The sequence below is a fragment of the Phocoena sinus genome, chromosome 2 (genome assembly GCF_008692025.1).
Source record: "Phocoena sinus isolate mPhoSin1 chromosome 2, mPhoSin1.pri, whole genome shotgun sequence".
NCBI classification, from domain to species: Eukaryota; Metazoa; Chordata; class Mammalia; order Artiodactyla; family Phocoenidae; genus Phocoena; species Phocoena sinus.
The window spans coordinates 56,804,133-56,876,221 of NC_045764.1; positions in this window are offsets into that span (position 1 = coordinate 56,804,133).

The following is a 72,089-nucleotide window of genomic DNA, read 5'->3' on the forward strand; positions in this document are numbered from 1 at the left end:
GCACGACTGGCTAGGATGTGGAGGGGAAGAAGGGCGCCAGGAAAGGTTAAGGCGTGATGGGACCAGGCACCCCTCCCTGTGAGGCAGCAGTGGGGAGGAGAGGGGTTCCCACACACGGAGCGGCCAAACCACGATGTGGGGATCGGTGGGGATGGAGAGAGATATTTGGGGGATCGGGAGATCAGAGGGGAACACAGCTAGCATCTCCCCAACCAGCTTGGGCCTCAGCAAACCTGCTGGGGTCCTGGGCCTGAACCTCAGCCCTCTGGGGCCCCCTTAGCCACGAGAGTCCTGAGACTGAGCCCTGCCCACCACCCCCGCAACACCACCAAGGCCTTTTATGACCTTTTTATCTAATTTTATTTAATTTTTATTCTTTTTATATTTTATTTTATTCTCTTATTCTTTGTTATTGTCCTGTTCCTTTTTCTTAGTTGTTTTGAAAAGTAAGCCACTGGTCTCTGATCTGGTCCCAACTTTTGGGTCAGATACCTAGTGCTGTCCCTGATGTCTCACAAACATATAGGGTAAAGGGCTTGTCCAAATTTGGAAGCCCCAGTGCTGGAAGTCTATTCAACTCAGTCTTTAGACTCAAAGGCCTGACGGTGGTTCTCATTCCATTGAAGGATTTCCCTTTCTCTTCCCTTTAGAGCCTCATATAGGGATTTTTCTATAAGGCCATAAGTTGGAATCCAGATACAACAGAACCCAGCCATCCCAAGGAAGCCTCTGAGTTGTCTCTTTGTGGTTAGAGATGGTAATGCACAAATTGCTGTTTTCGGATCTATGGCCAGGGCTTGTGCCCCTGGGCTCAAAACAAATCCTAAATATTGAACCTGTTGCTGTAAGATCTGAGCCTTGGTTGGAGAGATTTTATATCCCCTTTTTGCCAGAAAATTTAGGACCTTAACAGTATTGTCATCTGAATCTTCTTTGGTCTCAGTACTTACCAATAAGTCATCAACTTATTGTAACAAGGTTCCCTTCTCAAGGCTCAGTTCCCTCAGTTCTCTTGCTAACATATTTCCAAAAAGATGCGGGCTGTCCTGAAAACCCTGTGGAAGCACTGTCCAGGTATACTGGGTAGCCTCCAGTGTGTCAGCGTCCATCCAATTCAAAGAAAAAAAGGTATTGAAAGTCTGGATGTAGGGGAATACAGAAAAAATGTATCTGTGTGGTCCAAAACAGAGAAATGCTGAGCAATCCCTGGCACTTGGGTGAGGCAGCCTTATTCACTGCTCGTAAGTCTTGCACAAACCAACACTCTCTGTTAGGCTTCTGAGTGGGGAGGATTGAGTGTTGCATGGGGATTGGCAGGGCCTAATGAGTCCGTGTTTTAGGAATTTGCTGAGCAGTGGTTGGATTCCCCTCAGGTCCTCAGGTTTTAAAGGATATTTTCTCTTCCAGGTGTATTTTTCCCCAGGCCTTAACCTTATTTTTATCAGGGGAACACAGTTTGCTTATCCTGGCACCAAGGTATTCCAAACGGCAGGATTTACTTGTTCTCTAATTTCTTGGGGGAGATCTTGGGGAATATTTTGATGCCCAACAGGTGGGTCATCTGGGGCTCATAATAGATGGCATTCTCTGTTTGGATTCTTTACCTTCTTGGACTTCATCCTGTCCTAAGAATAGACTAGGTCCTAATTCATTTAGCAAATCTCTCCCAAGGAGAGGGACAGGATATTCTGACATATATAGAAAGGAGTAATAACAATGGATTCCACTCTGCAGTCAAGGGGAGACATAAATCGCCTAACTTTTGGCTATCCATCAACTCCCATCACAGTAGAGTCATGGAGAGAGGGCCAGCCGGCCAAGCCAGAACAGAGCAGACAGCTCCACTGTCTTTAAGAAATTCAGTTCTCCTACCTGCCACATAGAGGGTGACCCAAGGCTCTGTTTGAGTAATGAGAATGGATTGAGTGGGATCCAGAGCAGGGCAGGTGCTCGGGTCCAGTCATTCTGTGTGTGGGAATCTTGCATCTGAGAGATTCACAAGGAACTGGGGCCTGTCAGTGTTGCCCCTCGGGCATCCCACTAGAGGGCGCTCAGGACGTTCTCCCTCCCAGTGCCCCCCTTTCCAACAAAAAGCACACTGGTTCAGGCCCAGGCAGCTTCTTGGTGGTCTGTCCAGCCTTCTCAGCCCTCCAGGGGCCCCTCGAGGTGGTGCGTTGATCAGAACAGCCTAAAGATGCATTTTCTTTATTAGCCTCTTACCGTTATTGGCCTCCTCCATTAAATCTCGATTGTTATAGACCTTGAAGGCTTCTTCTACCAAAGTTTACAATGGGGTTTGGGGACCAGCCTCCAGCTTTTGTAATTTTCTCAGGCATCAGGAGTAACCTGGGTGACAAAATGTATGGCCAGGAATCGCCTTCCTTCTGAGGACTCAGGGTCTGTATTGGTGTACTTCCTGAATGCGTCTTTCACCAGGCTCAGGAAGACTGATGGGTTTTCTTCTTATTCCAGTGTAACCTCTCAGACCTTATCATAATTTACAGCCTTTACCTTACACCTTTTCATTCCTTCTGATAGACAAGTAATACAATGTTTCATCCTAACCTGGCCTACACGATCTTCATAGTCCCAGTGTGGATCATGTTCTGGGATTGCATCCCCACCCATCTGATAAATTTGCTGGTGTTGATTGGTGGCCAGTAGGCCATCTGTGTGTTCTCTGTCCTTTCTTAGTATATGTTGCTTTTCATCCAGGGTGCAACAGTGGACCAGAGTAACCATGAAGGCCTAACAGGTTAGAATGTCAACTCCAGCCTGATAAATTCATCCCTAAACTTGTCAGCGTTTAGAGACAACTTGACAAAACTCTCCTTACAGATTAACCCAGTTAGTTTAGGATCTCTCTTTGGGATGTTCCAGGGGACCTTTGAAGCACCCCAAAGTTAACTGGAAGTCAAGAGAATTTCAATTGGAATTTGATATTTGGAAAGTCTGTCAAAAAGTTTAAACATTTTAAAACACCCAGTCAGATAGGATCATAGTTTGCTGTGAAACAATATTTATTCTTTGAGATAAGGTGGGGGGAAAAATCAAAAGCAAATATAGATCTATTAAAGGCAAAAGAACTCACAGGATCGGTTATCAAAAGTAGGATTCCAGGACAACTTTGTTCTCTTATGAGAGAGAGAAACCAAATCCAGTCTTGCATCAGCCTACTCTTAATAAAATCCATTAACCTAATTAAATTTAATCCAACCTTAGAAAATCCTGACCACATACAAAATTCTTTTCTCAATGTTCCTCTTCCACAAGCATTCTGCAACCTTCTGTAGCCATACTTTGTCCATTATTCCTTCCCTATTCAGAAATAGCCAGCTCTAGGACAAAATCACACTTTTCCCTTTAACAAAATATATTTCCATTCCTCATACCTTCTTTTCTGAAAACACACATCCTACTTTCCTTAAGCAACCATGAACTGTCTTTTACAGTAGCATTCTGTAGATTGGTAGAGAACATCTCAAGGCGGCACCAAACAGCTTTAGTTTCTCTCTCACAAGAAAACAAGAGTAGGTAAATTTAGACCTGTTTAGCAATTAAGGTTCCAATATTTTATCTTATTTGAAATGGCCTGGATATTTAATTAATTCCTACCATTTAACTTAACTTAGTTTCAGATTTACCAAAACTTGGAGAGACTGTTTTAGATGGAAATTTCCAAAACATAATTATTCCTATAGAGTTTACCAGAAGGTTCTTATCCCAGTTATATTTACTTAAAAATTTAATCATATCAAGTTATTTTCCCTGTTGACAGATTTTATAACAGAAACAGCATGCTCTTATTGACTTCTAGTAACCCTGGATACAGTGAAAGTATTGCACTTAGCGTTGGTGACTCTAAAGACAGGTCTGTATTAATTAAACACACAAGTTGAAACCAGACAAATCAATTTCTACAGAACCAGACATCTCATAGTTTTCCTGCTTGAATTTAAAATGGCCCTTTTTTTCCCTCAGTCTGGGGGACTACAGATGAGTCAGGTAGTTCCTGAGAGCCCTGGCAGAATAGTGCATTGCAAGAGCAGAGCAAGGAAAAATGCAAGCTCTTGTCTTTTCTTTTTGTTCTTTAAAATCCCACTAAGTAACCCTAGGCTGGAGTCTCAGGCAATGTGGGCTGGGTTTGTATTTCAAGGCTCAAGTGCTCTACCATGCCCACAATGTCAGTAGAGACTTGGAGGAGCAGTTGGACGGACAAAGCTACATCACGAACAAAGATACAAATCACAAAACTTAAAGACACAAACAAGAAGTTTTCAACATAAAGGGGACGGGAATGCAGGTGTAAGGATCAAGGGAGAGGCAAAGGGAGGGGAGAGAGGAAAGACTGAAAAAGAGAAAGAGACAGAAAGAGGGAGATTTCAGTTTCAACCCACCCCCTGCAGGTGTCTATTCAGGCACCAACCGGTGCGATTCCACACAGGGCCAGTGAAGGAGGGAGCACCCTATCCACTGCCCACCCGGGCAGTCAAGCCTGGAAAGCAGCCAGTTGAATGTCATCTGTGGGTCCCCAAGCCACAGGTGTGACTCTCACCCATACATACACTAGTATATAGAAATCTGCTGCTTCAGTCCATTCCCAACGGGAGTTCTCTTGGTGGCAGGAAAATAAAGGTGAGAATATTGGGACTATCAGACTTCCAGCCACTACACGATATGAGGTTTGAACCTCTATCACTCTCAAAAATCTCCAGTCAGGGACAAACCACTGGACCAAGGTGTCAGCTGTGAGGCGAGACTCTCACACCTTTGCTTGTCACCCTTCAAGGTGAGCCATTGTCAGCCAGAGGGAGGAGGTCTCACAAGGTGAGAGGAGTGATGCTGTAGCTGCCTGATGTCCACTCTCTTGGAAGGATAGGACAGAAATAATAGAGGACAGAGAGAAGAGAGGACAGAGAGGGAAGTAGAGAGATTTCAGGAGAGGGAAAGGAACAAAGGGGAAGGGGAAAGTGGTGACGGAAAAGGGACAAGAGGAGGGGGAAAGCATTGCCTGAATGAGGGTACTGAGGCCCCCAGGGGCCAGGAAGGCAGACTTTCCAAACTTACTGACTCTGAAACAAGAGTTTCAGGCGGCCGCTTGTCACGCACTGGGAAGCAGCATTCAGTGGTCCTGGAGGTGCCCAGATCGTCTCCTGGGAAGGGGACGATAGTCCCTTCGTGGTGTCGCCACAAAGTATGTCACCAATCATGTCACCAATGTTGACCTCCTTAACCAATAGAAATTGATCAGAGGCCAGGCGAGAAATTCAGGCAAGTCTTTATTGGGACTCCTGCTGCAGCAGGGGGAAGCGAGAACAACATGTTCCCTTGCTTGCTCACTCCGAGGGGCGTGAGCTGGCTCCTTATAAGGAGTGAGGGTGGGGGTGTGTCCAGGGGTCGGGCCGGAGGGGTGGCTTAGGAGGTGTGCCCACCCCTTACGTGGTGTTGTGTGCAGGGGGCATGTGCAGTACCCTGCTTTTGCACCCAACCCTATGCTTTTGCTCCAGGCTCTTCAAAAGTGGCAGCTGGGTGTTTTGGTCTCTTTGTATCTTTTGTGTAGAATATGCCCTAACTGCACATGCATGCAGCTGTTGCTTGAGAAGAAGTGTGTCCAGGTGCAAGCATTGCAGGACTGTTACCAAGTCCAAGCTTGCTCTGCTCGCCACATGACAGGCCAATAAATCAGAGATGAGGTATTGAGTCAAGGAATACGACTTTATTTGGAAAGTGGGCCGACTGAGATGATGGCGGACTAGTGTCTCCAAAAACCATCTTATCAGGATCTGGATGCCAGTTTCTTTTATAGAATCAGAGAGGTAAGTAAAGTAAAAAAGGCAAAATAGAAAGAGAGTGGCAGTGAGGAAGTAAAGTTAAAAGGGCCATCAGTCTTGCAAAACATCTCCTTGGAATGACCAGCCTTGATGAGAGGATGTGTGAATTTCAGCCATTTACATGTGGGCAGGGTGAGACTGTCTCTCTGAGAGATAAACAGAGGCACTTTAGTTCAGCATTCAGGCAGAGGGGCTGGGTTCCCTGAGTCAGGGCATTATGCATAATTACAATAATAAAAACAACACAAAGCAAAGGTTAAAGTCAAAGAAACAGATCCAACATAGAGTCCGATTTACTTCTTCCTGTTACGATTCCCCACTGTCAATGTCCATTCCACAATCTTGTGGAAAAAGGAGTGACAACTGTTCTAACTGCTCCATCAGATAGATCTTTCTGGGAGCATCCGCCATCAGTGCCAGTGTTGCAAATGTTGAGATTTTTCTTTTGTTCCTCTTTGGAAGTGTCTACTTTACACCTGTTGACTTAAAAAAAATTCACACCCTGAAAGTTGAGAGTTATTGGGAATGTTGAGGGTTTCAAGCCCATGAGGCCACATCTGCAGTTAAGGAAATTAGCATTTTTCTATGTATGGGAAGATGCAAGGCTCTGGGCTCACTGAAATCATTCCTTTGATATGCACCACAGCTATCTGGGGCCTGTATCCTGTATTTTCATATCCTGAGTGTCCTCAGGGATCATCATAAGGAGTGGCTCCAGTCTGATGGCTGCTGGATGGCAGGTATTCCCCTTCCTGAGTTTCATCAGGGTTCACTGGCTCACATTGGAGGGATGCAATCGCTGGTGACTGGTCCTCTCCTCTTGGTCAGGAATTTGACTAATATTTGGGAGATATTTTGTGATCAAATTTTCTCCACAGTGCTTCGATGCTCATCCCAGTTCAGGTGAAAATTCTTTTTTTCTTTGTTTGCTTTTGTTGTTGTTTAAGTATTTTACAACTTTATTGGAGGATAATTGCTTTACAATGGTGTGTTGGTTTCTGCTTTATAACAAAGTGAATCAGTTATACATATACATATGTTCCCATATCTCTTTCTTCTTGCATCTCCCTCCTTCCCACCCTCCCTATCGCAACCCTCTAGGCGGTCACAAAGAACCGAGCTGATCTCCCTGTGCTATGCGGCTGCTTCCCACTAGCTATCTACCTTACATTTGGTAGTGTATATATGTCCATGCCTCTTTCTCACTTTGTCACAGCTTACCCCACCCCTCCCCATATCCTCAAGTCCATTCTCTAGTAGGTCTGTGTCTTTATTCCTGTCTTATCCCAAGGTTCTTCATGACATTTATTTTTCTTAAATTCCATATATATGTGTTAGCATACAGTATATGTCTTTCTCTTTCTGACTTACTTCACTCTGTATGACAAACTCCAGGTCTATCCACCTCATTACAAATAGTTCAATTTCGTTTCTTTTTATGGCTGAGAAATATTCCATTGTATATTTGTGCCACATCTTCTTTATCCATTCATCCGATGATGGACACTTAGGTTGCTTCCATCTCCTGGCTATTGTAAATAAAGCTGCAATGAATATTTTGGTACATGACTCTTTTTGAATTATGGTTTTATCAGGGTATATGCCCAGTAGTGGGATTGCTGGGTCATATGGTAGTTCTATTTGTAGTTTTTTAAGGAACCTCCATACTGTTCTCCATAGCGGCTGAACCAATTCACATTCCCACCAGCAGTGCAAGAGTGTTCTCTTTTCTCCACACCCTCTTCAGAATTTATTGTTTCTAAATTTTTTGACTATGGCCATTCTTACTGGTGTGAGATGATGCCTTATTGTAGGTTTGATTTGCGTTTCTCTAATGATTAATGATGCTGAGCATTCTTTCATGTGTTTGTTGGCAGTCTGTATATCTTCTTTGGAGAAATGTCTATTTAGGTCTTCTGCCCATTTTTGGATTGGGTTGTTTGTTTTTTCATTATTGAGCTGCATGAACTGCTTCTAAATTTTGAAGATTAATCCTTTGTCAGTTGCTTCATTCGCAAATATTTTCCCCAAATCTGAGGGTTGTCTTTTGGTCTTATTTCTGGTTTCCTTTGCTGCGCAAAATCTTTGAAGTTTCATTAGTTACCATTTGTCTATTTTTGTTTTTAATTCCATTTCTCTAGGAGGTGGGTCCAAAAGTATCTTGCTGTGATTTATGTCATAGAGTGTTCTGCCTATGTTTTCTGTAGGAAACGGCACAAAAGACGTAGGAGAGCTTAAGCAAGCTTTATTTGCGGACACTCCCAGGCGAGGTTCACTGGTCCAAGAGAAAGGGGCCAGAGAAGTTGCGCCCGTGTGTGGGCGCGAACAAAATTTATAGAGGTGAAGGCAGGGGAGGTGCTTGTTGTGTGAAGCAGCCCTTTTTTGGTAATCTCTCGGATGTTGTGGCAATGTCAGGTGTCGGTTACATCAGCCTCAGAGCCGTTAGTTCCGCCCCTCGGGGAGTGGGAAGACTGTTGTGGCAATGTCGGGTGTTGGTTGCATCAGCCTCCTTGGTGGGGGTTCCGACTAGTTCCCTGGGCCCTTCCATGGAAATGCTGGCCTCACATCCCGACTAATTTGGTGTAATGGGGCGACGTTTGGTCTCTGGCTGCTTCCTACTGTACGGGGGCGCCGGAAGGGAGGCGGGCGGCCAACGGTCCGGAGGTTAAGGAAGGGCGGCAGTGGGGGGTTCTGTGGGTAATAAGGTACATGGGTGGAGGAGCATCTGCTTCACCGCCACCTGAGAAACTTCTTGTATGCAACTGAGGATAAACCTGAGGGAACAGGTGGCAAGCATGAATAGAATGCAGATAAGGATTAAGGGGCCTAGGATTGGTGTCAGCCAGGTATAGAGGGTGGTCCGCCACCAGTCGGGGATGGGGGAGGTGGATTGTCGCTGCCTGCGTTGGAGTTCTTCTTTTAAGCGTCAGAGAGCATTCACATTGTCCTCAATGACCCCTGTCTCGTTGATGTAGTAGCAGCATTCTTCCTGTAGGAAGAGGAAGGTACCTTATTTGTTGGCTGTCAGAAGGTCCAGGGCACGTCGACTTTGGAGGGCAACACGGGCTACAGAGGTAATCTGGTGCTGGAGCGAGGTGATAGAGGCAGCAGAGGCCTCGATGTCTAGCTGGAGTTTCTGTTCTAGGTCGCGGGATGGTGAGACATTTTGTGTTAGGGCTCCTCCACCGATGCCTGCAGCGATGAGAGAGAGGAGGCGAGGGAAATGGCTGCAACCATAGGGAGAAAGGTGGCCCTTTTCTGTCAGCTAGAGAGTTGTGTGGTAAGTGAGAGAAATTCGGCTTGGCCATATAATGTGAGTTGTGAAACAAGGGTGATGGGGATACATGGGAATGGGGAGGAAGAGTTGACCTCTTTTGTAAGGGAGCCATTACACCAAAAGAACAGGCCTGGTGGGGCCCCCATTGGCATAGTTACAGGGAGGGATGAGTTGCAAGGGAGTGCATCATTAGTTAAATTTGGGTGGCTGCCGTCGCAAATTGTTCGGTCCTTTTATTCTAAATCAAGTAATATGGAGACTATTAAAGGGGGAAAAGGTAAGTTCTGGGATGGAGAGGTCAGGGGTCATTGCGGGGTTTCTTTAGCAGCCAAATATAGGGGTTTAGCAAGAAGAGCAAAGTTAGGGATCCAGTTTCGGAAAAATCCTATCAGGCCCAGAAAGGAGAGAACCTGGTCAGCTGTCTCTGGAGGTTCGAGGTCGTGGATGGCCTGGGTGCGGTCAGCTGTCAGGCTCTTTGTTGTTGGGGTAAGGTGGATTCCCAGGTAGGTTACTGGGGGTGTAGACAGTTGGGCCTTGGCTGGAGAGACCTGATAGCCACGAAAGATGAGATAATTGAGGAGGTCAGCAGTATGCTGTTTTGAGAGGCTGAGAGATGAGCTACAGCGGAGGAGGTCATCCACGTATTGGACGACTATACTGGGGGTGAGAGGGCAGGAAGAGAGGTCCCGCGCCAGAGCCTGTCCAAAGAGGTGGGGTCTGTCACGGAAGCCCTGGGGAAGAAGCGTCCAGGTGAGCTGGCTGGAAGCCTGGGTATCTGGATGTCTCCAGGTGAAAGCAAAAAGAAATAGAAATCAGGGTGTAGGGGGATAGAAAAGAAGGCCTTTTTGAGATCGAGGACTGTAAAATGGGTGGTGCACGGGGGAATATGGGAGAGCAAAGTGTACGAGTTTGGCACAACTTGGTGTAGGGAATTTATCGCCTCATTGATCAGTCGGAGGTCCTGGACCAGGTGGTAATCTCCTGAGGCCTTGCGGACAGGCAGGATGGGGGTGTTGCAGAGAGAGTCCGAGGGGACGAGGAGCCCGTGGTCTAAGATTCTGGTGATAATAGGTCATAAGCACCTTAGATGACTTTCAGAAATGGGGAATTGGGGCCTGGATGTAAACTTGGAGGGGTCTTTATGATGGATTAGGACAGGGGGTTGGTGTGTCACTATTTTGGGTTTTGATGTATCACAGACCTGGGGGCCTATCCGGTTGGGGGAGATGGGAGGAGGAATGAGGAGGGAGAGGGCTCTGCTGTCAGACCGAGGAGGGGAAGCAGGAGTTGAGAGGAGGAGGCCTTAGGATCAAGCCTGGCCAGTTGGAGAGAGGCCCCTAATTGGAAGAGAACATAACGACCTAGCAGAGGAACAGGGTAGGACGCTATGACTAAGAAAGAATGAGTGAAAGGGAGCCTCTCGATGTAACATGAGAGGGGGCCGGTTTGGAGCGGGAAGGACGGCTTACCGTCGATGCCCATAACCGAGATCTGGGAAGGAAAAACTGGCCCGGAATATGTAGGCAAGACCAAAGAGGTAGCCCCCGGGTCTACCCAGAATGAGATGGACTTACCAGCTCCCTGTAGTGTTACCCTGGGCTCGGCGAGTGTGATGGGGGTCTTCGAGTCCGGGTGATGTCAGTCGTCAGCCAATCCCAGGAGTTCGAGTGGTAGAGCCGTCGGGTTGGTTCGCCCTCCGCGTGGAGGCGCTGAGGGAGGGCTGGTCGTAGGGCAGTCACTCTTCCAATGGCCTTTTATTCTGTAGCCAGGGCAGGGCTTGGAAGGAGGCCGGAAATTGGGACATTGGCGAGCCCAGTGCCCCTCTTTTCCGCACTTGAAGCAGGCCCCTGGTTGGGTTGCCTTCGGCGTGTCCCGTGGATGTTGTCCATGGGAGATGGCCGGCCGCAGATTGGCTACGAGGGCTTGGGTTTGGAGGGCCACCTTTCGGTGCTTCCGAGCCTGTCGGCTGGATTCTACCAAATCCTCACGGGCATTATAGGCTTTAAAGGGCATTTTTACCAGGTCTCAGATGGGAGTCTGGGGGCCGTCCTCTGCCCGCTTAAGTTTTTTTTCTGATATCAGGGGCTGATTGGGTGATAAAGTGGTTGACCAAGGCCACTGCGCCTGCGGGGCTGTCAGGGTCCAAGGGGGTGTACAGAGTTAAGGCCTCTGTAAGGCGGTTGAGATAAACGGCTGGAGTTTCATTGGGCTCTTGTGTTATCTCTTTTAGCTTTTCGAAGTTGACAATCTTGTGGGAGGCAGCCTGCATACCAGCCAAGAGGCATTGGATCATTAGATCCTATTTGCGGCGACCGTCTTGGCCGTCCTGATAACTCCAGCCCGGATCGGTGTCAGGAACGGCAGTGGCTCCGATGGGCATAGAGTTATCAGTGAGGTGGACCTGATCTGCCTGGTTTCAGGCAGCAGTTTGAATTCGTTCCCTCTCATCAGGGGTCAGAGTAGAAGCTAGGATCACAAAGATGTCGTGGCAGGTTAGATCGTAAGCTTGAGAGAGGTAGCAAAGTTCTTTGATGTAGTGGGAGGAGTCGGCAGAAAAGGAGCCTAATGGCTTTTCTATTTGAGAGAGATCTTGGAGGGAAAAGGGAACATGAACCCTAACTAATCCTTCCGCTCCAGCCGCCTCTCTTAAGGGACAGAGAAGGTTTGGGTCTTGGGAGTCGTGGTGGTGAGAGCGGGTGTGTGAGCTGATTGGCGAGCAGAGGGGCGAGGAGAGAGGGGTGGACGGGGAGGAAGCGGGGGAAGGGGAAGCCAAGGGGCAGGTTGCTGGGGGAAGCGGGGTAGCGGTGGCGGGTGCTGGGGTGGGCTCAGGAGGGAGAGGGGTCAGTCCAGGGTAGGGTGGGGGTTGGAGAGGAGCTCTGGAGCGGGGATAGGCGAGACATTCGGGTGGGTTGGTTAGTGGAGAGGGGTCATCGTCAAAGGAAATTAGGGCCTTGGATGTAGGAGATGTCTGTTTGGAAAGAAGGATCTGGGAAGTGGAACAATCGATGCAGAGGGAAGGGCGGGAGCGTAAATAGCAGAAGGCCTGGATGTAGGGGCCTCGGACCATTTACCCGTCCTGAGGCAGTACTTATCTAAATTGTGGAGGATGTTGAATTCGAAAGTCCCTTCAGCAGGCCATTTAGATTGATTGTCTAGAGGGTACTGTGGCCAGGCCTCGGTGGAATAAAATATGAGGCGCCTGAGGCGGAGATCTTGAGAAAAGCCGAGTTTTGTAAAGTTGGCCAGGAGACACCCCAGGGGTGTCTTAGGATCTGGTTTGGATTCTGAAGTCCCCATTGCATCCGGCCTGTCCCCAGGTGAACAGAGAAAGAGAGATACGTCTCTGGTCACGGCGGATCGGAGAGCAGTCAGCCGGTTGGGACGTCTCCACAATCGCCCGAGGCTCAGAGGGAGGATGGAGGAGTCCCTGACGAGGCCGCGGTTAAGGACAGGGAGTCTGGTGGGTAGGGACCCTGGGGGTCAAGGGGAACAAAGGAGGAACTTACCCCGCTTCTGTCGGATAGGGTGGGTGAGCAGAGGTCCCCAGTCGGGAGGGGTGGCCCCGCGGTAATTTATGGGGCTGGGTACCCCTCCCGGGTTTCGGCACCAAATGTAAGGAACGGCACCAAAGACGGAGGAGAGCTTAAGCAGGCTTTATTTGGTAATGCTCCTGGGCGAGGTTCACTGGTCCAAGAGAAAGGGGCCAGAGAAGTCGCTCCGTGGTGTGGGCAAGAACAAAATTTATAGGGGTGGACGCAGGGGAGGTGCTTGCTGTGTGAAGCAGCCCTTTATTGGTAATCTCTCGGGTGTTGTGGCAATGTCAGGTGTTGGTTGCATCAGCCTCAGAGTTGTTAGTTCCACCCCTCAAGGAGTGGGAAGACTGATGTGGCAATGTCGGGTGTCGGTTGCATCAGCCCTCTTGGTGGGAGTTCCGACTAGCTCCCTGGGCCCTTCCCCGGACTTGCTGGCCTTACACTTTCTTCTAAGAGTTTGATAGTTTCTGGCCTTACATTTAGGTCTTTAATCCATTTTGAGCTTATTTTTGTGTGTGGTGTTAGAGAGTGATCTAATCTCATACTTTTACATGTACATGTCCAGTTTTCCCAGCACCATTTATTGAAGAGGCTGTCCTTTCTCCACTGTACATTCCTGCCTCCTTTATCAAAGATAAGTTGACCATACGTGTGTGGGTTTACTCTGGGCTTTCTATCCTCTTCCATTGATCTATCTTTCTGTTTTTGTGCCAGTACCATTTTGTCTTGATTACTGTAGTTTTGTAATATAGTTTGAAGCCGGGGAGCCTGATTCCTCCAGCTCCGTTTTTCGTTCTCAAGATTGCTTTGGATATTCGGGGTCTTTTGTTTTTCCATACAATTTGTGAAATTTTGTTGTTGCAGTTCTGTGAAAAATGCCAGTGGTCATTTGATAGGGATTGCATTGAATCTGTAGATTGCTTTGGGTAGTAGAGTCATTTTCACAATGTTGATTCTTCCAATCCAAGAACATGGTATATCTCTCCATCTGTTTGTATCATCTTTAATTTCTTTCATGGGTGTCTTATAATTCTCTGCATACAGGTCTTTTATCTCCTTAGGTAGGTTTATTTCTAGATATTTTTTTCTTTTTGTTGCAATGGTAAATGGGAGTGTTTTCTTGATTTCACTTTCAGATTTTTCATCATTAATGTATAGGAATGCCAGGATTTCTGTGTATTAATTTTGTATCCTGCTACTTTACCAGATTCATTGATTAGCTCTAGTAGTTTTCTGGTAGCATGTTTAGGATTCTCTATGTATAGTATCATGTCATCTGCAAACAGTGACAGCTTTACTTCTTTTCTGATTTGGATTCCTTTTATTTCCTTTTCTTCTCTGATTACTGTGGTTAAAACTTCCAAAACTATGTTGAATAAGAGTGGTGAGAGTGGGCAACCTTGTCTTGTTCCTGATCTTAGTGGAAATGCTTTCAGTTTTTCACCATTGAGGATGATGTTGGCTGTGGGTTTGTCATATATGGCCTTTATTATCTTGAGGGAAGTTCCCGCTTTGCCTACTTTCTGCAGGGTGTTTATCATAAATGGGTGTTGAATTTTGTTGAAAACTTTCTCTGCATCTATTGAGATGATCATATGTTTTTTTCCTTCAATTTGTTAATATGGTTTATCAGATTGATCGATTTGTGTATATTGAAGAATCCTTGCATTCCTGGAATAAACCCCACTTGATCATGATGTATGATCCTTTTAATGTGCTGTTGGATTCTGTTTGCTAGTAGTCTGTTGAGAATTTTTGCATCTATGTTCATCAGTGATATTGGCCTGTAGTTTTCTTTCTTTGTGACATCCTTGTCTGGTTTTGGTATGAAGGTGATGGTGGTCTCGTAGAATGAGTTATGGAGTGTTCCTCTGTATGCTATGTTTTGGAAGAGTTTGAGAAGGATAGGTGTTAGCTCTTCTTTGAATGTTTGATAGAATTTGCCTGTGAAGCCATCTGGTCCTGGGTTTTTATTTTGTTGGAAGATTTTTAATCACAGTTTCAATCTCAGTGCTTGTGATTGGTCTGTTAATATTTTCTATTTCTTCCTGATTCAGTCTTGGCACGTTGTGCATTTCTAAGAATTTGTCCATTTCTTCCAGGTTGTCCATTTTATTGGCATAGAGTTGCTTGTAGTAATCTCTCATGATGTTTTTTATTTCTGCAGTGTCAGTTGTTACTTCTCCTTTTTCATTTCTAATTTTAGTGATTTGACTCTTCTTTTTTTCTTGATGAGTCTGGCTAATAGTTTATCAATTTTGTTTATCTTCTCAAAGAACCAGCTTTTAGTGTTACTGACCTTTGCTATCATTTCCTTCATTTCTTTTTCATTTATTTCTGATCTGATCTTTATGATTTCTTTCCTTCTGCTAACTTTGGGGGTTTTTTTGTTCTTCTTTCTCTAATTGCTTTAGGTGCAAGGTTAGATTGTTTATTCGAGATGTTTCCAGTTTCTTAAGGTAGGACAGTATTGCTATAAGCATCCCTCTTAGAACTGCTTTTGCTGCATCCCATAGGTTTTGGGTCATTGTGTCTCCATTGTCATTTGTTTCTAGGTATTTTTTGATTTCCTCTTTGATTTCTTCAGTGATCACTTCGTTATTAAGTAGTGTATTGTTTAGCCTCCATGTGTTCATATTTTTTACAGATCTTTTCCTGTAATTGATATCTAGTCTCAGAGCATTGTGGTCAGAAAAGATACTTGAGAGAATTTCAATTTTCTTAAATTTACCAAGGCTTGATTTGTGACCCAAGATATGATCTATCCTGGAGAATGTTCCATGAGCACTTGTGAAAAATGTGTATTCTGTTGTTTTTGGATGGAATGTCCTATAAATATCAATTAAGTCCATCTTGTTTAATGTATCATTTAAAGCCTGTGTTTCCTTATTTATTTTCATTTTGGAGGATCTGTCCATTGGTGAAAGTGGGGTGTTAAAGTCCCCTACTATGAATGTGTTACTGTCGATTTCCCCTTTTATGGCTGTTAGTATTTGCCTTATGTATTGAGGTGCTCCTATGCTGGGTGCATAAATATTTACAATTGTTATATCTTCTTTCTCGATCTATCCCTTGATCATTATGTAGTGTCCTTCTTTGTCTCTTCTAATTGTCTTTATTTTAAAGTCTATTTTGTCTGATATGAGAATTGCTACTCCAGCTTTCTTTTGGTTTCCTTTTGCATGGAATATGTTTTTCCATCCCCTTGTTTTCAGTCTGTATGTGACTTTAGGTCTGAAGTGGGTCTCTTGTAGACAGCATATATATGGGTCTTGTTTTTGTATCCATTCAGCCAATCTGTTTCTTTTGTTGGGAGCATTTAGTCCATTTACATTTAAGGGAATTATTGATATGTATGTTCCTATTCCCATTTTCTTTTTTTTTTTTTCTTTGGCGGTATGCAGGCCTCTCACTGCTGTGCCCTCTCCCCTGCAGACCACAGGCTTCGGACGTGCAGGCTTAGTGGCCATGGCTCATGGGACCAGCCGCTCCGCGGCATGTGGGATCTTCCCAGACCGAGGCATGAACCCGTGACCCCTGCATTGGGTTGAGAACCCTGCAGACTCTCAACCACTGTGCCACCAGGGAATACCCCATTTTCTTAATTGTTTTGTGTTTGTTATTATAGGTCTTTTCCTTCTCTTGTGTTTCTTGCCTAGAGAAGTTCCTTTAGCATTTATTGTAAAGCTGCTTTGGTAGTGCTGAACTCTCAGCTTATGCTTGTCTGTAAAGGTTTTAATTTCTCCATCAAATCTGAATGAGATCATTGCTGGGTAGAGTAATCTTGGTTGCAGGTTTTTCTCCTTCATCACTTTAAATATGTCCTGCCAGTCCTTTCTGGCTTGCAGAGTTTCTGCTGAATGATCAGCAGTTAGCCTTATGGGGATTTCCTTGTGTGTTATTTGTTGTTTTTCCCTTGCTGCTTTTAATATGTTTTCTTTGTATTTAATTTTTGACAGTTTGATTAATATGTGTTTTGGCATATTTCTCCTTGGATTTATCCTGTATGGGACTCTCTGTGCTTCCTGGACTTGATTAACTATTTCCTTTCACATATTATGGAAGTTTTCAACTATAATCTCTTCAAGTCTTTTCTCAGTCCCTTTCTTTTTCTCTTCTTCTTCTGGAACCACTATAATTCGAATGTTGGTGAGTTTAATGTTGTCCCAGTGGTCTCTAAGACTGTCCTCAGTTCTTTTCATTCGTTTTTCTTTATTCTGTTCTGCAGTAATTATTTCCACTATTTTATCTTCCAGGTCACTTATCCGTTCTTCTGCCTCAGTTATTCTGCTATTGATCCCTTCTTGAGTATTTTTAATTTCATTTATTGTGTTGTTCATCATTGTTTGTTTCATCTTTAGTTCTTCTAGGTCCTTGTTAAATGTTTCTTGCATTTTGTCTATTCTATTCCCAAGATTTTGGATCGTCTTTACTATCATTATTCTGAATTCTTTTTCAGTTAGACAGCCTATTTCCTCCTCATTTGTTAGGTCTGGTGGGTTTTTATCTTGCTCCTTCATCTGCTGTGTATTTTTCTATCTTCTCATTTTGCTTATCTTACTGTGTTTGGGGTCTCCTCTTTGCAGGCTGCAGGTTCGTAGTTCCCACTGTTCTTGGTATCTGTCCCCAGTGGTTTAGTGGGCTGTGTAGGCTTCCTGGTGGAGGGGACTAGTGCCTGGGTTCTGGTGGATGAGGCTGGATCTTGTTTTTCTGGTGGGCAGGTCCACATCTGGTGGTGTGTTTTGGGGTGTCTGTGGACTTATTATGATTTAAGACAGGCTCTCTGCTAATGGGTGGGGTTGTGTTTCTGTCTTGCTAGTTGTTTGGCATAGGGTGTACAGCACTGTAGCTTGCTGGTCGTTGAGTGAAGCTGGGTGCTGGGGTTGAGATGGAGATCTCTGGGAGATTTTCGCCATTTGGTATTATGTGGAGCTGGGAGGCCTCTTGTGGACCAGTGTCCTGAATTTGGCTCTCCCACCTCAGAGGCACAGCACTGACTCCTGGCTGCGGCACCAGGAGCCTTTCATCCACATGGCTCAGAATAAAAGGGAGAAAAAGTATAAAGAAGGAATTAGTAGAAGTAGAAAGAAAGAAAGGAGGGAGGGAGGAAGGAAGGAGGGAAGGAAGGAAAGAAAGAAAGAAAGAATATAAAGTAAAATAAAATAAGATAAAATATAATAAAGTTATTAAAATAAAAAATATTAAGAAAAAAATTTAAAAAAACAAAAAATGGACGGATACAACCCTAGGACAAATGGTGGAAGCAAAGCTATACAGACAAAATCTTATACAGATGTATACACATACACATTCACAGAAAGAGGAAAAGGGGGAAAAAATCATAAATCTTGCTCTCAAAGTCCACCTCCTCAATTTGGGATGAATCGTTGTCTATTTATGTATTCCACAGATGCAGGGTACATCAAGTTGATTGTGGATGTTTAATCCACTGCCCCTGAGGCTGCTGGGAGAGATTTCCCTTTCTATTCTTTGTTTGCACAGCTCCTGGGGTTCATCTTTGGATTTGGCCCCGCCTCTGCGTGTAGGTTGCAGAGAGGACGCTCAGAGAGGACAGGGTTAAAGCAGCCGCTTATTCAGGGCCTCTGGCTCACTCAGGCCGGGGAGAGGGAGGGTTATGGAGTGCGGGGTGAGCCTGCAGTGGCAGAGGCCGGCGGGACGTTGCACCAGCCTGAGGCGTGCTATGCGTTCTCCCGGGAAGTTGTCCCTGGATCCCGGGACCCTGGCAGTGGTGGGCTGCACAGGCTCCCCGGAAGGGAGGTGTGGAGAGTGACCTGTGCTCGCACACAGGCTTCTTGGTGGTGGCAGCAGCAGCCTTAGCGTCTCATACCCGTTTCTGGGGTCTGTGCTTTTAGCCACGGCTCGCGCCTGTCTCTGGAGCTCCTTTAAGCAGCGTTCTTTTTTATTTATTTATTTAAACATCTTTATTGGGGTATAATTGCTTTACAATGGTGTGTTAGTTTCTGCCCCATAACAAATTGAATCAGTTATACATATACATATGTTCCCATATCTCTTCCCTCTTGCGTCTCCCTCCCTCCCACCCTCCCTATCCCACCCCTCCAGGCGGTCACAAAGCACCAAGCCGATATCCTTGTGCCATGCAGCTGCTTCCCACTAGCTATCTGCCTTACGTTTGTTAGTGTGTATATGTCCATGACTCTCTCTTGCCCTGTCACAACTCACCCTTTCCCCTCCCCATATCCTCAAGTTTGTTCTCCAGTAGGTCTGTGTCTTTATTCCTGTCTTACCCCTAGGTTCTTCATGACATTTTTTTTTCTTCTTAAATTCCATATATATGTGTTAGCATACGGTATTTGTCTTTTTCTTTCTGACTTACTTCACTCTGTATGACAGACTCTAGGTCTATCCACCTCATTACAAATAGCTCAATTTCGTTTCTTTTTATGGCTTAGTAATATTCCATTGTATATGTGTCCCACATCTTCTTTATCCATTCATCCAATGATGGGCACTTAGGTTGTTTCCATCTCCGGGCTATTGTAAATAGAGCTAAGCAGCGTTCTTAATCCCCTCTCCTCGCTCAACAGGAAACAAAGAGGGAAGAAAAAGTCTCTTGCCTCTTTGGCAGGTCCAGACTTTTCCCTGTATTCCATCCCTGCTAGCCGTGGTACACTAACCACTTGCAGGCTGTGTTCACGCTGCCAACCCCAGTCCTCTTTCTGTGCTCCAACTGAAGCCCAAGCCTCAGCTCCCAGCCCCCGCCTGCCCCAGTGGGTGAGCAGACAAGCCTCGGGCTGGTGAGTGCCAGTTGGCACCGATCCTCTGTGCGGGAATCTCTCCGCTTTGCCCTCTGCACCCCTGTTGCTGGGCTCTCCTCTGCGGTTCCGAAGCTTCCCCCCTCCACCACCCGCAGTCTCTGCCCACGAGGGGACTTCCTAGTATGTGGAAACATTTCCTCCTTCAAAGCTCCCTCCCACTGGTGCAGGTCCCGTCCCTATCCTTTTGTCTCTGTTTATTCTTTTTTCTTTTTCCCTATACAGGTACGTGGGGAGTTTCTTGCCTTTTGGGGGTCTGAGGTCTTCTGCCAGCATTCAGTAGATGTTCTGTAGGAGTTGTTCCACGTGTAGATGTATTTCTGGTGTATCTGTGGTGAGGAAGGTGATCTCCGAGACTTACTTTTCTGCCATCTTCCCTCAGTCCCCAGGTGAAAATTCTTGATATACCACTCCAGGTGCTAATTTTAGGATCAGGCCCTACTGATATTAAACATTCTTTAGATCCTCTGTCTAATTATGATCCAGGAGACATTTTCCCTTATTGCTTCTTCCCATACCTAGAATCACACTATTACAATTATTTTATGTTAGAAATGTGATCTATTTCCTTAACATGTTTAGCCATAGAAGTTTTGTTGGAGGCCTAGTTACACACTGGGTACTGTAAGAGACAACAACCTTATAAAATAGATGGGATGTAAATAATGCATCTAGTAACATTGACAAAGACATAATGCAGCAGGGATACACAAAGCGCAAACAATTTGGAAACAAAGAACAAATTAAAACAATGACTAGCATAATATCAAGTCCACAGGACAGCCAGCTAAATTCTGTCAGAATCAGGTAGAGAGAAAAAGACAAATGTTTCATCTTTGTTCACAAAGACATACTTTATCAACTTCTTGTAGGTCATAGCATAATAGAAAAGCTTTTTTCTGAAAAACAAAGGTTAGAGCTAGTATATTTCACAAATTTGTAAAGGTATAAACCACATTCATCAGTTCTTTCAGTCCCATGATAATTAATTCCTGTAGATCTGGATGAAGTAATCAGGTTTTCCATTAATTTTGTCATTTGTCACCTAGTCCAGTGACATTATCTAAAGGCTATCAGAAACTTATATTTGTTAAAAAGTTCCTTTTATGAGTCTTCCTGAATATCTTCATTTTGTAAATGCACCAGGACAAAACTTAAAATAGCATGGTTAAAGATTTGAGTACAATGCAATTAGCAGGAAACTTGGATATTTCTATGACATATAACATTTTAGAATAACTAGAATTATGATTGATAAAATGTCAGGATGTTAGTGATTCCATATAAATTTTGGAATATCTATATTAGTGACATTTATCCATACACTATAACCTAAGGTTCATCTCCAATCACCTGACAATGTTTTTGAAGTAATTTAACATACCAAATAAACTTAGTTTGACATTCCTCTCTGAGATGTCTCAGAGATGTTCTTTTGAAGTATCCCAGAGTCAGCTGCAGGCTAAAAAGCTTTAGTCAGATTTTGATATTTGGGAAGTTTGTTAAAAATATCAAAAATGTTTTAAAACACAACAGGAACATAGGTCACTGTGAAACAATACTTATTCATTTAACCAAAGTCGATTGAAAGAAACGTTTTACAAAACGATTGAAAGAAAACAAATATGGATCACCTAAGGGCACAGAAACTCATACAATCTGTTATCAAAAACGAACACTTCTGGGACTTTCCTGGTGGCGCAGTGGTTGAGAGTCCACCTGCCGATGCAGGGGACACAGGTTCGTGTCCCAGTCCGGGAAGATCCCGCATGCCGCGGAGCAGCTGGGCCTGTGAGCCATGGCCACTGAGCCTGCGCGTCTGGAGCCTGTGCTCCGCAATGGGAGAGGCCACAACAGTGAGAGGCCCGCATACCGCCAAAAAAAAAAAGGGGGACACTTCTGTAACAGCCGTGTGGTGGTTTGAGTCCCCATCAGGGTTTTGATAGGGTTTGAGTCCCAGCCATGTGGGTTTAGGTCCCGTTCTGGGTTTAGGCTGAGTTTGAGTCCCAGCACATGGATTCAAGTCAAAATCTGAGGTGCACGGTTTCAGCAGGTGACCACGAAGGCATGGTGAAAAAGGAAGAAAATTTTGAGAGTTAGGTCTTGGTCCTTAAGAGACTCATGGGACGCCATGAGCCAGGTAACTAGGGAGGATGCTCTGCTGATGTCTGCTCATTTTTGACCAGTGGGTCAACCCCATATGCTTATGCACATCCAGCAGCAGTTCCAGGACAGAACTGTTAATCTCTATATACTCTTCTCCTTGACTCTGAGGTTTTTCTCCTACATTCTTACATTCTTGTTCATTCCTACTCTATTTCTTTCTCTCTTTCTTCTGTTAACCCTAGAAGACATGTGTGACTACCAAGGTGTACTTTTCATTGCTTTTACTCTCCTCTCTCTGACCGTTACAGATGCTGACCCTTTATTCCCAACTTACAGCTAAACGAACTCCCACTCATTGTCAACATTACTGGGGATGTCTCCTGTGCCGTTTCTTTGTGACAACTTTTGGGGCACTAACACCTCATTGGGAGACTACCATGGAAGGGATACCATCTAAAATCGTTAAGTGCAAATCTTGACCAAACTGTGTGGTGGATTTTGACTTAACAATGGAATTTTGGATAGCTCGGGAGTTAGAGGGACCTCACCTCCATCACCTCAGGCTTGTCCGAAATGGGTCAGGCTGTATCAATCCCAACCAATACCCCTCTGGGCCATATACTCTGGCATTGGGAATGATTTAGACAACAGGAATTAATAGGAAAAAACTTAGTAGGTTATGTAATCAGGTTTGGCCACAATATGAGTTAAGAAATTTAAAATGGAGAGAAGTACCCTATGTTCAAAATTTCATGGCCTGTATCTAGGCAATGGAACACAAAAGGAATTTAAGACGTGTGTAGCTTGGAGGGCTAACTCTAGGAAGGACACAGAGGACATTTTAACTGACCCACCCTGCAGGGCCATGGATCCCTAGTGAAAGTGGATCCCTCCTCCCCCCAGGTACAGGCCCTTTTGGCTATGCATTTCATAGCCCAGTCTGCTCCAGAAATCAGGTGCAAAATTCAGAAAACAACTGCTGGTCCTCAGACTCCAATGAATGATTTGTTCCAATTGGCTCATTTGGTTTTCGGTAATAGGGATATGGCCAAAAAGGCTGAATGCACCCAGAGAAATATGCAAAAGGCCCAAATGATTTCAGTGACTTTGTCCACTCAGAGACCACCAAAGGGGAAGCTGGCTTTTCTGGGTCAATCTGGCCATGGCTGGCAACAAGGCCCACGTGTACACATACAAGGCCAATGTACCCAGTGTGGACAAAAGGGACACTGGAGGGAGGACTGTGATCGATGTGCCCTTTTCAAACAGCCATCACATTGGAAGAGGGAATGCCCCAGGTGCCAGAGAGTGATGGGGGCCCCTCAGCCGCTGATAGTTTTGCAATCAGAAAAATGAGTTGGTCCAAGGCCAAAAGTAGCTCTGCCTAGAGATACTATCTATATAAATAATGTCAAGCATCGGGTGGTCATTAATGTGGTGTGCCACTTGGTAGAATTTCTTATAGACACTGGTGCAACCTTCTTGGTCTTAACCCAAAGGATTGGAAACCTTAGCAATCATAAGAAATACGTAATGGGGTTGTTAGGGAAGAGACAGGGGCACACTTTCCTAGAACCCCTTTTGTGCAAGATCATTGGCCAGCTGTTTTTATATTCCTTTCTGTTTGTGCCTGATTGTCCCATCCCTTTAATAAGAGGAGATTTATTAACTACGTGAGGGGCCACTCTGTTTCTCGAAGGGCAAGGGAAACACCCTCATCACCAATTGGTTCTAACAAAAAGCAAAAAGGAACAGATAAAATCTGAAGCTAAAATAGAAGCCTTAGTAGACCCTGGAATGTGGAATATTGAGGTTCCAGTCTTGGCCAAAGATATCCAGCCAGAGATTATTAAGTAAAAAGGGTTATATGGTATCTAAAGATAAGGTACAAATTTCTTAAACCTAGGGAAGATCCTCAAAAATGTTTGTAAGTAGATTACCAAAATAGGAGGCCACCAGTCTGACTAAACTGACCATAGCTGATATTCAGAGCCTGATAGGAATTTTGAAAGAGGCCTTCTCCCCTAAGCTAAATGAGAAAAAGTAAAACTTTCCAACATAGGTAAATGGGTATGTCAGTCCTTCAGTATCATTGAGATAACAACCCAATTCTTTGAAAATCAAAATAAAACTGTGCTTGTTTTACAAAGATAGTCTTTACAGGACAAGAGGTTTGGCTCCGAAAATAATTCAAAGCCCACCAATCCTTTTACCACTCCCCAAACCCCTATTTATCTTAAGAGACTTGTAAGTATTAAACAAAGGGGAAACAAAGTCATCCTAGGAGGAACTTGCCTGTACCTTTGAGATACAAATGTCCTATCTGGATCTTCTAAGAAACCCTTATCTCTGCCATCTTTTTAAATGCAAATTTTAAAAAAGAGGGTAAAGTAATTTAGCACTTGTCAAGGAGAAATAGAAATCCTAAGTGTGTTTTCTATAAGCACTAGTTAAAAGGGTTTAGCCATCTAGATTGGTGACCTTGATTTGTTCCATCTGCCAGAAGCCCAATTTGAATCCAACCCCTTGTAACTGATGGATTTTATGTTGCACCTGACTCAGGACTGAAATTTTGGAATGGAACAATGAGACCTCTGTGTTTGTATTTTCATATGTATCTATATGTGTGTTGTAGGTGTATGGTATTGCCAAAAATTAATTCATAGAAGAGTTGTACTTAATTGGCTTTTAAAAAATCAAACACTTACATAAATACTCAGAAGTAAAAGATAATCTGGCCAGAGTGAATTTCAGGTTCATGTCATCTGGAAAATATTCAGTACTAAACTGATATCTGGTATTGAAGGTGGCTTAAACTTGTTGGTTTAATATAGACATGTCTTTAGAGTCATCAATGTTGAGTATAATACTTCTGTTGTACCTAGGTTTACTAGAGATCAAATAAAACTTTATTCCATCTGTTATAAATCTATCAACAAGAAAAGTAACTCAATGTGAAAAAAATCTTTTAAGGAAGGTAAGATGTATGTTTTCAGTAAAAGAAGGTGGGATGAATGAGAATGAAAAATACTGAAAACAGTAATACATGATCAGGATTTTCTAAGATTGGACTGAATTTAGTTGGGTAAATGGATTTTATTAGGAATGGGCTAGAACAAGACTGGATTTGGTTTCTTCCTCCAAAGTATTCTTGAAATGCTGCTTTTGACAACAGACTGTGTGAGTTTCTTTGCATTTAAGTGATCTCTATTTGCTTTTGAGATCTTTTGTAACTTTGGTTAAGGAATAAGTATTGTCTCACAGTGACCTATGATCTTTTTTTTTTTTTAAACATCTTTATTGGGGTATAATTGCTTTACAATGGTGTGTTAGTTTCTGCTCTATAACAAAGTGAATCAGCTATACATATACATATGTTCCCATATGTCTTCCCTCTTGCGTCTCCCTCCCTCCCACTCTCCCCATCCCACCCTTCCAGGCTGTCACAAAGCACCGAGCTAATATCCCTGTGCCTTGCGGCTGCTTCCCCCCAGCTATCTACCTTACTACGTTTGTTAGTGTGTATATGTCCATGACTCTCTCGCCCTGTCAAAACTCACCCTTCCCCCTCCCCATATCCTCAAGTCCGTTCTCCAGTAGGTCTGCGTCTTTATTCCTGTCTTACCCCTAGGTTCTTCATGACATTTTTTTCCCTTAAAGTCCATATATATGTGTTAGCATACGGTATTTGTCATTTTCTTTCTGACTTACTTCACTCTGTATGACAGACTCTAGGTCTATCCATCTCATTACAAATAGCTCAATTTCATTTCTTTTTAAGGCTGAGTAATATTCCATTGTGTATATGTGCCACATCTTCTTTATCCATTCATCCGATGATGGGCGCTTAGGTTGTCTCCATCTCCGGGCTATTGTAAATAGAGCTGCAATGAACATTTTGGTACATGACTCTTTTTGAATTTTGGTTTTCTCAGGGTATATGCCCAGTAGTGGGATTGCTGGGTCATATGGTAATTCTATTTGTAGTTTTTTAAGGAACCTCCATACTGTTCTCCATAGTGGCTGAACCAATTCACATTCCCACCAGCAGTGCAAGAGTGTCCCCTTTTCTCCACACCCTCTCCAGCATTTATTGTTTCTAGATTTTTTGATGATGGCCATTCTGACTGGTGTGAGATGATATCTCATTGTAGTTTTGATTTGCATTTCTCTAATGATTAATGATGTTGAGCATTCTTTCATGTGTTTGTTGGCATTCTGTATATCTTCTTTGGAGAAATGTCTATTTAGGTCTTCTGCCCATTTTTGGATGGGGTTGTTTGTTTTTTTGTTATTGAGCTGCATGAGCTGCTTGTAAATTTTGGAGATTAATCCTTTGTCAGTTGCTTCATTTGCAAATGTTTTCTCCCATTCTGAGGGTTGTCTTTTGGTCTTGATTATGGTTTCCTTTGCTGTGCAAAAGCTTTGAAGTTTCATTAGGTCCCATTTGTTTATTTTTGTTTTTATTTCCATTACTCTAGGAGGTGGGTCAGAAAGGATCTTGCTGTGATTTATGTCATAGAGTGTTCTTCCTATGTTTTCCTCTAAGAGTTTGATAGTTTCTGGCCTTACATTTAGGTCTTTAATCCATTTTGAGCTTATTTTTGTGTATGGTGTTAGGGAGTGATCTAATCTCATACTTTTACATGTACCTGTCCAGTTTTCCCAGCACCATTTATTGAAGAGGCTGTCCTTTCTCCACTGTACATTCCTGCCTCCTTTATCAAAGATAAGGTGTCCATATGTGCGTGGGTTTATCTCTGGGCTTTCTATCCTGTTCCACTGATCTATCTTTCTGTTTTTGTGCCAGTACCATACTGTCTTGATTACTGTTGCTTTGTAGTATAGTCTGAAGTCAGGGAGCCTTATTCCTCCAGCTCCTTTTTTCGTTCTCAAGATTGCTTTGGCTATTCGGGGTCTTTTGTGTTTCCATACAAATTGTGAAATTTTTTGTTCTAGTTCTGTGAAAAATGCCAGTGGTAGTTTGATAGGGATTGCATTGAATCTGTAGATTGCTTTGGGTAGTAGAGTCATTTTCACAATGTTGATTCTTCCCATCCAAGAACATGGTATATCTCTCCATCTATTTGTATCATCTTTAATTTCTTTCATCAGTGTCTTATAATTTTCTGCATACAGGTCTTTCGTCTCCTTAGGTAGGTTTATTCCTAGATATTTTATTCTTTTTGTTGCAATGGTAAATGGGAGTGTTTTCTTGATTTCACTTTCAGATTTTTCATCATTAGTATATAGGAATGCCAGAGATTTCTGTGCATTAATTTTGTATCCTGCTACTTTACCAAATTCATTGATTAGCTCTAGTAGTTTTCTGGTAGCATCTTTCGGATTCTCTATGTATAGTATCATGTCATCTGCAAACAGTGACAGCTTTACTTCTTCTTTTCCGATTTGGATTCCTTTTATTTCCTTTTCTTCTCTGATTGCTGTGGCTAAAACTTCCAAAACTATGTTGAATAAGAGTGGTGAGAGTGGGCAACCTTGTCTTGTTCCTGATCTTAGTGGAAATGCTTTCAGTTTTTCACCATTGAGGATGATGTTTGCTGTGGGCTTGTCATATATGGCCTTTATTATGTTGAGGAAAGTTCCCTCTATGCCTACTTTCTGGAGGGTTTTTATCATAAATGGGTGTTGAATTTTGTCGAAAGCTTTCTCTGCATCTATTGAGATGATCATATGGTTTTTCTCCTTCAATTTGTTAATATGGTTTATCACATTGATAGATTTGCGTATATTGAAGAATCCTTGCATTCCTGGAATAAACCCCACTTGATCATGGTGTATGATCCTTTTAATGTGCTGTTGGATTCTGTTTGCTAGTATTTTGTTGAGGATTTTTGCATCTATGTTCATCAGTGATATTGGCCTGTAGTTTTCTTTCTTTGTGACATCCTTGTCTGGTTTTGGTGTCAAGGTGATGGTGGCCTCATAGAAGGAATTTGGGAGTGTTCCTCCCTCTGCTATATTTTGGAAGAGTTCGAGAAGGATAGGTGTTAGCTCTTCTCTAAACGTTTGATAGAATTCACCTGTGAAGCCATCTGGTCCTGGGCTTTTGTTTGTTGGAAGGGTTTTAATCACAGTTTCAATTTCAGTGCTTGTGATTGGTCTGTTCATATTTTCTATTTCTTCCTGATTCAGTCTTGGCAGGTTGTGCATTTCTAAGAATTTGTCCATTTCTTCCAGATTGTCCATTTTATTGGCATAGAGTTGCTTGTAGTAATCTCTCATGATTTTTTTTTATTTCTGCAGTGTCAGTTGTTACTTCTCCTTTTTCATTTCTAATTCTATTGATTTGAGTCTTCTCCCTTTTTTTCTTGATGAGTCTGGCTAGTGGTTTATCTATTTTGTTTATCTTCTCAAAGAACCAGCTTTTAGTTTTATTGATCTTTGCTATCGTCTCCTTCATTTCTTTTTCATTTATTTCTGATCTGATTTTTATGATTTCTTTCCTTCTGCTAGCTTTGGGGTTTTTTTGTTCTTCTTTCTCTAATTGCTTGAGGTGCAAGTTTAGGTTGTTTATTCGAGATGTTTCCTGCTTCTTAAGGTGGGCTTGTATTGCTATAAACTTCCCCCTTAGAACTGCTTTTGCTGCATCCCATAGGTTTTGGGTCGTTGTGTCTCCATTGTCACTTGTTTCTAGGTATTTTTTTATTTCCTCTTTGATTTCTTCAGTGATCACTTCATTATTAAGTAGTGTATTGTTTAGCCTCCATGTGTTTGTATTTTTTACAGATCTTTTCCTGTAATTGATATCTAGTCTCATGGCGTTGTGGTCAGAAAAGATACTTGATACAATTTCAGTATTCTTAAATTTACCAAGGCTTGATTTGTGACACAAGATACGATCTATCCTGGAGAATGTTCCATGAGCACTTGAGAAAAATGTGTATTCTGTTGTTTTGGATGAAGTGTCCTATAAATATCAATTAAGTCCATCTTGTTTAATGTATCATTTAAAGCTTGTGTTTCTTTATTTATTTTCATTTTGGATGATCTGTCCATGGGTGAAAGTGGGGTGTTAAAGTCCCCTACTATGAATGTGTTACTGTTGATCTCCCCTTTTATGGTTGTTAGTATTTACCTTATGTATTGATATGCTCCTATGTTGGGTGCATAAATATTTACAATTGTTATATCTTCTTCTTGGATCGATCCCTTGATCATTATGTAGTGTCATTCTTTGTCCCTGTTAATAGTCCTTATTTTAAAGTCTATTTTGTCTGATATGAGAATTGCTACTCCAGCTTTCTTTTGGTTTCCATTTGCATGGAATATCTTTTTCCATCCCCTTACTTTCAGTCTGTATGTGTCTCTAGGTCTGAATTGGGTCTCTTGTAGACAGCATATATATGGGTCTTGTTTTTGTATCCATTTAGCCAATCTGTGTCTTTTGGTGGGAGCATTTAGTCCATTTACATTTAAGGTAATTATCGATATGTATGTTCCTATTCCCATTTTCTATATTGTTTTGGGTTCGCTACTATAGGTCGTTTCCTTCTCTTTTGTTTCATGTCTAGAGAAGTTCCTTTAGCATTTGTTGTAAAGCTGGTTTGGTGGTGCTGAACTCTCTCAGCTTTTGCTTGTCTGTAAAGGTTTTAATTTCTCCATCAAATGTGAATTAGATCCTTGCTGGGTAGAGTAGTCTTGGTTGCAGGCTTTTCTCCTTCATCACTTTCAGTATGTCCTGCCACTCCCTTCTGGCTTGTAGGGTTTCTGCTGAGAGATCAGCTGTTAACCTTATGGGGATTCCCTTGTGTGTTACTTGTTGTTTTTCCCTTGCTGCTTTTAATATGCTTTCTTTGTATTTAATTTTTGATAGTTTGATTAATATGTGTTTTGGCGTATTTCTCCTTGTATTTATCCTGTATGGGACTCTCTGTGCTTCCTGGACTTGATTAACTATTTCCTTTCCCATATTAGGGAAGTTTTCAATTATAATCTCTTCAAATATTTTCTCAGTCCCTTTCTTTCTTTCTTCTTCCTCTGGAACCCCTATAATTCGAATGTTGGTGCGTTTCATGTTGTCCCAGAGGTCTCTGAGACTGTCCTCAGTTCTTTTCATTCTTTTTTCTTTATTCTGCTCTGCAGTAGTTATTTCCACTACTTTATCTTCCAGGTCACTTATCCGTTCTTCTGCCTCAGTTATTCTGCTATTGATCCTATCTAGAGTGATTTTAATTTCATTTATTGCGTTGTTCATCGTTGCTTGTTTCATCTTTAGTTCTTGTAGGTCCTTGTTAACTGTTTCTTGCATTTTGTCCATTCTACTTCCAAGATTTCGGATCATCCTTACTATCATTATTCTGAATTCTTTTTCAGGTAGATTGCCTATTTCCTCTTCATTTGTTAGGTCTGGTGGGTTTTTATCTTGCTCCTTCATCTGCTGTCTGTTTTTCTGTCTTCTCATTTTGCTTATCTTACTGTGTTTGGGGTCTCCTTTTTGCAGGCTGCACGTTCGTAGTTCCCGTTGTTTTTGATGTCTGTCTCCAGTGGCTAAGGTTGTTTCAGTGGGTTGTGTAGGCTTCCTGGTGGAGGGGACTAGTGCCTGTGTTGTGCTGGATGAGGCTGGATCTTGTCTCTCTAGTGGGCAGGTTCACGTCTGGTGGTGTGTTTTGGGGTGTCTGTGGCCTTATTATGATTTTAGGCAGCCTCTCTGCTAATGGGTGGGGTTGTGTTCCTGTTTTGCTAGTTGTTTGGCATAGGTTGTCCAGCACTGTGGCTTGCTGGTCGTTGAGTGAAGCTGGGTGCTGGTGTTAAGATGGAGGTCTCTGGGATATTTCCACCGTTTAATATTATGTGGAGCTGGGAGGTCTCTTGTTGACCAGTGTCCTGAAGTTGGCTCTCCTACCTCAGAGGCAGAGCCCTGACTCCTGGGCTGGAGCACCAAGAGCCTTTCATCCACACGGCTCAGAATAAAAGGGAGAAAAAGTAGAGAGAATTAGTAGAAATATGAGGAAAGAAAGATGGAAAGGAGGAAAGGAAGGAAGGAAGAAAGAAGCAAAGAATGAAAGAAAGGAGGGAGGGAGGGAGGAAGGAAGGAAGGAAGGAGGGAAAGAAGGAAAAATGACAGAAAGAAGATACAGTAAAAATAAAATAAAGTATAATATAGTTATTGAATTAAAAAATATTTAGAAAAAAAAAAGGGACGGATAGAACCTTAGGACAAATGTTGGAAGCAAAGCTATACAGAGAAAATCTTACACAGAAACATACACATACACCTTCACAAAAAGAGGTAAAGGGGGAAAAATCATAAATCTTGCTCTCAGAGACCACCTCCTCAATTTGGGGTGATTCGTTGTCTAAAGGAGGGAAGGAAGGAAGGAAAGAAAGAAAGAACGAAGGTAAAGTATAATAAAGTTATTACAATTAAACTTAATTATTAAGAAAAATAATTTTTTAAAAAAATCATGGACGGATAGAGCCCTAGGACAAATGGTGGAAGCAAGAGTATACAGACAAGATCTCACACAGAAGCATACACGTACACATTCACAAAAAGAGGAAAAGGGGGAAAAAAATCATAGATCTCGCTCCTAAATTCCCCCTCTTCAATTTGGGATCATTCCTTGTCTATTCAGGTATTCCACAGATGCAGGGTATATTAAGTTGATTGTGTAGCTTTAATCCGCTGCTTCTGTGGCTGCTGGGAGAGATTTCCCTTTCTCTTCTTTGTTCTCACAGCTCACAGGAGCTCAGCTTTGGATTTGGCCCTGCCTCTGCGTGTAGGTCGCTGGAGGACGTCTGTTTTTTCGCTCAGACAGGACGGGGTTAAAGGAGCCGCTGATTCGGGGGCTCTGGCTCACTCAGGCCGGGGGTTGGGGGATGGGGGAAGGAGGGGCACTGCGTGCGGGGTGGGCCTGCGGCTGCAGAGGCGGCGTGACGTTGCATCAGAGGCCAGCGTGACGTTGCACCAGCCTGAGGCCCGCCGTGCGTTGTCCCGGGGAAGTTGTCCCTGGATCCCGGGAACCTGGCAGTGGCGGGCTGCACAGGCTCCGCGGAAGAGGGGTGTGGAGAGTGACCTGTGCTCGCACACAGGCCCCTTGGTGGCGGCAGCAGCAGCCTTAGCGTCTCCCGCCCGTCTCTGGGGTCCGCGGTTTTAGCCGCGGCTCGCGCCCGTCTCTGGTGTTTGCGCTTTCAGCCGCGGCTCGCGCCCGTCTCTGGCGTTCGTGCTTTTAGCCGCGGCTCGCGCCCGTCTCTGGAGATCCTTTAAGCAGCACTCTTAAACCCCTCTCCTCGCGCACCAGGAAACAAAGAGGGAAGAAAAAGTCTCTTGCCTCTTCGGCAGGTGCAGGCTTTTCCCCGAACTCCCTCCCGGCTAGTCGTGGTGCACTAACACCTTCAGGCTATGTTCAAGCCGCCAACCCCAGTCCTCTCCCTGAGCTCCGTCCAAAACCAAAACCTGAGCCTCAGCTCGCAGCCCCGCCCGCCCCGGCGGGTGAGCAGACAAGCCTCTCGGGTTGGTGAGTGCTGGTCGGCACCGATCGTCTGTGCAGGAATCTCCCCGCTTTGCCCTCCGCACCCGTCGCTGTGCACTACTCCGCGGTCCCGAAACTCCCCCCTCCGCCTCCCGCAGTCTCCGCCCGCGGAGGGGATTCCTAGTGTGTGGAAACTTTTCCTCCTTCACAGCTCCCTCCCACTGGTGCAGGTGCCGTCCTTATTCTTTTGTCTCTGTTTTTTCTTTTTTTTTCTTTTGCCCTACCCAGGTACGTGGGGAGTTTCTTGCCTTTTGGGAGGTCTGAGGTCTTCTGCCAGCCTTCAGTAGGAGTTCTGTAGGAGTTGTTCCACGTGTGGATGTATTTCTGGTGTATCCGTGGGGAGGAAGGCGATCTCCGCGTCTTAGTCTTCCGCCATCTTCCCCAGAATCCCCCATGACCTATGATCTTATTTGACCAACTGTTTTAAAACTTTTTGACAAACTTCCCAAATATCAAATTTTAATTGTTTCTTTTGATTTCCAGTTAACTTTGTGATACTTTAGAGGTCCCCTGATGTATCTTAAAGAAAAATATTTAACTAAGATTACTTGGTTTGTTAAACATAATCATTCATAATTCTGGTTATTGTAACCAAGTTTCTTTATTGATCACACTGTAATCAAATGTTTAAGCATGCCTTTTAAGTCTTTTGTCATTTATAGATATTTTTGTACTCTGATGCTCTTACAAAAAGTGCTTCCTCATCAAGGAAATTCATAGAAAGGCTATGGAAACAGTTACAATGGTTCCATACCAAGATGATGGCTATGCAAGGATTCCAGTCCATACTGATTTATAACAAGGAGGTGTCCTGCCCTGGGAACTCCTAGATCAGGCACCCAGAGATTTTTACTCCCTGACAGGCAGGGTTGACACCCCTACTCAGTCTTGAAGCAGTTACAAAAGACCATCGCCCTTCTGCTTCCCATAAGAATACGGGAGTAAAATCTCTGAGGGGGGAATGAAACAGGAGGGAAGGGGACAGGGCACAACCTTTGAAAGAATGACATAGCCTGAGGACGTGACATAAACTGATTAGAACCAAATGGGTCCAACATGGCAAGCAAGTCAACTTCCACTAGGCCTTGAGCCTCAGTATACGCTCACTGTAACACATCAGCAAGCTAAATGACACACCCACAGGCCCCATGACAGTTCCAATACTGACCAAAAAGATCAAAAAGTAGGCAGTGGCCCAATTCCTGGAAATCCCCACCCCTTCCTGAAATAGCTGGAATACTCCTCCCACTCATTAGCCTATGAAATTACCTACCCCTATAAAAATTGACAACCCCATACCCTGGTACATTTCTCACCTTCTGAGATGGCCCACACTCTGTCTGTGGAGTGTTTTTCTTTCTACATAAATCCACTTCTTACCTATCACTTTGTCTCTCACTGAATTCTTTCTGCAATCAAGAACCTGAGCTTCATTAAGTCCTGAAATCAGGTGTGTGATCTCAGTTGGAAGACTGTGGGTTTTGGCCAGGTTTGAGTCCCAGCCATGTGGGTTCAATTCCCAGTCAGGGTTTAGGCTGGGTTTTTGTCCCAGCACATGGGCTCAAGTCCCAATCTGAGGTGCACAGTTTCACTTCTAACAGAGAGAGATCAAATTCTAGTCTTGTATTAGAATCCATTTACTCAGTTAAATTCAATCTAAATTTAGTTAATCCTGACCATGTACAAAACTTTCTCAGTAAACTGTAATTCCATTCCTTATACCTTCTTAACTGAAAACACACATTCTACCATACTGAAATATTTTATTATTTTCAGTAACTTTAATTACATATTTAAATGAGAATCCCTGACTCTTAAAAACCTTAATTTCTAATGAAAACCAAGGGGCAAGTAATAGTTACCAAAATCTAGAGAAACTATTTTAGATGATTTTTAGAATATAATCATTCTTATAGTGTTTACCTAAAACCTCTTATTGTTGCCAAAATCTTGGCTCTCTGTGCACCAATGCCAAACAGAAATATGGAGACAGACTTATGGAGGAGAAATTAAGAGTAGCTTTATTTCTTTGCCAGCCAGAGAGAGAACAGAGCAGGCTAGCGCCTCAAGAACTGTGTGCCCCTCACTGGAGAATAGGGATAGGTTATATAGTCAGTAGTAGTGCTCAAAGGTATGTGATAAGGATCAAGGCAGTAATAGTCTTTCATTCTTCTTTCTTCTGCAAAGTTTCAAAAGCGTGGGGTTGCTGACAAGATTAGGGTGTGTGCAGGGTCTCTGCTGGTCTTGGGTCTCCTAATCTTGATGAGCTACTCTGGTCCTTTTAATCTTGCCTCAGGTGTTTTCATGGCTGCTCCTCCCTTGATTAGTAACTGTTTGAATCTGCCCTTTGGAACTCAGGGAAGGTCATGGAGGCTGGAGTCTTGCCTACAAGAAACTGGGGACAAAATGCCTCCCTGCCTGGGAGCCCCACAGGGCCCTGCTTGGCATCATTATCTTGTTTACATTGACTTTATTTTCTTTTAATTTATTTATTTGTTTTTGGCTGTGTTGGGTCTTTGTTGCTGTGCCCGGGCTTTTCTCTTGTTGCAGTGAGCAGGGGTTACTCTTCATTGTGGTGCACGGGCTTCTCATTGCAGTGGCTTCTCTTGTTGAGGAGAATGGACTTTAGGTGTATGGACTTCAATAGTTGTGGCACGTGGGTTCAGTAGTTGTGGCATGTGGGCTCTAGAGTGCAGGCTCAGTGGTTGTGGCACACAGACTTAGTCACTCTGTGGCATGTGAGATCTTCCCAGCCCAGGTCTCGAACCCGTGTTCCCTGCATTGGCAGGTGGATTCTTAACCACTGTGCCACCAGGGAAGCCCTACATTGACTTTAAAGTTTCATCAGATCAAGTTATTTTCTTGCTGACAAATTTTTAATGGATATAACAAGATTTCAGTTAACTTCTATTAAACCTAGGTACAGCGAAAGTACTATACTTAATGTTGATGGCTCTAAAGACATGTCTATATTAATTAGATCAACAAACTTAAACATTAATGCCAGGTATTAATTTAATACTAAATATGTCCCAGTTCATGTGAACCTGAAACTCATTTAGCTTAAATTCTCTTGTATTTAGAAATGTTTGGTTTGTAAGCACTTACTTTTCTTTTCTTTTTTTTTACTCAGTATGATTTTTTAACATCTTTATTGGAGTATAATTGCTTTACAATGGTGTGTTAGTTTCTGCTTTATAACAAAGTGAATTAGTTTTACATATACATATGTTCCCATATCTCTTCCCTCTTGCATCTCTCTCCCTCCCACCCTCCCTATCCCACCCCTCCAGGTGGTCACAAAGCACCAGCACCGAGCTGATCTCCCGGTGCTATGTGGATGCTTCCCACTAGCTATCTATTTTACGTTTGGTAGTGTATATATGTCCATGTCACTCTCTCACTTTGTCACAGCTTACCCTTCCCCCTCCCCATATCCTCAAGTCCATTCTCTAGTAGGTCTGTGTCTTTATTCCCGTCTTGCCCCTATGTTCTTCATGACCTTTTTTTTCTCTTAGATTCCATATATATGTGTGAGCATATGGTATTTGTTTTCCTCTTTCTGACTTACTTCACTCTGTATGACAGACTCTAGGCCCATCCACCTCACTACAAATAACTCAATTTCTACCATTGCACCAAAAAGAATAAAATATCTAGGAATAAACCTACCTAAGGAGACAAAAGACCTGTATGCAGAAAATTATGACACTGATGAAAGAAATTTAAGATGATACAAATAGATGGAGCGATATACCATGTTCTTGGATTGGAAGAATCAACATTGTGAAAACGACTCTACTACACAAAGCAATCTACATATTTAATGCAATCCCTATCAAACTACCACTGGCATTTTTCACAGAACTACAAGAAAAAATTTCACAATTTGTATGGAAACACAAAAGACCCCGAATAGCCAAAGCAATCTTGAGAATGAAAAATGGAGCTGGAGGAATTAGGCTCCCTGACTTCAGACTATACTACAAAGCTACAGTAATCAAGACAGTATGGTACTGGCACAAAAATAGAAATATAGATCAATGGAACAGGTTAGAAACACCAGAGATAAACCCACGCACATATGGTCACCTTATCTTTGATAAAGGGGGCAAGAATATACAGTGGAGAAAAGACAGCCTCTTCAAAAAGTGGTCCTGGGAAAACTGGACAGGTACATGTAAAAGTATGAAATTAGAACACTTACTTCTCTTTAAGCCAATTAAATAGAGCTCATTTAGAGATTAACCTCAGCAATGTTATCCAAAGACAAAGACACATACAAACACACTAAAAGAGAGACATCATAGTTCTCATTTCAAGATTTCAGCCCTGAATCAGGTACAGCAATATAAAACCCATCAGTTTACAAAAGAGGTTGGATTAAAGTTGGCTTTCTGGCAGATGGAAAAAATCAAGCTCACTTGTCTAGATAGCTAAACCCTTTTTACTAATATTTATGGAAAACAAGTCAAGTTCTAAATTACTGTACCCTCCTTTTCAAAATTTGCATTTTAAAAAGATGGTAGAGAAAGGGTTCCTGAGAGGACCAGATAGGACATTTGCATCTCAAAGATACAGGCAAGTTTCTCCTAGGATGACTTTATTTCCCCTTTGTTTAACATTTAGAAACCTCTTAAGATAAATAGGGAAGGTTTGGGGAGTGGTAAAAGGATATGTGGGCTTCAGATTATTTTTGCAGCCACACTTCTGGTCCTGTAAAGACTGTATTTGTAAAACAAGTGACAGTTTTGTTTTTCTGATTCCCCAGACTTTTAATTATAGGAGAAAGTCCTGGACATAAGGGAACCTCAGTCCATTTCCCCAATCTGTGGCAATAAATATCTCACTGTAAGAGAACAATTTTTAGGCCAGTTTTCTTTGGCACTGGATCACATCTGTAGGTCGACCAGTCATTTAAAATTTCCCAAGGGGCTCGCAGTTGGGGGTGGAACTTCAGAGGAAGTGCTTCCCATTTTAGTTCGAGCAGTTAGTACCAGATATCTGCGCACTCAAACCAAAGTAACCAAACCAAACCAAAACCTCACCAGCTGGAAGTCACACTCAAAGTAAAACAGATGGCAAAGAGATGCCCAGAAATCAAAAGCCAAATGGCAAACATGCCTCAAAAGTGACTTCCCAGTCCCACTAGAACTGTGACCTTTGTCCAAAGTGGCGCCTTGCAAATGGAATTGAAGTTCCCCAAATGGACAAGATCAAAAAGGAACCTGTGGGACCCTGATGTCAAGCTGTTCTGGCAAAAAAGTTACTTGAGCATTTAATTACAAAGAAGATATTGTCCCCCAAAGGGGGATTGGACACTATGGCATATATAAAAAGCTATGTTTCAGAGTGAGGTCCCCTCGTTGGCATTCTAGAGGTTGTAAGAATGAATGGTTTTGTGCATCTCCACAGACTCCCATGACCAAGATAGACTGAGATGTTTTCTTTGTCACCTTGGTGTTTACCACAGAATATGTGGCACCCATATCTATTAGAAAGTCAATCAACTTGTTCCCCACTGTCGAAGTTATCAGGGGCTCCTAAGGCAAAAACAGAATTGGACACCTCAAGTCCAAGGGAGTCCCCCGGCCTCTTATAGGATATAGGCCCAAGGGAAATTGCCCTGCTGTGGAAGTGGTTCTTGGTCCCAATTGGATGCCCTGTTGGGTCTTAGATGGTGATGCTAAACCAGATCCCTGTGCCCCGGGGGTTACCACAGAAACTTCTATTTGATCCCCCTGGGTAGGGGAAACAAGAGGCAGTGAATATGTTGGTGGCATGGGAGGTGGGGCAGTTGCAACAACTGCCAGTGCAGCCTGCTCAGCCACTGGGGAACTGGATAGGCTGGGGAGGTGGGTTTTAAGTTTTGAAATAACATGTCCCCACTCTCATTTCTCCCTCTTTCCCTTGTAGAATGGGTTTCCCCTTGGGTTTCCTTTCAGACCATTGCACCATAAGGTGGTAGTCCTCTGACTCGTTTTCCTCCTGATGAGATAGCATAAATGCTTCTACATATGGAATCTCATCTCTTTTCCCTTCTCTTTTGCAATACACTTCTAGCTGTGAGATCGTATAATAACTGAGGGAGCCATTCAGGGGCCATTGCTCTTCTGATCCTAACACATATTGGGTCCACACCCTATTAAAATAGTATATCATGCCTTTCTTAGTCATAGTCTCATGGCTATGTTTTGCCCATTTATCTAACATATGCCCCAAAGAGCTCTCCTTCGGGATAGATGTATTTCCCATTTTTACAAGTTTGATAACACCAAAACAAAGAAAATGCAAACAAATTCCAACACAAAAGGCACAAATTCTACCACCGATGCATGGTGGTAGACCAAAACCACGACCAAAACCAATGAACTAGTTCCCAAAACAGGTGACTTACCCAACAAAACGAGTGAACTAGCTCCCAATGAACTGGTTCCCAAAAACAGGTAGAGTCCAACAACAATTCCCTTCTCCAACAGAGCACCCCAACCAAATTGGCTTGTCTCATAAAGGAAAAGCCCAAATTGAGGGGGGATATGTTCCCAGTGTGCATGCCAGAGCGACTTACCCTCCAAAATCAAACTGAGTCTGACTTGCAGAAGTTTGTTTGTTCCTTGCTTCAGCTGCCAAGTGCTGGGGTAGCTGGTGCTACTTCAGGGAATTTTGAAGGGAAGATCCTCGGGACAAATTGTCCTGGCAGCTGCTAGGGGTCTTGTCCCAATATTCCCAGACTGGGGCTGGCTAGCCACGAGCATCAAGCTTCCTGGCTGGCTAAGCCATATTTGTTACTGAGTCCAAGCTCACTCTGCTCACCTCTTGACAGGCCAATAAATCAGAGATGAGGTGTTGAGGCAAGGAATATGACTTTATTCGGAAAACCAGCAGACCGAGAAGATGGCAGACTAACGTCTCAAAATAACCATCTTATCAAGGTCTGGATGCCAGTTTCTTTTATAGAATCAGAGAGGGAAGTAAAGTAAAAAGGCAAAATAGGGAGAGGCAGTGAGGAAGTAGAGTAAAAATGGCCATCAATCTTGCAAGACGGCTCCTTGGAATTGCCAGCCTTGATGAGGAGATGTGTTAATTTCAGTCATTTACATGTGGGCAGGGTCAGATTGTCTCCCTGGGAGCTGAACAGAAGCACTTTAGTTTAACGTTCAAGCAGAGGGTCTGGGTTCCTCGAGTCAGGCCATTATGTATGATTATAATTTTAAAAAGTAATGAAAAGCAAAGGTTAAAGTTAAAGAAACAGATCCAATGTGGAGTCTGATTGAGCTCTTCCCTGTTACAGCATTGCAGCAAAGGGTACCAGGTCCCAGCCTGTCTCCAGGGGTAGCAAGCCACAGTCCTCTTTCCTACTGCATACCTTACTCTCATTCTGGGAGTCATCTTCATGCTCCTAGAATCTGTGAGATACTGTGGTCCACACCGTGGAGACCAATAGCCCAGTGTTAATTCAGAGGGACAAGGAAAGAAATATCTCACCCCTGCACTGCTCCATCATGATGTCTGCCAAAGTTAACCTATTGTTAAATATTGAAAGAATCAAGATATACCAGATAAAATTGTCATAAAAATATAATTTATAAATTTAACACATTTTTACAACTACACTGAGATATTGTTGGAGACTCCAGAAATTTCAGATCTTTTCTTGGTTAATGGCATATAAATAAAGAACTTGGTTATGGGCCAGTCTACAAGAACTCCTTATTGTTTTGCTTGTTTTCTTCTTCTTTTTTTTTTTTATTGTGGTACACGGGCCTCGCACTGTTGTGGCCTCTCCCTTTGCGGAGCACAGGCTTCAGACACGCAGGCTCAGTGGCCATGGCTCACGGGCCCAGCTGCTCCACGGCATGTGGGATCTTCCCGGACCGGGGCATGAACCTGTGTCCCCTGCATCGGCAGGCGGACTCTCAAACACTGCGCCACCAGGGAAGCCCTCTTCTTTTTTATTCTTATGATAAAATGTTTCTACAGTTTTGGGGCAACCTATACTGTACTCTATAAAAGTATCAATATTATTCAGGCCACTCAAATATTCCAAATAATTTAGCTCAAATTTGATGTCAAGATATCAAATCTTCCAATATATACCTCAATTAAATCAAAAAGATATCAAAGGGTGAATTGTAATACAGTGGGATTTTTTCCAGCTTTACTGTAACATAATTGACACTTAACATTGTGTAAGTTTAAGATATACAATGTGATGATTTGGTATATGTATATATTGTGAAATGGTGACAACAATAAGATTAGCAAACACATAACATTGCCTAAATACTTATAATTTTTGTGTATGTGTTGACCAAACCAAGCAGGACCCTGTGGGGCATTCCCAAGTACAAAAGCCTTTCCGTGTCCTCCATTTTCTGTTTTTAGGAAAAAGGTTTCAGCATCCTAGACCTTCCCTGAGTTCCAAAGGACAGAATCAAACAGTTACTAATATTTATCAATATGATTAATACTCTCAAAGAACCAACTAGTTGCTATTTTTTACTATAACTTTACTTTATGACCTTTTATTCAATATTTTATTTATCTGACTTTATTTACTTATTGCTTTTCTGTTGGTTTTTAACTCTTGAAATGAACACTTAGATCACTGATTTCAGGCTTTCTTCCTTTCTAATATTTAATTTTAATGATATGAATTTCTCGGAAAGCTCTGCATTAGCTTTTTTTAAAAGCAACTTTATTGCAGTATAATTGCTTTACATTGTTGTGTTAGTTTCTGCTGTATAACAAAGTGAATCACCTATATGTATACTTATATCCCCATATACCCGACCTCTTGCATCTCCCTCCCACCCTCCATATCCCACCCTCTAGGTGGTCACAAAGCACCAAGCTGATCTCCCTGTGCTATGCAGCTTCTTCCCACTAGCTATCTGTCTTACATTTGGTAGTGAATATATGTCAATGCCTCGCTCAATTCGTCCCATATTACCCATCCCCCTCCCCATGTCCTTAGTCTGTTCTGTATGTCTGCATCTTTATTCGTGTCCTGCCCATAGGTTCTTCAGAACAATTTTTCTTTTAAATTCCATATATATGTGTTAGCATATGGTATTTGTTTTTCTCTTTCTGACTTACCTCACTCTGTATGACAGATTCTAGGTCCACCTCACTACAAATAACTGAATTTCATTTCTTTGTATGGCTGAGTAATATTTCATTGTATATATGTGCCACATCTTCTTTATCCATTCATCTGTTGATGGACACTTAGGTTGCGTCCATGTCCTGGCTATTGTAAATAGTGCTGAAATGAACATTGTGGTACGTGACTCTTTTTGAATTATGGTTTTCTTAGGGTATATGCCCAGTAATGTATTGCTGAGTCATATGGTAGTACTATTTTTAGTCCATACTGTTCTCCATACTGGCTGTAACAATTTACATTCCCACCAACAGTGTGGGAGGGTTCCATTTTCTACACACCCTCTCCAGCATTAATTGTTTGTAGATTTTTTGATGATGGTCATTCTGACCGGTGTGAGGTGATACCTCATTGTAGTTTTAATTTGCATTTCTCTAATGATTAGTGATGTTGAGCATCCTTTCATGTGTTTGGTGGCAATCTGTATATCTTCTTCGGAGAAATGTCTGTTGAGGACTTCTGCCCATTTTAGGATTGGGTTGTTTGTTATTTTGATATTGAGCTGCTTGTATATTTTGGAGATTAATTCTTTGTCAGTTGCTTCATTAGAAAATATATTCTTCCACTTTGAGGGTTGTCTTTCATCTTGTTTATGGTTTCCTTTGCTGTGCAAAAGCTTTTAAGTTTCATTCCATTTGTTATTTTTTTTTTATTTCCATTTCTCTAGGAGGTGGGTAAAAAAGGATCTTGCTGTGATTTATGTCAGAGAGCGTTCTGCCTAAGTTTTTTTGTCAGAGTTTTATAGTGTCTGGTCTTACATTTAGGGCTTTAATCCATTTTGAGTTTATTTTTGTGTATGATGTTAGGGAGTGTTCTAATTTCATTCTTTTAAATATAGCTGTCAAGTTTTCCCAGCACCACTTTTTGAAGAGGCTGTCCTTTCTCCATTGTATATTCTTGCCTCCTTTATCAAAGATAAGGTGACCATATGTTTGTGGGTTTATCAGGGCTTTCTATCCTGTTCCATTGATCTGTTTCTTTTTTGTGCCAATACCATAGTGTCTTGATTACTGTAGATTTGTAGTATAGTCTGAAGTCCAGGAGCCTGATTCCTCCAGCTTCATTTTTCTTTCTTAAGATTGCTTTGGCTATTCAAGGTGTTTCATGTTTCCATACAAATTGTGAAAATTTTTGTTCTAGTTCTGTGAAAAATGCCATAGGTAGTTTGATAGGGATTGCACTGAATCTGTAGATTGCTTTGGGTAGTAGAATCATTTTCACAGCATTACTTCTTCCAATCCAAGAATATAGTATATCTCACCAGCTGTTTGTATCATCTTTAATTTATTTCAGTAGTGTCTTATAGTTTTCTGCATAAAGGTTTTTTTCTCCTTAGGTAGGTTTATTCCTAGGTATTTTATTGTTTGTATTGGAATGGAAAATGGGAGGTTTCCCTTAATGTCTTTTTCAGATTTTTCATCATTAGTGTATAAGAGTGCAAGAGATTTCTGTGCATTAATTTTGTATCTTGCTACTTTACCAAATTCACTGAGTAGCTCTAGTAGTTTTCTGGTAGCTTTTCAGGATTCTCTATGTATAGTATCATGTCATCTGCAAAAAGTGACAGTTTGACTCCTTCTTTTCCAATTTGAATTCCTTTTATTTCTTTTTCTTCTCTAATTGCTGTGGCTAAAACATCCTAAACTATGTTGAATAGTAGTGGTGAGAGTGGGCAACCTTGTCTTGCTCCTTATCTTAGTAGAAATGGTTTCAGTTTTTCACCATTGAGGATGATGTTGGCTGTGGGCTTGTCATATGTGGCCCTTATTATGTTGAGGAAAGTTTCCTCTATGCCTACTATCTGGAGGGTTTTTGTCATAAATATGTGTTGAATTTTGTTGAAAGCTTTCTCTGCATCTATTGAGATGATCATATGGATTTTCTCCTTCAATTAATTAATATGGAGTATCACGTTGATTGATTTGTGTATATTGAAGAATCCTTGCATTCCTGGGATAAACCTAACTTGATCACAGTGTATGATCCTTTTAATGTGCTGCTGGATTCTGTTTGCTAGTATGTTGTTGAGGATTTTTGCATCTATGTTCATCAGTGATATTGGCCTGTAGTTTTCTTTCCTTGTGAGATCTTTGTCTGGCTTTGGGATCAGAGTGATGGTGGCCTCGTAGAAATGAGCTTGGGAGTGTTCCTCCCTCTGCTATATTTTGGAAGAGTTTGAGAAGGATAGGTGTTAGCTCTTCTCTAAATGTTTGATGGAATTCACCTGTGAAGCCATCTGGTCCCGGGCTTTTGTTTGTTGGAAGATTTTTAATCACAGTTTCAATTTCAGTGCCTGTGGTTTGTCTGTTCATATTTTCTATTTCTTCCTGCTTCAGTATCAGAAGATCGTGCATTTCTAAGAATTTGTCCATTTCTTCCAGGTTGTCTATTTTATTGGCATAGAATTGCTTGTAGTAATCGCTCATGATGCTTTGTATTTCTGCAGTGTCAGTTGGTACTTCTTTTTCATTTCTAATTATATTGATTAAAGTCTTCTCCCTTTTTTTCTTGATAAGTCTGTCTAGTGTTTTATCAATTTTGTTTATCTTCTCAAAGAACCAGCTTTTAGTTTTATTGATCTTTGCTATCATTTCCTTTATTTATTTTTTATTTATTTCTGATCTGATTTTTATGATTTCTTTCCTTCTGCTAACTTTGGGTTTTTTTTGTTCTTCTTTCTCTAATTGCTTTAAGTGTAAGGTTAGGTTGTTTATTTGAGATGTTTCTCATTTTCTAAGGTAGGATTGTACTTTTATAAGCTTCCCTCTTAGAACTGCTTTTGCTGCATCCCATAGGTTTTGGGTCATTGTGTTTTCATTGTCATTTGTTTCTAGGTATGTTTTGGTTTCCTCTTTGATTTCTTCAGTGACCTCTTGGTTATTATGTAGTGTGTTGCTTAGCTTCCATGTGTTTGTATTTCTTACATATTTTTTCCTGTAATTGATATCTAGTCTCATAGCGTTGTGGTCGGAAAAGATACTTGAAATGATTTCAATTATCTTAAATTTACTAAGGCTTGATTTGTGACCCAAGATATGATCTATCCTGGAGAATGTTCCATGAGCACTTGAGAAGAATGTGTATTCTGTTGTTTTTGGATGGAATGTCCTATAAATATCAATTAAGTCCATCTTGTTTAATGTATCATTTAAAGCTTGTGTTTCCTTATTTATTTTCATTTTGGAGGATCTGTCTATTCATGAAAGTGTGGTGTTAAAGTCCCCTACTATGATTGTGTTACTGTTGATTTCCCCTTTTATGGCTGTTAGTATTTGCCTTATGTATTGAAGTGCTCTTATGTTGGATGCATAAATATTTACTATCGTTATATCTTCTTCTTGGATTGATCCCTTGATCATTATATAGTGCCCTTCTTTGTCTCTTGTAATAGTCTTTGTTTTAAAGTCTATTTTGTCTGACATGAGAATTGCTACTCCAGCTTTCTTTTGATTTCCATTTGCATGGAATAGCTTTTTCCATCCCCTCACTTTCAATCTGTAGGTGTCCCTAGGTTTGAAGTGGGTCTCTTGTAGACAGCATGTATACAGGTCTTGTTTTTGTATCTATTCATCCAATCTATGTCTTTTGGTTGAAGCATTTAATCCATTTACATTTAAGGTAATTATTGATATGTATGTTCCTGTTACCATTTTCTTAACTGTTTTGGGTTTATTATTGTAGGTCTTTTCCTTCTCTTGTGTTTCCTGCCCAGAAAAGTTCCTTTAGCATTTGTTGTAAAGGTAGTTTGGTGGTGCTGAATTCTCTTAGCTTTTGCTTGTTTGTTAAGATTTTAATTTCTCCATCGAACCTGAATGAGACCCTTACAGGGTAGAGTAATCTTGGTTGTAGGTTTTTCCCTTTCATCACTTTAAGTATGCCCTACCACACCCTTCTGGCTTGCAGAGTTTCTGCTGAGAAATCAGCTGTTCATCTTATGGGGATTCCCTTGTATGTTATTTGTTGCTTTTCCTTTGCTGCCTTCAATATTTTTTCTTTGTGTTTAATTTTTGATAGTTTGATTAATTTGTGTCTTGGCATTTTTCTCCCTGCATTTATCCTGTAGGATACTCTCTGTGGTTCCTGGACTTCACTGACTACATCCGTTTCCATGTTAGGGAACTTTTCAACTATAATATCTTCAAATATTTTCTCAGTCTCTTTCTTTTTCTCTTCTTCTTGGACCCCTATAATTTGAATGTTGGTGCATTTAATATTGTCCCAGAAGTCTCTGAGACTCTCCTCAATTCTTTTCATTCTTTTTTCTTTCATCTGAACTGTGGTAGTTATTTCCACTCTTTTATCTTCCAGGTCACTTATCCATTCTTCTGCCTCAGGTATTCTGCTATTGATTCCTTCTAGAGAATTTTTAATTTCATTTATTGTGTTGTTCATCATTTTTTTTTGGTGTTTAGTTTTTCTAGGTCCCTGTTAAACATTTCTTATATTTTCTCCATTCTATTTCTGAGATTTTGGATCATCTTTTTCTGTTTTTCTTATTAACCCACGAGTTTTATTTTTAGGCAGTTATATAAATAGAAGTTCATACTTCAAGCTATAAGGATTACCATTGCAATCATATTAACAGTGTTGAAAGCTATAAACAATCAAAAGGTTGGTATGATAAATTATGGCAAATTAATATGATATAGTACCGGCAACAATTAATAATAATATTATAGAAGAATATTTAATGTCATGAAAAACATTCACTATAAATTGTTACATGAAAAAAAGCAAGTTACTTAAAAATATAAATATAATTACATATATGTATGCATGTATATATGAATCATCTTTACTATCATTACTCTGAATTCTTTTTCAGATAGACTGCCTATTTCCTTTTTTTTTGTTTCGTGTGGTGGGTTTTTACCTTGCTCCTTCATCTGCTGCATATTTCTCTGTCTTCTCATTTTGTTTAACTTACTGTGTTTGGGGTCTCCTTTTCATAGGCTGCAGGTTCGTACTGCCCATTGTTTTTGGTGCCTGCCCCCATTGGGTGAGGTTGGTTCAGTGGGTTGTGTAGGCTTCCTGGTGGAAGGGACTGGTGCCTGTGTTCTGGTGGATGAGGCTGTATCTTGTCTTTCTGGTGGGCAGGACCATATCCGGTGGTGTGTTTTGGGGTGTCGGTGAACTTATTATGATTTTAGGCTGCCTCTCTGCTAATGGGTGGGGTTGTATTCCTGGCTTGCTAGTTGTTTGGCATGGGGTGTCCAGCACTGTAGCTTGCTGGTCTTTGAGTGGAGCTGGGTCTTTGCTTTGAGATGGATATCTCTGGGAGGGCTCTCAGCAATTGATATTACACGGGGCTGGAAGGTGTCCAGTGGTCCAATGTCCTGAACTCAGCTCTCCTACCTCAGAGGCTCAGGCCTGACACCAGGCTGGAGCACCAAGACCCTGTCAGCCACACTGCTCAGAAGAAGAGGGGAAAAAAACATAAGAAATAAATAAAATAAAATAAAGTTATTAAAATAAAAAAAATTTTTAATATTTTTAAAATTAAAAAAAATTTAAAAAACAGAAGACTGCAACTATACCAACTAACAAATCCACCAATGATAAGAAGCACTAAAAACTAAACTAAGATAAATATAAAAATCAGAAACTGGTCAGTTGCATATAGCATGCCCCAAGTCTACTGTTGCTCCCAAAGTCCACTGCCTCAGTTTTGGGATGATTCATTGAGTATTTAGGTATTCCACAGATACAGGGTACATCAAGTAGATTGTGGAGATTTAATCCACTTCTTCTGAGGTTGCATGGAAAAATTTCCCTTTCTCTTCTTTGTTCACACAGCTTCTGAGGTTCAGCTTAGGATTTGTCCCGGCCTCTGTATGTAGGTCACCCTCTGGCATCTGTTTTTCACCCTGAAAGGAGAGAGCTAAAGGAGTGGCTGATTAGGGGGCTCTAGTTCACTCAGTCTGGGGGGAAGGAGGTGTACATAATGCAGGGCAAGCCTGTGGCCACAGAAGCCAGCATGAAACTGCAACAGCCTGAGGCATGCTATGCGTTCTCCCAGGGAAGTTGTCCCTGGATCACGGGAACCTGACAGTGGTGGGCTGCACAGGGTCCTGGGAGGGGAGGTGTGGATAAGTGACCTGTGCCTGCACATAGGATTCTTGGTGGCTGCAGCAGCAGTGTTAGCATTTCATGCCCGTCTCTGGTGTCCGTGCTGATAGCTGCAGCTTGTGCCTGTCTCTGGAGCTAGGCGGTGCTCTGAACCTCCTCTCCTCATGCACCCCAAACCAATGGTCTCTTGACTCTTAGGCAGTTCTAGAGTTTTTCCAGGATTCTCTCTTGGTTAACTGTTGGGCACTAGCCCCCCTCAGGCTCTGTTCATGCAGTCAACCTCAGTCCTCTCCCTGGGATCTGACCTCCGAAGCTCAAACTTCAGCTCCCAGCCCCCACCCACCCCAGTGGTTGAGCAGACAAGCCTCTCAGGCTGGTGAGTGCTGGTCGGCACTGACCCTCTGTGTGGGAATCTTTCCACTTTGCCCTCTGCACCCCTGTTGCTGTGCTCTCCTCCATGGCTCTGAAGCTTCCTTCCCCACCCACCCCGTGTCTCCGCCAGTGAAGGAGCTCCCTAGCGTGCGCAAACATTTCCTCTTTCACAGCTCCTTCCCAGAGGTGCAGGTCCTGTCCCTATTCTTTTGTTTCTGTTTTTTTTCTTTTTCTTTTACCCTACCCAGGTACGTGGGGAGCTTCTTGCCCTTTGGGAAGTCTGAGGTCTTCTGCCAGTGTTCAGTAGGTGTTCTGTAGGAGTTGTTCCACATGTAGATGTATTTTTCATGTAACTGTTGGGAGGAAGATGATCTCCATGTCTTACTCCTCCACTATCTTGAAGGTCTTCTCTGCATTAGCTTTTTAACCAAGGTTTCTACAGCATACTTTCCTTATTGTTCTGTTCAGAGCATTTTAAAATTTCTGTGTAACTTTTTCTCTTAGCCATGTTTAATTTCTAAGAACCTAGGATACTCACATTATCATTTTCTAATTGTTTTCTTGCCTAATTCTGACTGATTAAATTCATTCAGGTGAAATATGATGAGTCTTGCTTGAGGCTGACCATCTTATGGTCATGTTTATTAAACATTTCTTGTTATTGGAAAATAATATTAATTTTCATTATTAAGCCCATTATTTTACCTATAACTATTTGTTCAACATTTGTAACTGTCTTTTTGAGCTTTAAAATATTAACTTTAATCTTTAAATTTAGAATTTGAGGCTTTGAAAACTTTTTTCATTGCAGTAAGAACACTTAATATGAGATCTGCACTAAAAAAGTTTTTATGTGTACAATATATTATAGTTAATTATAGGTGAAATATTGTACAGCATATCTGTAGAATATAATCATCTTGCATAACTGAAATTTCATCCCTGTTGAACTGCAACTACCAATTTTCCCCTCCCCAAGCCTCTGGCAACCACTAATTTACTTTGTGCTTCTATTTGTTTGAATATTTTATATACCTCATAATAAATGGCATCATGCAGTATTTGTTTTACTGTGACTGACTTACTTCACTTAGCATAATGTCCTAGACATTCTTCCATGTTGTCACACATGGCATGATTTATTCCCTTTTTAACATTAAAAAATATCCCACTGAGTATATTTACCACATTTTCTGTATGCATTAATTCTTTGATGGACATTCAGTTTTTTTCCACATCTTGGCTATTGTGAATAGTACAGCAGTGAACATGAGTCCAAATATCTCATAGAGATCCTGATTTCAATTCTTTTTGATAAATACCCAGAAGTGAGTTTGTTGGATCATATGGCAGTGCTATCTTTATCCTGTTTAATGAACCTCCATACCATTTTACATTCCCTTCCAAAGTGTAAAATGATTCCAGTTTTTCCACTTCTTCATAAACTTGTTATCTCTTTTTTGTTGTTGTTGTTGTTCGGTACTTGCCATTCTGATATGTGTAAGGTAATATCTCATTGTGGTTTTGATTTGCATTACCTGATAGTTAGTGATGTTAAGTACTTTTTAATACACCCATTTGTCATTTGTATGTCTTCTCTGGAGAAATGTCTATTCAAGTCCTTTGTCCATTTTTTAACCAGGTTATTAATTAAGTTGTAGTTCCTTATATATCTGGGGTTTAACCCCTTATCAGATATATGGTTTCCAAATATTTTCTCCCATTTGGGAAGTTGTTTCTTCTTTTCCATTACTAGTTTCCTTTCCTATACAAAAGTTTTTTGTTGTTGTTTTGTTCTTTTTGTGTCTTTGTTTTTACTTTGATATAGTCCCATTTGTCTATTTTTATTTTTGTTGTCTGCACATTTGGTCCCATATCCTAGAAATCATTGCCAAGTCTAATGCCACAAAGCTTTTCCCTTATGTTTTGTTCTAGGAATTTTACAGTTTCAGATTTTATGTTTAAGTCTTTGATGCATTTTGTGTTATTTTTGTGTATGGTGTAAAATAAGGGTACTGTTTTATTCTTTTGCATGTGAATATGAAATTCCCCCAACATCATTTGTTAAAAAGACTGTCTTTTTCTCATTGAGTATTGTTGGCACTCTTGTTGAAGATCAGTTGACTGTATACACATAGGTATGTTTCCTGGCTCTCTATTCTTCCCTTTGTCTTTATATCTGTCTTTCTGCAAGTACCATGCTGTTTTAATTACCATAACTTTGTGATATAACTTGAAATCGGAAGAGTGTTGCCTCTAGCTTTGTTCTTTCACAAAAATTTTTGGTTATTCAGACTCGTTTGAGGCATCATAAGAATTTTAGACATTTTTTTCTATTTCTTTAAAAAAATGCCATTGGCATTTTAATAGGAATTGCATTGAATTTTTACATCACTTTGGGTAGTGTGGACATTTTACAATATTAAGTCTTCCAATTAATGAACACAGGATGTCTCTCTATCTACTTATATTTTCTTTGTTTTATTTATGTTTTATATTTTTCAGTGTAAAGTCTTTCACTTCCTTAGTTAAGTTGATGTCTAAACATTTTACTGTTTTTGTTGCTACTGTAAATGGTATTACTTTTTAAAATTTCCTTTCCAGAGAGCTTGTTTTTAGTGTATGGAAACGTAATTGATTTTTGTATGTTGATTTTATATCCTGCAACTGTACCGAGTATGTTTATGAGCTCTACAGTATTTTGGTGGATTCTTTAGGGTTTTCTATATATAAGATCATGTCATTTGTAAAAGGGAGAAGTTTATATTTTCCTTTCCAATTTAGATATATTTTATTTCTATTTCTTTCCTAATTTCTCTGGTTACAACTTCCCATACATTGTGGAAAAAGTGACAATAGTGGAAACCCTTGCCTTATTCCTCTTCTTAGAGGAAAATCTTCCAGTTTTTATCTCTGAGTATGATATTAACTGTGAGCTTTTCCCCTGTAGCCTTTATCATATTGAGATCATTTCCTTTTTTAAACTTTGCTTTAGTGTACAACTTTTATTATTTGACCATTAGAGTCACTTAAACTATAAAGTAAATGTAGAGTAATAAAATGTAAGATAATTTAATAACCACTATACACCCCATTATCTCCTCTCTCAAACATACAAAATACTACTTCTATAATTAGAAGTGTGTATCTGCTTTTAGATTTTCTCCCAATCCAGATTTCAGCAAACTTTATTAATTTTATAGATTTTATTTTCATTTTCTTATACAATAAATATTACCTTTTCTGCATTTTTATTATTTTTCCAGTTTTATTGAGATGTAATTGACACACAATGTTTAAGATGTACAATGTGATGGTTTGATACACTTATATACTGCAAATTATTACCACCATAGAATTAACTAAAACCTCCATTCCACCATATAATTACCATTTCTTTTTTTTTTTTCCTGAAAACATTTAAGATCTACTCTCTCAGCAACTTTCAAGTATATAATATGGTATTATTCATAATCACCATGCTGTACATTAGATCTGAGGACCTGTTCATCTTATTACTGGAACTTTTACCCTTTAACCAATATCTCCCTATTTCCTCCACCCCTAGCCCCTGATAACCACCACTCTACCTTCTGCTTTTGAGTTGTTTTTTCTTTTTTTTAGATTTCACATTTTTAAAAAGTGACATCATACAGTGTTTTTATCTGTCTGACTTACTTCACTTAGAATAATGTCTCAAGGCTCATCCACAGTGTCACAATAGGCAGTATTTGCTTCTTTCTCAGGGCTGAATAATAATCCATTGTACGCATATACACCACATCTTCTTTATTCATTCATTTGTTGATGAGAACTTTAGTTGTTTCCACATGTTGGCTATTGTAAATAATGCTGCAGTGAACATAGAGGTGCATGTATCTCTTTAGGATCCTGCTTTCATTTCTTTTAGATATATACCCAGAAATGGGATTGCTGGATCATATGGTAGCTCTAGTTTAATTTTTTGAGGAGTCTCAATGCTGTTTTTCATAGTGGCTGAACCAATTTACATACCCATCAAGAGAGCACAAGTGTTGCCATTTATCTACATTCTTGCCAACAGTAGTTATTTCTTGTATTTTTGGTGATGGCCATTCTAACAGGGGTAAAGTGATATTTCATTATGGTTTTTGATTGCTTTTCCCTAATTATTAGTGATGTTGAGCAGTTTCTCATGTACTTGTTGGATATTTATACATCTTCTTTGGAGAAATGTTTATTCAGTTCCTCTGCCCATTTTTCCATTGGGCTGTTTTTTTTATGCTATTGAGTTGTATGAGTTCTTTGTGTATTTTGGATATTAATCCCTTATCATGTATATTATTTACAAATATTTTCTCCCATTCCATAAGTTGTCTTTTCATATTGTTGTTTCTTTTGTTGTGCAGAAATTTTTAGTTTGATGTGGTCCTACTTATTTATTTTTACTTTTTTTTCTTGTGCTCTTGGTGTCATATTCAGAAAATATTTGCCAAGACCAATGTCAAGGAAATTTTTCCTATGTTTTCTTCTAGGAGTTTCACAGTTTCAGGTCTAACATTTAAATCTTTAATTCATTACAAGTTCATTTTTGTGAGTGGTGTAATATATGTGCCCAGTTTCATTTATTTGCATATTGTTACTTTTTCCCAATACCATTTACTGAAGAGACTATCCTTTCCCATTGAGGATTCTTGTCTCTCTTCAAATATTAGTTGACTGTATATGTTAGGATATATTTCTGGGAAACTGTTTATTTCTCTTTCACTATTTTTTCAGGGGTTTTCTCTTGATCTTTCCATTGAAAGTAGTTCTTCTGCCTTCTCATTTACTTAACTTTCTCTGCCTCTATGAATTTAGGTGAAATAGTTACCTATTATGGTCTTAAAGGGGTGTTCTTATGTGGGAGTGGCCCTATGCAAACTGTATGTGCCCAGTGTCTTTGGTGGGAATGCTGGATTTGATGTGGACACCAGTCTCATCTGGACTTGTTTGCTGGAAGTTTTTTAATATTATTATTATTATAAATTCAATTTCACTTCTAGTGATCAGTCTGTTCAAATGGCTGGTTTCTTCTTGTTTCAGTCTTGACAGGTTGTACATTTCTAGAAATTAGTCCATTTCTTCTACATTGTCCAATTTGTTGGCATATGTGTGTGTGTGTGTGTGTGTGTGTGTATATATTATATATATATATATTCTTCATTTTAATTGAATTCAAAATGTTTTCTAGTAATTTGTTATTGACCAAATTAATTTTCATAAATGGTCAAATATTTGATAATTTCTCAAATAAATTCAAATCACCAATTTTAATGTAATTATGCTGTAAGAGAACATACTTTGATCTTCATGAGAGACAACACATTGCATGATTTATCCCTTTAAGTATATGGAGAGTTGTTTTATGTCCTACTATATGTTTTTTTTTCCCCTGAGAATGTTCCATATGATTCTAAAAAGAATATGCTAAATGTCACATCAAGTTGGTTGATTGTTCACATCTATATTCTTACTGATCTTATGTTTATTCTTCTATCAATTCCTGGGGAATGATATTAAAATCTCCAACTATGTGATCAACTGTCCATTTCCCCTTTCAGTGATGCCAGTTTTGCTACATGAATTTGAGGGTTCTGTTATTTAGTTATGTATAATAATTATTATATCGTCTGATCTGTAATCATTTATCATTATGAAATGTTTCCTTTGTCTCCAGCAATACAGTGTCTTAAATATACTTTGTCTTATATTAATATAGTTATCCCAGTTCTTTCATGGTTACTGTTTGCATGGAATATATTTTCCATCCTTTTACTTTAAACCTATTTTTGTTTCTGAATCCAAAAGTTGCATTTTGCAGACAGCATATATTTTACTTATTTTTTTGAATTTTATTTTATATTAGAGCCTGGTTGATTAACAATGCTGTGTTAGTTTCAGGTGTAGAGCACAGTGATTCAGTTATACATATACATGTATATATTCTTTTTCAAATTATTTTCCCATTTAGGAAAAGAATTTGAAAAAGAATATATTTCCCAGAATATTGAGCAGGGTTCCCTGTGCTACACAGTTGGTACTTGTTTGATATCGATTTTAAATATAGTAGTATGTATGTGTCAATCCTAATTCCCAAACTATCCCTCACCCCATCCTGCCCCCCTGATAAATATAAATTCATTTTCTTAGCCTGTGAGTCTGTTTCTGTTTTATAAATAAGTTCATTTGTATCATTGTTTTAAGATTCCACATATAAGCCATATCATATGATATTTGTATTTCTCTGTCTGACTTACTTCACTCAGTATGAGAATCTCTAGATCCATCCATGTTGTTGCAAATGGCATTATTTTGTTCTTTTCTATGGCTGAGTAATATTCCATTATATATATGTACCACATCTTCTTTATCCATTCATCTGTTGATGGACATTTAGGTGCTTCCATGCCTTGGATATTGTAAACAGCACTGAAATGAACATTGGGGTGCATGTATCCTTTCGAACCATGTTTTTCTCTGGATGTGTGCCCAGGAGTGGGATTGCCAGATCATATGGTAGCTCTACTTTTAGTTTTTTTAAGGAACTGCCATATTGTTCCCCATAGTAGCTGTACCAATTTACATTCCCACCAACAGTGTACAAGGTTTCCATTTTCTCCACACCCCCTCTAGCATTTATTGTATATAGATTTTTGATGATGGCCATTCTGACTGGTGTGAGGTGATAGCTCATTGTACTTTTGATTTGCATTTGTCTAATGATTACCAATATTGAGCATCTTTTCATGTGCATTTTGGCCATCCATATGTCTTCTTTGGAGAAATGTCTATTTAGGTCTTCTGCCCATTTTTTTAATTGGGTTGTTTGGGTTTTTTTGATATAGAGCCACATGAGCTGTTTGTAAATTTTGGAGATTAATCCCCATTGGTCCCATCATTTGCAAATATTTTCTTCCATTCTTGTTGTTTTGTCTATGGTTTCCTGGCTGTGCATATGCTTTTGAGTTTAATTAGACCCCTTTTGTTTATTTTTGTTTTTAATTTCCATTACTTTAGGAGATGGCTTGGAAATATATTCCTGCAATTTATGTCAAAATGTGTTCTGCCTAGGTTTTCCTCTAAGAGTTTTATAGTGTCTGGCCTTACATTAGGTCTCGAATCCATTTTGAGTTTATTTTTGTGTATGGTGTTAAAGAATGCTCTGATTTCTTTTTTTTTTTACATGTAGCTGTCCAGTTTTCTCAGCACCATTTATTAAAGAGACTGTCTTTCCTCCATTGTATAGTCTTGCCTCCTTTGTCATAGACTAATTGACCATAGGTGTGTGGGTTTATTTCTGGGCTTTTTATCCTGGTCCATTGATCTATATTTCTGTTTTTGTGCCAGTACCATACTGTTTTGATGACTATGGCTTTATAGTATAGCCTGAAGTCAGGGAGCCTCATTCCTCCAGCTCCATTTTTCTTTCTCAAGATAGCTTTGGCTATTTGAAGTCTGTTGTTTCTCCTTACAAATTTTAAGATTCTTTTTTGTTCTAGTTCTGTGAAAAATGCCATTGGAATTTGATAGGGATTGCACTGAATCTGTATATTGCCTTGGGTAGTGTAGTCATTTTGACAGTATTGATTCTTCCAGTCCAAGAACATGGTATATTTTTCCATCTGTTTGTGTCATCTTCAATTTCTTTCATCCATGTCTCATAGTTTTCAGAGGACATGTCTTTTGCCTCCTTAAGCTGGTATACACATAAATATTTTATTCTCTTTTATGTGATGGGAAATGGGATTGTTTCTTTAATTTCTCTTTCTGATTTTTCATTTTTAGTGTGTAGAAGTGCAACAGATTTCTGTGTATGAATTTGTAACCTGCAACTTTACTGAATTCATTGGTGAGCTCTAGTAGTTTTCTGGTAGCATCTTTAGGATTTTCTATGTATAGTATCATGTCATCTGCAAACAGTGATAGTTTTACTTCTTCTTTTCCAATTTGGATTTCTTTTCTTTTCTTTTTCTTCTCTGATTGCCATGGCTAGGACTTCCAAAACTATGTTGAAGAAATGTGGTGATAGTGGATGTCCTTGTTTTTTCCTGATCTTAGAGGAAATGCTTTCAGCTTTTCACCATTGAGTATGATATTAGCTGTAGGTTTGTCATATATGGCCTTTATTATGTTGAGGTATGTTCCCTCTTTGCCAACTTTTTGGAGAGTTTTTATCATAAATGTGTGTTGAATTTTGTCAAAAGCTTTTGTGCATCTATTGAGATGATCATTTTTTTTATTCTTCAATTTGTTGACGTGTCACACTGATTGATTTGCGGATATTAAAAAATCCTTGCCTCCCTTGGATAAATCCCACTTGATCATGGTGTATGATCCTTTTAATGTGTTGTTGGATTCAGATTGCAAGTATTTTGTTGGGGATTTTTGCGTCTATGTTCATCAGTGGTATTGGCCTGTAATTATCTTTTTTGTAGTAACTTTGTCTGGTTTTGGTATCCGGATGATGGTTGCCCCATAGAATGAGTTTGTGAGTATTCCTTCCTCTGCAATTTTTTGGAAGAGTTTCATAAGGATAGGTGTTAACTGTTCTCTAAATGTTTGATAGAATTCACCTGTGAAGCCATCTGGTTCTGGACTTTTGTTTGTTGGGAGTTATTAAATCACAGTTTCAACTTCAGTACTTATGATTGGTCTGTTCATATTTTCCATTTCTTCCTGGTTCAGTCTTGGGAGATTGTACCTTTCTAAGAAATTGTCCATTTCTTCCAGGTTGTCCATTTTATTGGCATATAGTTCCTTGTAGTAGTCTCTTATGATCCTTTGTGTTTCTGTGGTGTCCACTGTAAGTTTTACTTCTTCATTTCTAATTTTTTTGAAATTTATTCATTTATTATTTTTGTCTGCATTGGGTCTTTGTCGCTGCCTGCAGGCTTTTCTCTAGTTTCAGCGAGCAGGGGCTACTCTTCATTGTGGTGCATGGACTTCTCACTGGGTGGCTTCTCTCGTTGCAGAGCACGGGCTCTAGGCTTGCAGGCTTCAGCAGTTGTGGCACTTGGGCTCAGTAGTTGTGGCTCATGGGCTCTAGAGCACAGGCTCAGTAGTTGTGATGCATGGGCCTAGTTGCTCCACAGCATGAAGGATCTTCCCAGGCCAGGGCTCAAACCCGGGTCCCCTGCATTGGTAGGCGGACTCTTAACCACTGTACCACCAGGGAAGCCCCCAATTCTAATTTTATTGATTTGAGCCTGCCCCCTTTTTTTCTTGATGAGTCTGGCTAAATGTTTATCAATTTTGTTTATCTTTTCAAACAACAAGCTTTTAATTTCATTGATCTTTCTATTGTTTTCTTCGTTTCTGTTTCATTTATTTCTGCTCTGATCTTTATGATTTCTTTCCTTCTACTAACTTTGTGTTTTGTTTTTTTCTTCTTTCTCTAGTTGTTTTAGGTGTAAAGTTAAGTTGTTTATTTGAGACTTTTCCTTTTGTATGGAATGTTTTTGCCATCACCTCACTTTCAGTCACTATGTGTCCTTAGATCTGAAATGGGTCTCTTGTAGACAGCGTATATATGGGTGTTGTTTTTGTATCCATTCAGCCAGTCTACATCTTTTGGTTGGAACATTTAATCCATTTACATTTAAGGTAATTATCAATTTTTATGTTCCTATTGTCATTTTCTTAATTGTTTTGGATTTGTTTTTGTAGACAATTTTATTCCCTTTCTCTTTTGTCCTCTTCTGTTGTGATTTGATGACTAACTGTAGTGTTGTGTTTGGATTCCTTTTTCTTTTTTGTGTGTATATCTACTGGAGATTTACAATTCATGGTTACCATGAGGTTTTGATATAGCAATCTATATATACAAAAGATTGTTTTAAGTTGCTGGTCTTTTCATTTCAAATGCATTTCCAATATCCTGCATTTGTGCTCTCATCTTCTCACAATTCCTGGTTTTGATATCATATTTGTGTGCAGATAATTTCCTACATTTACTTTATGTTTTCCTGTACCAGAGAGCTTTTCCATTAGTAATTTTCTTGTTTCTTTTAGTGGCCTTATCTTTTCTGCTTAGAGAAGTTCCTTTAGCATTTGTTGCAATGCTGGTCTGGTGATGCTGAATTCTCTTAGCTTTTCCTTGTCTGTAAAGCTTTTACTTTCTCTGTTGAATCTGGATGAGAGCCTTGCTGGGTAGAGTATTCTTGGTTGTAGGTTCTTCCTTTTCATCACTTTAAATATAATATGCCACTCCCTTCTTGCCTGCAGAGTTTCTGCTGAGAAATCTGCTGATAACCTTTTGGGATTTCCATTGTATGTTATTTGTTGCTTTTCCCTTGTTGTTTTACTATTTTTCTTTGTTTTTAATTTTTCTCAATTTGATTATTATGTGTCTCGGCATGTTCTTCCTTGGGTTTATCCTGCCTGGGACTTTTTGTGCTTCCTGGACTTGGGTGACTGTTTCCTTTCACATGTTATGGAAGTTTTCAGCTATTATCTCATCAAATATTTACTTAGGTCCTTTCTCTCTCTCTTCTCTTCCTGGGACCCCTATAATCCAAATGTTGGTGCATTTAATGTTGTCCCAGAGGTCTCTTAGACTATCTTCATTTGTTTTCATTCTTTTTTCTTTATTCTGTTCTGAGGCAGCAAATTCCACCATTCTCTCTTCCAGCTCATTTATTCCTTCTTCTGCCTCAGTTACTCTGATATTGATTCCTACTAGTGTAGTTTTTATTTCAGTTATTGTATTGTTCATCTCTGTCTCTTCTTTAGTTCTTCTAGGTCTTTGTTAAACATTTCTTGTATCTTCTTAATCTGTGCCTCCATTCTTTTTCCGAGGTCTTGGATCATCTTCACTATCATTTCTCTGAATTTTTTTCTGGTAGATTGCCTATCTCCACTTCACTTAGTTGTTCTTCTGGGATTTTATTTTGTTTCTTCATCTGGGATATATTCCTCTGCTGTATCATCTTGTCTACAAATGATTGTAGACATGATGATACAGCAGAGTAATATGACCTTTCAGTGATTGCGGTTTCTATTCTGTAGGCTGCAGAATTGTATTTCTTCTTGCTTCTGCTGTCTGCCTGCTGGTGGATGAGGCTGTCTAAGAGGATTTTGCAGGTTTCCTGTTGGTAGGGTGTAGTTCCTGTCCACTGGTGGTTGGAGCTGGGTCTTGTCCCTCTCTTGGGAAGGGCCGTGCTCAGGAAGACTTTAAGCAGCCTCTCTGATGATGAGTGGGACTGTGTTCCAGCACTGTTGGTTGCATGGCCTGAGGTGTCCGAGCAATAGAGCCTACAGGATGTTGGGTGGGTCTAGGTCTTGTGGTGGTAGGGGAATTAGTGGCCTCCGAGAGGGCTCATGCCAATGAGTACTCACCAGAACTGCTACTTCCAGTGTTCTTGTCCCTGCAGTGAGCTACTTCCACCCACTTCCTCTGCAGGAGACCTTCCAATACTAGCAGGTAGGTCTGGCCCAGTCTGTTATGAGGTCAGTGCTGTTTTCTCTGTATCCTGGTGTGCACTGGACCTTTTGTGCACCATCCAAGAGTAGAGTTTCTCTTTCCCTCAGTCCTGTGGAATTCCTATCAAACTCTGCTGGCCTTTAAAGCCAGATTGTCTGGGAGCTCCTCCTTCCATTGCCAGACCCTCAGCCTGCAAAGCCTGATGTGAGGCTCAGGACTTTTACTCCTCTGGGAGAACTTCTGTGGTATAATTATTTTCCAGATTGTGGGTCACCCACCCAGCGGGTATGGGATTTGATTTTATTGTGATTGCACCCCTCCTACCATGTCCTTGTGGCTTCTTATTTGTCTTTGGGTGTAGGGTATTTTTGGGTAGATTCCAACATTTTTTTTTTTTTTTGGTCAATGGTTGTTCAGCAGGTAGTTATGATTTTGCTGTTTTTCTAAGAAGGGATGAGCTCATGTCCTACTCTGTCATCTTGCCAGCAATTCCTGACAACATATATTTCAGACTTGCTTTTTTATCTAAGGTAACCATTTATGCCTTTTGATTTAATGTAATTATTGATACTCTTGGATTTATACCTGCAATTTTACTGTTTTCTACATTTTTATATCTTTTTGTTGTTGTTGTTCCTTTCTCCTCCTTTACGTCTTATTTTGTGTTAAACAGATATTCTACTGAGTTCTATTAAATCTTATGTTGATTTTTAACTCTATTTCAAAAGACATTTTACCAGAGGCAGTTCTAGAGATTATTAGATATAGCCTTAATTATCCCAAGCTTCTTTAGGTTTGTATCAACTAATTGTGGTAAAACACAGCATACTCTACTTTATCTCCCTTTGTGCTTTAGTTTCATATATATTACAAGTATATATCTTTCATACTCCAAAAGAAAACTTTGGGAAATATCTTTGTGGCATTGGGATTTTTCAAACATTTATTTGCAAGAGCACAAAACCACTTACTATCAAGACAAAATATTGATACATTGTATTACATTAAAATTAATAACTCCTGCTCATCAAAAACATTAAGAAAGTGAGAAATCAAGACATACTGTGACAGACTATAATTATTATACATATACCAAAAAATGTGCAGACTATTTCAAATACTCTTAAAAATCAATAAGAAAAATGTAGATTGTCCAGTAAAAACATCAGAGAAATGGATACTGGAACGGTGGTAAACATCTAAAAAAAAGTCAATGCAAATTGTTCCACCATGTAATCGCATGTTTTCCAAATGGTTAAAATTAAAAAGTCAGAGCTGCCAAGGGTTGGAGTAGAAATGAGGCAACTGACAGATCCATAAACATCTGGTGAGTATTTAACTTGATATACTTACTTTCGAACCTTGTTTAATTACTGAAGATATTTTTACCTTATGGTGCAGCAACCCCAGTATATAACCAAAAGAACCAAAATGTTCTGCTAGGTAATATTTCCACTGTGTATTAGAATGTTCATAGAGCACTAGTTTAACTGCCTAAACTGGAGAAAAATTAAATGTTCTTCAACAGTAGAATGTTTTAAAAATTTGGTATATCCATAAAAAGGCATGGTACATAACAATAAGATTGAATAAACTACAACTCCATGCAATGACATGTATATATCTCACAAATATAAAGGTGAGTGAAAGGAGCTAGATACAAACACATAATTTGCTATTCCATAATTGTAAAGTTAAAAAATAGTCAAATTCAATCTCTGGTGTTAGAAAACAGGATAGAAATTGATGAGAATTTTAGTGACTGGAAGAGGGCATGATGGGGCTGATAATTCTCTTTAATTATCTAATTACATTAAAGTAATTTGACAATTTATCAAGCTATATATTTATTATTTATGCAGTTTTTGATATATGTTATACTTCAATAGAATATTTGCATTAAACACTTGTTGAGGGAATATTGGTTGATAATGTTTCTGCAAAAAGAAGCAAGTAAAATTTTTATAACTTTTCTTACAAAATTACTTTCCATTTTCTTTAATAAATCATACAATCTAAACACATTGTTTGAACTCAGTATCTGCTGAGATACATGCGCGCACACACACACACACACACACACACAGAGTTTGAGCCACAACACTTCCTTTACAGGATCAAAAAAGAGGAAATTCTCAGTCATAAATGTGGGATGTGTTAAATGCATGCATGCACGTAAAGGCCACAGAGCAAAAATCAAAGGAATTAATCGATATTTTGCATCCAGGGAGAAGGAGTTTTAAAATTTTAATAGGAGTAAATACTTGCAAAATATGTCCTAGTGCATTTTGTGGCCCTTTTCCCCACCAGAATGTTTTGGCTATTTTTAAAGAAATGGTGAAATGTCATTAGTAAGTAATTGAACTGTCTAACTGATCTCCCTTCAACATCCAGTGTTAATAATCTGAGTCCATGCACTAATATTTTGGAACACTAGGTGTCGCTCTATGTAAAGAAAGAAAAGTCAGCAAGAACTGGAAAGTTTTGACCAACATAATAAAGTTGACATATATAGAAAGCCAAGACCGTCTGAACTAGATAGAACATTCTTTTCAAGTACTTGTTGATTGATGACACACTGAACCCAAATCTTATCTCAATAATTTCAAAGACTTAAAATCATTTAGAATAATATTTTTTGATGATAGTCTGAGATTTCCAGAAATCAATAACAAATGTTAGGTAGAAAGTTACTGATCTATTGAAATTTCAATTAACACATTTCTATATTACTAATGGTTCAAAGAAAAAATCAAGCCCAATGAAAATTTTTCAAATTTTATTTTATTATTTGGCTGCATCAGGCCTAGTTGCGGCACGTGGGGTCTTCACTGTGGCATGTGACATCTTTCGTTGTGGTGTGTGGGCTCTTTGCTACAGCACAAGGGCTTCTCTTTAGTTGTGGAGCACAGGTTCCAGAGCACATGGTTTCAGTAGTTGAGGGACACAGGCTTAGTTTCCCTGCAGCATGTGGGATCATAGTTCACTGACCAGGGATCAAACCCACGTTCCCTGCATTGGAAGGCAGAATCTTAACCAGTGGACCACCAGGGACCATTTTCACGAGTGGTCAAAATAATAAAAGTTATTTTGATTTGATTGTTAATAAAAATGTCCTCTTCAAAAGACATTGTATGATGCAGCTAAGGCAATGTTTCTCAATGGGACTTTTATAACTTTAAACGTATACATGAGAAAATGGTAGAGGGTAAATATCTCTTATAAAAATCACCCAATTCAAGAGGTTACCTTAAATAAGACACTAACTGAAAGAGAATCAGAGAGAAAGACATTAATGAAAGAAAAAGAAACCTTCAACAAAGGTTTTTCATTTTAAAAAGTCAGTTGTTATAAAAGGATTAATAAAGATGCCAAATCTCATAAATCTTATCAAGAAAAAGTAGAAAACTCTTAAATGCTTACAGTGAGAAATGAATAGAGAGGGCAGACAGCAAAAGCAAGAAGAACTACAATCCTGCAGCCTGTGGAACAAAAACCACATTCACAGAAATATAGACAAGATGAAAAGGCAGAGGGCTATGTACAAGATGAAGGGACAAGATAAAACCCCAGAAAAATAAATAAATGAAGTGGAGATAGGCAACCTTCCAGAAAATGAATTTAGAATAATGATAGTGAAGATGATCCAGGACCACGGAACAAGAATGGAGGTAAAGATAGAGAAGATGCAAGAAATGTTTAACAAAGACCTAGAAGAATTAAAGAACAAACAAACAGAGATGAACAACACAATAACTGAAATGAAAACTACACTAGAAGAAATCAATGGCAGAATAACTGAAGCAGAAAAACAGATAAGTGACCTGGAAGACAGAAAGGTAGAATTCACTGCTGTGGAACAGAATAAAGCAAAAGCAATGAAAAGAAATGAAGAGCGCCTAAGAGACCTCATGGACAACATTAAACGCAACAACATTCACATTATAGGGGTCCCAGAAGGAGAAGAGAGAAAAAAAGGACTAGAGAAAATATTTGAACAGATTATAGTTGAAAACTTTTGTAAAAGGAAATAGCCACCCACGTCCAGGAAGTGGAATGAGTCCCATACAGGAAAAACCCAAGGAGAAACATGCCAGGACACATAGTAATCAAATTGGCAAAAATTAAAGACAAAGAAAATTTATTGAAAGCAGCAAGGGAAAAATGACAAATAATGTACAAGGGATCTCCCATAAGGTTAACATCTGATTTCTCAGCAGAAACTCTACAAGCCAGAAGGGAGTGGCATGATATTCTTTTTTTTTTTTTACATCTTTATTAGAGTATAATTGCTTTACAATGGTGTGTTAGTTTCTGCTTTATAACAAAGTGAATCAGTTATGCATATACATATGTTCCCATATCTCTTCCCTCTTGTGTCTCCCACCCTCTCACCCTCCCTATCCCACCCCTCCAGGCAGTCACAAAGCACTGAGCTGATCTCCCTGTGCTATGCATCTGCTTCCCACTAGCTATCTGCCTTACATTTGGTAGTGTATATATGTCCATGTCACTCTCTCACCTTGTCACAGCTTATCCTTCCCCCTCCCCATATCCTCAAGTCTATACTGTAGTAGGCATGATATTCTTAACGTGATGAAAGGGAAGAACATACAGCCCAGGTTACTCTACCCAGCAAGGATCTCATTCAGATTCAGTGGAGAAATCAAAAGCTTTACAGACAAGCAAAAGCTAAGAGAATTCAGCAACACCAAACCAGCTCTACAACAAATGCTAAAGGAACTTCTCTAAGTGGGAAACACAAGAGAAGAAAAGGACCTACAAAAACAAGCCCAAAACAATAAAGAAAATGGCCATAAGAACATACATATCGATAATTACCTTAAATGTTAACGGGTTAAATGCTCTAACCAAAAGACATTGGCTTGCTGAATGGATACAAAAACAAGACCCATATATATGCTGTGAACAAGAGACCCACTTCAGGCTTAGGGACACATATAGACTGAAAGTCACGGGATGGAAAAAGATATTCCATGAAAATGGAAATCAAAACAAAGCTGGAGTAGCAATACTCATATCAGACAAAATAGACTTTAAAATAAAGAATATTTCAAGAGAAAAGGAAGGAAACTATATAATGATCAAGGGATCAATCCAAGAAGAAGATATAACAGTTATAAATATATATGCACCCAACATAGGAGCACCTCAATACATAAGGCAACTGCTAACAGCTATAAAAAAGGATATCGACAGTAACACAATAATAGTGGGGGACTTTATCACCTCACTTACACCAATGGACATACCATCCAAACAGAACATTAATAAGGAAACACAAGCTTTAAATGACACAATAGACCAGATAGATTTAATTGATATTTATAGGGCATTCCATTCAAAAACAGCAGATTACACTTTCTTCTCAAGTGCACACGGAACATTCTCCAGGATAGATCACATCTTGGGTCACAAATCAAGCCTCAGTAAATTTAAGAAAATTGAAATCATATCAGGCATCTTTTATGACCACAACGCTATGAGATTAGAAGTGAATGACAGGGAGACAAAATGTAAAAAACACAAACACAAGGAGGCTAAAAAATATGTTACTAAATAACCAAGAGATCACTGAAGAAATCAGAGGAAAACAAAAAATACCTAGAGGCAAATGACAACAAAAACACGATGATCCAAAACATATGGGATGCAGCAAAAGCAGTTCTAAGAGGGAAGTTTGCAACAATACAAGCCTACCTCATGAAACAAGAAAAATCTCAAATAAAAAATCTAACCTTACAGCTAAAGGAACTAGAGAAAGAAGAACAAACAAAACCCAAAGTTAGCAGAAGCAAAGAAATCATAAAGATCAGGTCATAAATAAATGAAATAGAAACAAAGAAAACAATAGCAAAGATCAATAAAACTTAAAGCTGGTTCTTTGAGAAGTTAAACAAAATTGATAAACAATTAGCCAGACTCATCAAGAAAAAGAGGGAGAAGACTCAAATAAATAAAATTAGAAATGAAAAGGAGAAGTTACAACAGACACCACAGAAATACAAAGCATCCTAAGAGACTACTACAGGCAACTCTATGCCAATAAAATGGACAACCTGGAAGAAATGTACAAATTCTTAGAAAGGTATAACCTCCAAGACTGAACCAGGAAGAAATAGAAAATATGAATAGACCAATCACCAGTAATGAAATTGCAGCTGTGATTAAAAATCTTCCAACAAACAAAAGTCCAGGACCAGATGGCTTCACAGGTGAATTATATCAAAAATTTAGAGAAGCACTAACACCCATCCTTCTCAAACTCTTCCAAAAAATTACAGAGGAAGGAACACTCCCAAACTCATTCTATGAGGCCACCATAACCCTGATACTAAAACCAGACAAAGATACTACAAAAAAACAAAATTACAGACCAATATCACTGATGAATATAGATGCAAAAATCCTCAACAAAATACTATCAAACAGAATCCAACAACACATTAAAAGAATCATACACCATGATCAAGTGAGATTTACCCCAGGGATGCAAGGATTCTTCAATATATGCAAATCAATCAATGTGATACACCATATTAACAAAATGAAGAATAAAAACCATATGATCATCTCAATAGATGCAGGAAAAGCTTTTGACAAAATTCAACAACAATTATGACAAAAACACTCCAGAAAGTGGGCATAGAGGGAACTTACCTCAACATAATAAAGGCCATATATGACAAACCCACAGCAAACATCATTCTCAATGGTGAAAACCTGAAAGCATTTCCCTTAAGATCAGGAACAAGACATGGATGTCCACTCTCACCACTCTTATTCAACATAGTTTTGGAAGTTTTCGCCACAGCAATCAGAGAAGAAAAAGAAATAAAAGGAATACAAATTGGAAAAGAAGAAGTAAAACTGTTACTGTTTGCAGATGACATGATACTATACATAGAGAATCCTAAAAATGCCACCAAAAAACTACTAGAGGTAATCAATGAATTTGGTAAAGCTGAAGGATAGAAAATTAATGCACAGAAATCTCCTGCATTCCTAAACACTAATGATGAAAAATCTGAAAAAGAATTTAAGGAAAACTTCCCATTTACCATCGCAACAAAAAGAATAAAATACCTAGGAATAAACCTACCTATGGAGACAAAAGACCTGTATGCAGAAAACTATGACACTGATGAAAGAAATTAAAGATAATACCAATATGATGGTCCACCTGCTGACGCAGGAGATGCGGGTTCATGCCCCAGTCCGGGAAGATCCCACATGCCGCGGTGCAGCTGGTCCCGTGAGCCATCGCCACTGAGCCTGTGTGTCCGGAGTCTGTGCTTCACAATGGGAGAGGCCACAACAGTGAGAGGCTCGCGTACCGCAAAAAAAAAAAAAAAAAAAAGATAATACCAACAGATGGAGAGATATACCATGTCCTTTGTTTGGAAGAATCAATACTGTGAAAATGACTATACTACCCAAAGCAATCTACAGATTCAATGCAATCCCAATCAAATTACCATGGCATTTTTTACAGAAGTAGAACAAAAAAATCTTAAAATTTTCTGGAGACACAAAAGACCCCAAATAGCCAAAGCAGTCTTGAGGGAAATAAGTGGAGTTGGAGAAATCAGACTCCCTGACTTCAGATTATAGTACAAAGCTACAGTAATTAAGACAATACGGTACTGGCACAAAAACAGAAACATAGATCAATGGAACAAGATAGAAAGCCCAGAGACAAACCCACACACCTATGGTCAACTAATCTATGACAAAAGAGCCAAGGATATGCAATGGAGAAAAGACAGTCTCTTCAATAAGTGGTGCTGGGAAAACTGGACAGCTACATGTAAAAGAATTAAATTAGAACACTCCCTAACACCATACACAAAAATAAACTCAAAATGGATTCGAGACATAAATGTGAGACCAGACACTATAAAACTCTTAGAGGAAAACATAGGAAGAACACTCTTTGACATAAATCATAGTAAGATCTTTTTTGATCCACCTCCTAGAGTAATGGAAATAAAAACAAAAATAAACAAATGGAACCTAATGAAACTTCAAAGCTTTTGCACAGAAAAAGAAACCATAAAGAAGAAGAAAAGACAACCCTCAGAGTGATAGAAAATATTTGCAAATGAATCAATGGACAAAGGATTAATCTCCAAAATATATAAAGAGCACATGCAGGTCAATATTAAAGAAACAAATAACCCAATCCCAAAATGGGCCGAAGATCTAAATAGACATTTCTCCATAGAAGGCATACAGATGGCCAAGAAGCACATGAAAAGCTGCTCAACATCGCTAATTATTAGAGAAATGCAAATCAAAACTACAATGAGGTATCACCTCACACCAGTTAGAATGGGCATCATCACAAATTCTACAAACAATGAATGCTGGAGGGGGTGTGGATAAAAGGGAACCCTCTTGCACTGTTGGTGGGAATGTAAATTGATACAACCACTGTGAAGAACACTATAGAGATTCCTTAAAAAAACTAAAAATAGAATTACCATATGATCCAGCAATCCCACTACTGGGCATATACCTGAAGAAAGCCATAATTCAAAAAGACACATGCACCCCAATGTCCATTGAAGGACTATTTACAATAGTCATGTCATGGAAGCAACCTAAATGCCCATTGACAGATGAATGGATAAAGAAATTGTGGTACGTATATACAATGGAATATTACTCAGCCATAAATAGGAACGAAATTGGGTCATTTGTTGAGACATTGATGGATCTAGAGACTCTCATACAGAGTGAAGTAAGTCAGAAAGAGAAAAACAAATATTGTATATTAACGGATGTATGTGGAACCTAGAAAAATGGTACAGTTGAACTGGTTTGCAGGGCAGAATTTGAGACACAGATGTAGAGAACAAATGTATGGACACCAAGGGGGGAAAGCCATGGGGGCTGGGGATAGTGGTGTGATGAACTGGGCAATTGGGATTGACATGTATACACTGATGTGTATAAAATTGATGACTAATAAGAACCTGCTGTATAAAATATAAAATTCAAAAATTAAAAATAGAAGTAAATGAATAGCTAGTACCACTAGAGTTAATACAATCATTGAAAAGTCATGACGGCTGAAGGAGATGGCAGAGTCAGAGATAACAGTTTTTTACCCCACAAAAAGCAACATTTAACTGTCCATGAATAAACATAGCCCTGGGATGGCTCAAGAGTTCAGTTAAGAACCTTAAGTAACATGGTGGAGCAAAAAAGGGAGAATAAACACATATAAAGTGTTGGTGGGAGATTTATACAGATGAGACATCTGGAGATAGCTAGGAACAAGGAAGGGTTGGGTTATCAGGATCAGCCACACAGAGGGTGCCCAGTGATCTGCTCTGTGGAGTCCATTGCAACTGTGATACACAGTACTTCAGCCCCCCAGCCCACATGACAGCCACTGACCCTGCAGATTTTACAAAGGACTCCATAGTTTTCATCTGTGTGGACCCCAGTGCCTCACTCCACAGAGGAAACAGGCAGCTCCCACCACTGAGGTAAGTAAAATCCTTCACTGCCACAGAGCAGCCAGGGACAAGAAGCTGTGTGCAGCTCTCCAAACACACATAAGAAGGAGCTTCTGTGATGTCACCCAAGGATGAGCACCACCAACTCTCCAACCCCATGCACACCCTGAGACCCCAAACCGTGGCTGATCCATGTACTCTTGAATTCCAGACCCTGGCTCTGTGGTCATTCTAGACATGTCCACACTCCAGATCCTAGCTCCATGGCTGCTCCACGAGCACCTACACCACAGCCAAAGGAGCCACCACTCTAGTGAGAGCATACATGCCCCAAACCCTAGAGCCACGGTCATTCTGCACAAGCCCATGTCCTAGACCCTGGCTCCATGGCTCTGTGAGTGCTGACACTTAGGGCATTGGAGCTACCACTGCAGCAAGTGCACACATGACCTGGACTCACCACTGCAGCAAGTGCACCCATGCCCTGGACCCTGGAACCACTCTACATCTCTGTGTGCCTGCCTCACAAGTACCTGAAACTCTCACACAATTACCAACACAGCAGCTGAGGCACAGGTGCCACTGTTTCCCCAAACCGTAGAGTGGTGGTGTCTCTATGCACACCTGAGCTTTGGATATTTGTTTTGTGGCCACTCCATGGGCACTTGGACATCAGATAGCAGTACCACCATGAGCACACTTGCAAGTCAGACCTGACATCAAGAGGGTTCAGTTTGGTTACAACTTCCCCTTTGGGGAAAAAAAAAGAGATCAGGAGTACAACTACAGCCTTCACCACTGCAAACACCCACAGCCTTGGTGGTTGAGCACCCCTTCATTCTTTGTCCACATTGACCTTAGCTGATGGAGCTGCATGGAGACTATGCCTCTGCACTCTCCCTGGAGCCAGAGCCACCACACTCAGCCTGGGTCCTTACACCCACCTGTAGGTGAAGGTCTCTTCCCACTGAAACCAATCTATAAAGTCTAGAAAAGATGACTCCTCCAACAAATGTGCAAACATCAGTACAATATATGAGAACCATGAAAGATCAATGAAGCATAACACCACCCAAGAACACAGTAGTTTTCTAGTAACTAACCAGAAAGAAATGAAGATCAATGGGATTAGTGGGAAACAATTCAGGGGGCCAATATATTCACTATGGGCATACCAGAAGGAACAGAAATCTTATTTAAAGAAATAATAGCTGACAACTTCCCAAATCTGGGGAGAGATATGGACATCCAGGTACTTGAAGCTTAAAGGTCCTCAAACAGTTTCAAAGCCAATGAGGTCTTCACAAGAGACACAATATAATCAAACTGTCAAAACTCAAAGACGTAGAGAGAATTTTGAAAGCAGCAAGAGACTTTTCACATACGTACATACCTCATTTTATTGTGCTTTGCTTTATTGAGCTTTGTAAATATTGAGTTATTTATAAATTGAAGGTTTGTGACAACCCTGTGTCAATCAAGTCTATTGGCATCATTTTTCCAATATTTGCTCACTTCATGTCTCTGTGTCACATTTTGGTAATTCTTGCAATAGTTCAAACTTTTTCATTATTGTTATATTTGTTATGGCGATCCATGATCAGTAAACTTTTTATAAATTTTATTGAAGTATATTTGATTTACAATGTGTTAATTTCTGCTTTACAGAAAAGTGACTCCATTATACATATATGTATTATTTTTCATATTCTTTTCCATTATGGTTTATCACAGAATATTGAATATAGTTCCCTGTGCTATACAGTAGGAACTTGTTGTTTATCCATCCTACATATAATAATTTGCGTATGTTAATCCCAAACTCTCAATCCATAATCGCCCTCCCCCTTGACAACCACAGGTATGTTCTCTATGTCTGTGAATCTGTTTCATAGGTTCATTTGTGTCATATTTTAGATTCCACATATAAGTGATATCATGTGATATTTGCCTTTCTCTGTCTGACTTACTTCGCTTAGTGTCATAATCTCTAGGTCACTCCATGTTGCTGCAAATGACATTTCATTCTTTTTTATGGTTGAGTAATATTCCATTGTATATATACCACATCTTCTTTATGTGATCAGTGATCTTTGATGTTACTACTGTGACTCGCTGAAGGCTAAGATGATAGTTAGCACTTTTTAGTAATAAATTTTAATTAAAGTATGTACTTTTATTTAGAAATAATGCTATTGTGCACTTAATAGACTACAGTATAGTTCAAACATAACTTTTATATGTACTGGGAAACCAAAAAAATTGTGTGACCCACTTTATTACAATATCCACTTTATTGAGGTAGTCCAGAACCAAATCTGTAATATCTCCAAGGTATGCCTGTCCAAGAGAACTCCCATAAGGTTGTCAGTAGATTTCTCAGCAGAAACCTTGCAGGCCAGGAGAAAATGAGATATATATTCAAAGCGTTGAAAGAAAAAAACCTCAAACCAAGAATACTTCACCCCACAAACTGTCCTTCAGAAAAGAAGGTGAAATAAAGATACTTACAGTCAAGCAAAAGCTGAGAGGAGTTTATCACCTTTAGATCTGCATTACAAGAAATACTAAAAGGAGTTCTTAAGGATGAAATGAAAGATGCTAATAAGTAACATCAAAACTAATGAAAATAAAAACTCACCGGTAAACTTTAGTATATAGACAAATTCACAATACTCTAATATTGTAATTGTGGTTGGTAAAGTCACATTTAAATCTAGTACAGAAGCTAAAAGACAAAAGTATTAAAAATAACTATGGCTATAATAATTTGTAATTAATAATTAATAATTTGTTAATAGTACAATATAAAAATGTAAATTGTGATATCAAAAACATAAGATGGGGGGATTAAAAGTATAAAGTTTTTTGGTATGCATTTGAAATTATGTTGTATCAAATTAAAACCAGGGCTAGAAAAACATTAAAGTGGTAAAGATAAATTTTAATAATAATAATAAATTAAATTATAAAAAACCTTTTGCCCTAGGAGTAGAGAGAGACTCCAGTACATAACTGGGGTCAATTCTGAATACAACCAAAACAAGTGGGGACTATAGCCAAGAAACAAGTTGAGGGGACATTGGTGGATGTAAAATCACAAACAGGAGACATCAAGTCTGGGGAGATTCTGGCTGAGCTGACTTAACATGATCCTTATTAGAAAAACACCAGAGTGATCAGATATCATGTAGGGGAATAGAGGAATGAGGAATTTGATCAGATATCAAAGGTAGGGAATTCTCCTTAAAATGACTTAGCTGGACTCTTGCTGAAACTGGATGGGACTTGTTGGGAAGAGGGTTCAGGGGAGGCTGACTAAACTGGTCAAGCAAAAAATCTTTGTCAGTCTTCCCTCTTATTCAAAAGAAGAGGCATTCTTCTTTCTTCTGAACAACGTTAAGTCCATTTGGTTGCTTTTGTTCTTACAGAACCAGATGAAACATCTGTTGAGACTTGGTGATGGTTACCATTTTCTGTACTGTGTGACTCACAAGACATTTAATGA